General features: G+C 40.2%; 1 long non-coding RNA gene across 1 annotated transcript; it reads right to left on the reverse strand.

Annotated features, from left to right (window-relative positions):
• Positions 1 to 25,938: 25,938 nt before the first annotated feature.
• Positions 25,939 to 60,707, reverse strand: LOC107202609. The gene is made up of 3 exons (XR_001520756.3): positions 60,559 to 60,707; positions 27,266 to 27,698; positions 25,939 to 26,352 (listed from the first exon to the last, which is right to left on the reverse strand). It is a non-coding gene; the product is annotated as an uncharacterized LOC107202609 (long non-coding RNA).
• Between the last annotated feature and the right edge of the window lie 4,599 nt (positions 60,708 to 65,306).

Here is a 65,306-nt window from a genome sequence, read left to right on the forward strand (position 1 = left end):
TTAATATGAACACTAAAATAAAAGCTTAACAAGTTTATTATAAAGATCCTACTGCTGTAGACATCCCCATATGAGATAATCTGTGACTGTGTCAGTCCAGGTGCAAATGTTTGTGCAGCTGTCTTCTCTTTGATGTCTCACTGAATCTCCTTCCTTCAGAGGCAGCAATGTCTGGAGCTTTCAGGCAGTCTGACTTTCTACATACACCCAAGAGGAGCGAGGGGACCATTTCAACCTAGGAGCCATGGCAGGTATGATACTAGAACTTTGAAATTCAGAAAATGGCCACTACTCATGAGACTTAAAAAATCCCAACAAGCAAACGTGACTAGGTTGAGATCTTGAATGACATGCATGCTCTATATTAAAATCAAACTCCAAACCTGCTTTCAGGCTCTCAACCTTGAGAAGGAGGCTACAGAAAAAGTGAGAAGATAGAGTGCTTCTTTGGGACTTTTGCTATCAGTGGTAGAAAAAAATGCATTTGAGAAGCAGCAGATGAGTTTTTGATGCTCTTGAAATTGCCAGCACTTCAGCATCTGTTTTTTTCTGAAGAGATCTGACCATGAAGTGCTAGCAGGAATCATTGCAAATGTATCAGGCAAGCAGAAGGTTACAAAACCTCAAAGAATGAAACATCACAAATATAACGTGATTTTTGAGAACTGGAAAACTCTACCAAGCAAGTGCCACATGCACCATGACATATTTGAAGAGCTCAGCAAGCACTTCTTCCTGTGGCAAATGGGTTTACTGTAGTATTACGAAAATGGTACAGATAATGTAAATGCTAGTGTATTATGAAAGTGGAACATAGATAAATAAGAGAAGAAAAAACAAAATCTGTGTCCAAAAGTTAACCAAAAGATTGTCTTTTACCAAAAAGATGCAAATAAATGTTTAAAAAAAAGCGCTGAACTCCCTGTGAACAACATTCAGAAAGAGAACAGAAGCAAGCTTTAAGGACAGGGGTGTTTTGTGGACTGGTAAGAAGGTATTGGCACTTAATCCTTTACTGTTTTAAGATTAGAGGCATTTGTAACTGATTCCTTTTTAACCTCCAGCATTTAGAATTTCAAGCTGGTCATAGTCCAGCTCCATTATTCAAAATAAGCATGAGTAAATTTGCTCTCTGAGTAAAGAGACCAGTGCCAGCTAGAGAGCAGAGAGGTAAAAGTCATTCAGTAGTGCTCAATTCAAAACAGTGCCACAATTCACACTGGAAAGCAAAGAATAAACTGGTCAATGCTCTCTCACAGTTTCCATGGCATTTAGATTTGTTTTTATAAGTGAAAACAGTCAGCTTCTAGGACAAACAAAAAAAAAAGGAAACAATCCAGGACTGAATATTTTGATCAAAATTCTCAGAATTCCTACTCTTAAAATAATTTGTTGACAACAGTCCTTAAATACCAAGGCATGCCTTACCAGCTGTACTGCAAACACGTACAAATAAAAGGACTGTGCTATCCTGTATCAAGACTCTATGTGTATTGATACCACAACCAAGTAAACTTTCCCCAGTGTAAATGAAAATGTTGCAAAACTAATATGCAAGGTACAAGTAATGACATAGAAAGATGCTGGCCTATAATGAAATGCTAAATTCAAGCTTCTAAAGACACTTCCATATAACACTTTTAGAAATGTTTCCTTTAATGCATATAGCCTGATACAAGGACAGTCATACAAGACTCCCACATGTTATTTTGCCATGATGAGATGTCATTGTCATACCTTTTGTTGTTGCTATTATTTTTAAAACCATGTGTGGTCAGTGGCCATAATGTACAAACTCATTGAAATCTGGGCTGAGATTCACCACCCACAAAAATCAATGTTGAAAGCAGTTTGAGCCTAAAGGAGTCAATATTTGGCAAAGAAGCAGGACTGAAAGAAATTTTGGAAGTGTCAGGCCCTAAAAGTGGGATTTCAATGAATGCAGAATATAAGTAGCAAATACTGCTAATGACAACAGGTGGCAATTTGCAAGTTGCATTTTATTTAACTGAAATATAGATGATAAAAAAGTTGCCTCTTTCCAGAAAGCAGCAGGTTTGGGAACTTTACCTTGCATCTTTTTTTTTCCCATTAGATATTAAACCTGTTATAATAATGAAGAGGTATTTTCTGGCATAATTTTGGTATTTACTTAATTTGGCATTGAATAAAATTGTCAAAACCACATGTGAGGAAATTTTTCTTTCAGTCTACCAAAGGAGATACACTAAAAAAACCACCCAGTTATCCACGAATCACTCTCTTTGTTCTAAACTTTGATCTCAATCCCTTTGTTTCCTTGTCTCCACCTGCTCACTTTGGGAGTTTGTGCCCTTGAGGTCTTTGACTAACTGGATTTTGAAAGCACAGCCCTTCTAGCAAAACCAAGCACAGCCTCGAATATAAAGTGCTTTATGCTAGTGCTCCATCTGTGAAATGACTTGGATATTCACAAAATCTAAATATGTCCACTATCCACGAGCTATCTTCAGCTGTCTCCCACTTAAGGAAGAGGTAACTTCCTGTTAATGTAATGGTAAATGTTAATCCATGCATTATCCTCCAGGACCATTTAAAGCCATGGTAGGAATCAGTCTTCAGAGCATCTTTTGGACAACGTTTCTACCTGGTCCTCTGTAACTCGTTCTCCTCCCTATCACTTTTGCTGAAACAACAGGGAGCTCCCTGGTAATAGAGAGCTCACAGTGAGACATCAGATGCATCTTTTCACTCACTGCCACTGTGCTCACACTGTTAATATTGTAATAGCTAGCACACAGCATGCCAACACCACACAACAAGGAGAATTAATTATCACAGGCTTTGGGGCTTTGAACCACATTCTATCTAAAAACTACTGTTTTGTCTGGAGCAACCAAACGCTTGATAGAAGTCTCAAGCATATCATTAAATCCCAAGGAGACATTTTGAGGGCAATGTTTCTGTAGCAAGTAGAAAGGCAGCTTCTTTGATAAGCTAGTTAAAAGAGAAAGAAAGGAAGATCCATCCAGGAATGTTCCCTATTCAGCAAATACCCCTGGAGCCCACAGCAAAACAACCTCTGGTGCAGGCTCAAAATGATTTCACAGCCACGGTGTGACACTTTTGCGGCCGATAGCGCAGTGACATCTGCTGATGAACACACACACTGCAAAGGCTTGGGAGTGAAGGGCTGGTTCACATCTGCATTGAGCCTGTTTCCTCTCCAGTGGCTGATCCCACACCCTGCTCGCAGTACCGCAGCTCTACCGAAATCACATTGCCAAGAGCACTGCAGACCCCCAGCCATTCCCCTCAGCCTGTGCCTGGCTACACCACTGGCTGGCCATGACAAGCTCACTTGCTGTCTAAATTTAACGCCAATCCCTTTTATATGGGACTATGGGTCGGATCACGACTGTGTGATGGAGGACATTCTTGTTATGTATCACGTAACATTCAGCGATAAAGACTAAAAAGGAAAAGGGCTTTTCTCACAGCAGTTCAAGTCTTTGGCTCGTCCCCCAATTAATTTATTCTAGCTGTTTGGAAATGGCACCTGGGGAATGTATCTCAAAAAAGGAGCAGAATTCAGAAACAAGGTTGGAGGGTTCTGACCACTGATTCAAACCTGAAAGCAGAGATTCATTCAGCCTCACTCTTCCACAAACTCTCAGGAATTTCCACAAACTGCTTAGCTAAGTCCCTAACCATGTTTTCAGTCTGCCTTCCTACGTTTCCCTTCATTTGTGAAGTGGTGGAGTAAAGGCAGCTAGTCACTACAGTTACTACTAAGCAAGGCTAATTTATATGCAGCTTTAATTATTTCAGGCCTTGAAGATTGGGATCTGTTTTCTGGCTCTACCACTGATCCTTGCAATGACCTTTTTCAAGTCACTCCTCTGTTAGATCAAGAGTGCTGCTGTCTCATTCAGTCATGTCTGTTACCTTCTCAGTGATAAGCTCTCTTTGGGTCTATGCTATAAGCCCCCAAGGCTTTTCCAAATTCTAGCCACCACAAAGAATAGCCCCAGAAACACTGGGAAAACAACACTTTTTTAACAGCCAAGGGATCGGTTTAATATTGACAGAATAATGAGGTAATACCCAATTTTGCAACAGTTTGTACACATTTGTTAATTTGCATATATATAAACAGGATAAATGACCATGATGTTAAATCCCTTTGTGCCTCAAAATCTGATCAGCAAAGCCTTCTCTTACTGGCTATTCTATACACTCTTCAAGAAGCTTCCTTCATCATAGCAAAGCTCAACAAGCAACAGGTACCATTTCTGCTGTGGCCACCTTCTGTAAGTTAGTATTTATCGAAGTTCATTCAACTAATATAAACAACATGACGGTCTATAAGAGGCTTGTACTAAATTCCTTGCCAAAGGAGGTGTTATCTGAACAGCTGTACCTTCCCTCCCAGCTGATTTCCCAAAGTGTCTCCAGTGATGTTTAAACAGTCCTAATTATTATCTTTAGCAATTGTGCAAGGAAGATAACTATTACAGTATTTATCTTTATTGGTTAAATGCTGATAGGGAGAGGTAGGATGCTTTTTCTTAATTCTTTGACAATAATTAAAATTAAGGCACAGTTTCCTATTAATTTAGATTTCCGTACCTTTGAAGGCCTCATATGGCAGCTGGAAGGGAGTGCACAGCAAAAAAAATATGGGAGAAATTACCATTTTTCTGATTGAAATTAGAGTTGGAAAAGAAAAACATCACATCCAGTATTTATTAGAAATCATTTTACTGGTTAAGCTGTTATTATGATCAGAATCAAGCTGTCAGCAGCAGCAGATAACTGTGCATTCAGTTCTGCCCACAACCTTTGGGGTGTGATCTAGGGGATCCAGGCAGGACAGATAGAATCGGGTGTGCAGATATCTAAAAGAGCTGCCCACTCACCTGACTACCTGCCCATTCCCAGAGCACTTTTAATGTTGTCAGACTAACATTTTCCACTGGAAGACATTTCCCACCCCATATTTCTGCCCTGCATGAGGGCTGGAGGTTACATGAGCTTTAGTCCTTGCAGTTTGCACTGTGTAGCTCCCCTTCCCTCCCTCTGAAAGTTAACAGGCATGTCTGACCTTCCTGCTGCTGAGGGTGTTTTGCGGGGGCATTAGGAAGTGATGCTCTCTGCAAAGATAATTATGGTGTGTGGTAGTGCTGTGAAAGCAATAGCAACATCACATCTCCAGCAGCAGACTTCTCCAGAGAGTTGTATGCAAATGTATTTTAGCTAATATGAAATCCTGCATTTGTTCCCTCCCTGAGGGCAGCATGCAAGCCACTCACTTAGGCTTTCTTACAATCGTTTCCAAATATGTATATCTGGTATCAGAAGGTCTCATGCTTCATTGAGACCACAGGAAAAGTCCCGCTGGAACCAAAAGGACCAGGCTCAAGCTTGGCACTAGCTCTGAGCGGACAATTTTGCAGGCTCTGTTGAGCAGGGCACGCAGCAGGACCTGGCCATCTCTGTGCTTGCAGAGAAGGGTGACATGCTGCAGCTCAGAATATTGTTTGTATTCTCCTAACACTTAGAGGCACTGCCTTCCAGGTTTGTTGGGGCAGGGGTAACTTTTCATGCACATCACACCCATTCCTTCGAGAAACCTGTAGAAGCTGTTGCATTGTTGCAGTGCAGGGATATTTCACACCTATTTAGGAATGTCAGTGTAGTTTGGGGCAACTTTCTACGTGCCTCATGATGCCATTTGCATCATGTTGAGAACAGCCAAAGGCACTGCCTAACCTGACAGGTTAAAATGTCACACTGGGTGCAGAGTCAGCGTTAGAGCTCAATCCCTGCCCAGGCCCATGGAGGTCAGTGGGCACCAGGCACTCTGCCATACCTCTGACCCCTGCTTCCCAGTCCATCATTACCACCAGAATCAGGACAAGAAGACAAATAACTCCAGACAGAAGCAGGAGAAACTCACCCTGTCTAAGGTGCTCTGCTGGTACTTTCCCTGATTGAAAAGACTGGGTAGATTGGCGTTTGAAAGGATTTTTTCCCCTCTTACACAAAACTTCATCACTAAATTCTGTACTTTCTGGTCCTGTTTTTTGCTCTTTTGTCTTTGGGAAATTAGAGGGAAGTGGTAAATTTGACAGTTGTTCCTTATCCAGATTTGGTGGATGAAGCAATTCTGTTCTCTTCCTGAGAAATGGAGCTGCTGTGGGAAGAGCCCCTGGGACCAGGCAGGACCTGCCACTAGAGCAAGTTACAGGACATTTTGTTGAGCACTTGGTGCACCTGCAAAAGGGGCTGTGCTATTTGAAGTGTTTTGAGTATGCGCATGCATACGTGTGAACTATTGTAGCCAAGGCAGGGTTTAGAAGTAGGCACTAAAGGTTGAAAAAAAAGCAAGGTCAGCTTGAAAAAAGTGAACTGCCACAGAAAGCTGAAGGGATATTCAGGGGGGTACAGTGTTGGCTGGAAACAGATCTTTGAAAAAGTGGAGGAAGGAGATGAACAGCCTCCAGGCATTCATAGTGACTGTATTCAACAAGGCACACATTTACACACTTCATAAACTAAAGGGCAGCACCAGGACCTTTCACCATCACCAGGATATTTCTCCTGAGGCAGGAGGTGACTCTTTCTCCTAAAGAGTGTCCTCACCCTCAGGCCTTACTTTCCTCTGGGGCTACAAGGGCAGGGGAGTGCCCGCCCTCAGCAGCTGGTAACCCACACTGTGATCCAATGCTGGGAGCAGCCTGCACTACCCAGCTGTGAGGCTGCCTTGTCCTGCTTCTTACCTACCTCCTCCTCACCCTCTTCTCCATTCCTAGGACTGTGATTTTAGCCACTAACAAATGTCAAGACAGGTCTGGCCTGTAGGTGCCTTTAAAAATGTTTTATCCTGGTTTATATATGCCTAATTTGCAGGAGAAGCTGCAAATTAGACCAATTTAATTCTAATGAAGTAGATTTTTAAAACGGTATGACTTAAATAAGTCACCTGAGCTGTGAGCAGACTACTCCTGTCAAGTCAAGGAACCGGGAGTCACTGGTAGTGCAGGGCACCAGATGTCTCTGGCACGGAATACCAATAACATAACCACAGAGTTATTTTTCATGCTAAATATAGTCCTAATTGGTTTCCATAATTGTTTTTGTTTGTTTGTTTTTAATTTACTACTTCTATGTCTACCTCTATGTATTAAAGCCCACATTAAAAGGAAAAATGGAAAAACGCTTGTACACAATGTCTGTTGGAAAAACACTGCTTTAACTAAAATCCTATTTGCACATTCTCTGTTATAAGCAAATCCTCATCATATAGGGTCCTAGTAATCCTGAATGGAAATCTCTTGTTATGAGTCTATGATTACATTGTACCAGGGCACATCCTACCAGTAAGATGCCATGCCATCTATTCCTTATAAAACCATAATTAGATCATTCAGCGCTTCCTCCTACTGAATGAGATTGCTTTTATCAGAGTATCACTGACAGCCATAACAAATCCTCCCACCACTTGATTAGTATCATCAAAGAGCGAACTGTGATGGGCAGAAGATGAACTAATTAACTTCAGACAGGTGCTGCAGAAAAAAAAAAAAAAAAAAAGTGGGGAAGGATCCTAGGGGAGTTTGGCAAATTTTCAGTACCTGTGCCAGCAGGAAGAGCAGGGAAACACTGGGAAGCCCAGTCAGGGGCCAAGGACTGGGGAGAGGTCAAGTGCCCCGTGTCAGCCCAGCACTGACACCACATCAGGACATGGGCAGCTCTTTGGGGCACTGAGGGAATGGTATCCCATCCCACCACCCCATTTCCACCTCATTTTCCAGTTGTGGGAATGCTTCCCTCTGACTGGCAGAGCAATCTAAGCCAGAGGAAAAAGAAAACTTTCCCAGGTAGATAATAACCATCTCCTTAGAGATTCCTGGCATACCTGGCTCTTCCCCCAGGGAAGTATGTTGTGCTGTGTTTTGTCTTTTTTCTTTGACTGCGTCTCATGCTCATAAAAGTCAGTAAGAGAACACATTTTGACATGAATTTTGAACATTTGGAGCCTGTGTTGTCAGGAATTGAAATGTGTCAAGAGTGATCATACTCTTTTTTGCTCTAATTTTTTAACAGAAAATTCCATGAAGGAATTTGAGTACTTTCACTTCACTAGAACACCTGCCAGAGACAGATTTAAGTCCCCTCAATCCATCAGAGCATGTGCCTTGGCTCCCAGCAGAGCATGTTTGAAGGCAGAGAAGGTGTCTGACAGCACGGCCACTGTTCACTCCCACACCCAGCTGCCCTTCACCTCCTCCCTGCTGGAGGCACTCAAAGATCCAAGGTCACAGACCAGAGTGACTGATATCAAAAATACCTTTCCTAGATGAGGGACCAAACCTGATAGGGACACAAGGGCATGGGAGTCGGGCCACCACATTTCCAGTCACACAGTGAATTTAGAGAAGCAACAGGTTCTGTGCATGCCAGGGTCTGAAAATATTGGAGGCAGGAGGTGAAAAGAGAATAAAAAAGACTTTGTGGGTGCTTTATTCAAATAAGACTATGGTGTAAAGAAATACATGAAATGCAGGATCAACAGCCCAGCATGGCCACTGCTACCAGCCAACAGCACAACTTTTCAAGGCCACGGGCAGCAAGACCTAGAAATCATGGATATAAAACACAAACAGTGCCTGTGGATTTCAGCACTAAGATAGATTTTTTCCAGTGTATGAACATTAATGTTTCTTCAAAGTAATGTGATGAAATTTCAAGAGAGGCTGAGAGAATGTGGTATTTGCAAGGTCTCTGCCTGCTAGCTTGCACGTAATGGGAGGAAGAGACAGAACAAATGTGATGCAGACACTTATATCCCAAGTGATTTGAAAAGTATCTGTGCCAAGTCACTTGGAAAATCTCATGAAATCAAATAATTCAATGTAGAAAAATGTTCTTTTACACAGCAAAGAGGCATGGGGGGGGGGTACAACCTTTATAGACAAGATGAAAATGTGGAATAAGTATCAAAATAGATTGAAATAAGTGAACAACTACTGTCAGATCATTCTGTTTAAACACAAAACAGGTTAATGTAACACTGTAGGTTTATCTGACAAATATATCTGTAAAACACAGCATACCCCTGGGAAGGGGGGAGAAGGAAAAACCTGTCTCAGAGACAGAGAGGTTTGCTTTGCAGTGACTGAGGCACAGGCTGACCACAACCAGTGGTTACCTGTCTCCTGGTTTAGGTGCTTCTTCTGCCACATTGCAGATACTCACAGGAGAAGCCTTCAGATCTAAGCTTCTGAAAGTGGATCAAAAGTACCAAAATGCAATATAACTGCAATAACTACAGAGTAACTGCAGACTGATGTGGAAAACTGTGATCACACAGGAATTTTTGGGATGAACCCGGACATCCACACAACCAGCAGGAAAACTGCTGCTGCCTTTGGCAGGATCAATCCTGAGTTTTGAGAAGCAGATAACTAATGATTTCCTAGGCTGTAATTTGAACCATCAGTGAACAGGGTAGTACAAGGATATTTACTGAAAAGGACAGAGCAATTACATAAGGAAGGGGTTGTATGGGACCAGCGGTGCGTGAATACAGCAGGAAAATTGATATGAGACACAGAGGAAGATGCTAACTGGTGGGACTTGTGAAAGTCTCCCATGGTCACACAACTTCCTTATCTGAGACCATGTAACTCATGCACAACTGTCACGAATCCCAAATTAGGATCCTGATGACTATACCAAATTGTCACCAATGAGTGGCTTAAGTCGCTTAAAGAATCACCATCAAAGCTGTTGTCAAAAGCAGATTTTACTATAAACTTGTGGGAAATGCAACAAAATTTTGTGGCAAGATTTCACTCCATTACTCAGTGCAAAGACAAATCATACAAAGGAAAACAGGCTTGGAATAATTTTAGAATGATCTGTACAGAGACTGGGGATGCAAAGGATAAGGGTGCGTAGGGTAAGGGAGACCCTCATGCTGGGACATGAGGTTCATGATATGACCTCCTGCTTCAGAGAGGACCCCTTGACATGGTCTGAGTGTGGCTGAGTCAATCTTACCAGTTCCAGACCTGGTCAACAGTTTATGTCTACAGGGTTTATCAGCACTTAATCATTGGCTAATTTAACATTTTATAAAGTGATTCTGTAGAATTTACTGCCACAACAGTGACTTATTTACAGATCTGAGAAGGCAAAATTTATGCTATACTTGCCATTGGGTGTTAAAGTCAATTCACACACGCAGGCAGACACAGAGGTGTATATATACATATCTGTATGTACAAACATGCCTGTTAAAAATCCCCCCTGTGGGTCAATGAAACGTGTCAAATGCCTTGGCATTTTCTCAAGGGGTTGGGGGTATCAGCAGACCCCATCCTCAGCTTTCAGCAACAGTCCTCCAAGTATCACACAAGGAGTTCACGAGCTGCAGGAGTGCCCCTCTCAGAGGTGCAGGTTAGACCCACTGCCACCCAGGAGAGCTCAAAGGACCTAACTCAGGACCACTCTTTATAGGGTTGTGAAATGATTTGTTTTAGCTGTCAGTAGGTTTCCATGCTGGGCACAACCTAGGTCAGTAATTATTGGAGTTTCCACAACTCCACCAACAATGGTACTGTTCCACTCAAGCTACGATTGAGGTAGAGAATGCCCCAAGGCTGTTAGGGATGAATGAACATCCCCATTCCCATCCTTCACCTCAGCTAGGCACCAGGAGTTCCTGGTATGGTTAGTGCTGCTTTCACTTTAGCCATGCAAGAGCTTCCAGTGTGGTCAAAGGATGCTCCCCTGCCCAACTCATGACACAAATGCCAAATTCCTAACAGCAATTCCTGCAAGCAAAAAGCAGTCCCAAGGGCAGGGGAGGATGTACCACCACAACTGGGGAGCTCAGAAGTAGGCACTATTCTCCAAGTGTAGCCTCACCCACGCTGAGCAGAGTCAGGAATGTTCCCACAGTGTTCTGGCAATGTTCTGTATGAGAACACTCTGAGGAGAACTCATCATCACCACAGAGGAGCTCCATATTGTCTTCCCCCATACTCCTTCTGGAGAATGTGGCATTTCCTCTACTGGTGTGACAGGGGCTTGACCATAAACAGAACTGAAAGAGCTGTGAAAGCCAACTGGGTCATAAAAATTTTGAATATCCTAGGCTTCATGGGCTGAAAAGAAGATAAGGCAAGCTTTGTGATCTTATTTCCTTGAATCTGTTTCATATTTCACTTTTATTTCCTGGGAAGGAGAGATACAGACAGAACACATTCATCTCTGTCAGGAACAAGTCCAGCCCTCACTAACATAATAGGAGAGGGCCAAGCCAGAACAAGCACTTTTCAGTGTAATTGCTTTGCCTCAGCAATTTCATTTTATCACAGCTGATGTAAGTGAAGGCGAGTGAAAGGGACCTGAGAGCACAGCTAAAAAATGACATAGCACACACAAAAGGCTTCAGCTTTCTCAAAGACAGATAGAGTCTGTCATCTTTATCTGACACTAATTGGGAGCTTTTTCATTATCACTGCCAAATTCTGCCCTTGGCTACTTGCCCATAAATCTTTCTGACATTTTCTAGTGGGAGCTGGAGGCAGATAATCTGAGGGCAGAATCTGATAGGGAGCTGGCAGAAGGACACGGAGGGGCCCCAAAGACTTCCCTTTGGAACTCTTCCCTTGCCCTGACACAGGCACATCTGAGAGCTGCAATGGCACCAGCTCAGGCTTTTCCCTGTGTCTGGGTTGAAAGGGAGTGCATGAGGTTTGGTAGTTTTGAGAGAGATTGGATTCAGCTTTAATTTTATTTTATTTGCTTGGCAACTTTTGGAGTTGGGCTGGAGAGAGGCTGCTCACTGTAACACCATTGTTTGCACTGGGATTGCGGTGGAGTTTGAAAGTGCTTACACTTTTGGAGAGCTTTATAACTACTTTCAAATACCTCATTCAAATCATATACTCGGGAAGGGACAGAGTGTAGCGATCCTGACCAAGAGGCCACTGTACTTCAAGCAGCTGGTGGGTCCACACAGAAGGTAACCTGGATGTCTATACAGGCTGAAACCAAAACTCTAAAGAGCAAACATGTCTGAAACAAACAGCATCATATAATGGAAAAGGCTCATCAACTCAGGCAAAAAATGTGGATGCATGGACCAGAAAGGGGATTTTAAGGTTATTTTGAGCACAGGATGAGGTTTAACCTTATTTTACCACTTCTTTCTCTAGTAAAGATGCAAATGAATTCACAACCCTTAATTTTCACAGCAGAGCTAAAATGTTGCAACATGCAGAGAGGCACTTTTAAACTACCAGAAACCCAATAGGGAAATAGTAATATAATTAAATAAGAGCACTCCACTGTGCAAATGGGCTGGCCATAAATCCATCTTGTTTGGTTTCTGAGTGTCCACACAGTTAGTCACAGGTTTGCTTTAAAAATTACGTGTCTAAATTGAAGCCTGCTAAATGGTGGAACAAATAGCAGTTAGGAGAAGAAGGAGGCTCTGCCACCCACCCACATTTACGTTTCTCTGTGCCTCATGGATTGATCTGCATACATACAAGTGCGAGTACTTGTTGGGGTGCAACACTGGTGGCTTGGTTCTTTTCCTCAGGACCGAGATTGATGTGAGAGGGACCTGTTTCCTCTTGTTCAGGCTCAGTTGTCTATTCTTTCTTATCTACATTACCTATTTACAAGAGTACAAGGAGCTATATACACTAGGGTAACAAGGTGCAAAATGGCTGAAGAAGTATCTCTTCAAGGTATTTTAAGTGTGAACCCATCCAATAATGAACTGCCAAGTAACTTATTTCCGTTACTAACCCAAAAACCCAACACCTGTGTCCTGCAATGTGGATTCTTTCATCCAATCCCCTAATATTACCCAAAAACTCTAGAAGAAGAAGGACAAGAAGAAGAAGGAGAAAAGGATAACACCCCAAATCCTCTATGTTGTCACTTATTCATTAATATAACTTAAACTCTAAACTCTTTCTCACCTAGTGACTTAATATAATTCTATCTAATTTACACACTCATATTCTCAGTTCCTCTACTTAGTTCTAGAAGCTTTCTCCAAGGTTTTAAGTTAAATTCAGTGTTCTCTTGAGAGTCAGAGCTTGTCAGCACAGATAAGGGAGTATTTCCTGTGCCTCTGACTCCAACAAGTACTGGCAATGGAAGGATAAGTGTCATGCTGGAAAGACAAGTAGCATTGGACAACATGCCATTGCTATTGTTTGTTCGTCCCTATTCATTTTCTGATCTCAATTTTGTGTTAAACGCCTGACTTCATACATTGGCTTATATATTACAACAGGAATTGGGGGACAAATTATTACATTGATTGCATTACTTTGCTGTAATGCAAAGTTATGTTACTTTGTACAGAACAGGCTGGAGGGCAGAACCAGGTAAGGATATTATTATGTCTATGTGACTGTACTTCACAGGAAGCCCAAAGATGAATCAATGCCCTCTGGCAGGTTTTGTGTGAACACAGACTGAAAAGATGATCCCTGCCTTCAAGTGCAATTTAGCTTCAAGGGTATTTTTACCTGAGCTCAGCCTGGAGCAACAGTGATAGAAGATTCTTGCCAGGTGATGGAACTGGAGAGGTCTCAGTTCACATCCTGGCCCATTAGTACATAAATTATCATGACACTTCTTCTGGTTTACACAGTGGGTTTATCATCCTATGTGAGACACTCGGAGGCCTGGAAAGATGTCCTCTGACAAGGACACGACAGATTCTGCAAAACCAATATCACTAATCTCTTGGAAAGAAATCTCACATGCTGTACCGCCACCAGGGACACCTAAGAATCTTTGGGACTGTAGCAGGGCGAGGGGTAAAGGGGAAAAAGTGGAAACACTTCACAAGAAGATGAGGTTCTTGCTGCTGTGCAGGCTATCAGTCCCTGCCAGGGCCCATTAACAATTTTTGGTCCATCCCATTACAGATCTCAATGGAAGTGCTGTAAGTTTTGTATCTGCTCCTCCACAGAGACAGGGTGACTCCAGCCTTCCTGTAGGCAGCAGCAGAAGCATAGGTCAGGAAATCATCATCCACCCCAGTTCACATCATTTACAGTCTGTGCTGCCAGCTCCCTGATTTTCAGGTCAAAAGATGAGTAAAAAGCAGGGAGTGAGGTAAAACAATGTATTGCAGTGAAAGTGGAAGCTGGGAAGAGGCTAAAAATACTGTGGCAGATCTATGAAAAAAGGGAAAAACTGCAGAGTTGCTGTGGACTTGGGGGAGGCTTGTCCAGGGGTAGGGGTCCAGGATGCCACAGTGTGGATAATGTAGAAGGAGGAAACAACAACATTGCCCTGAGATGATTATGATGGAAGTACAGGGAAAACCTGGTCTCATATGAGTATATTTTTTTTATTAGTTCAAAGACATTTTCTGTTGTACTAAATACAGAATATTAATGGAGTAAATACCTGTTGCCATTCACCCAGGCTCATTATGCACAGCTTTATTTTAAGAGTGCTTTTTGTCATCTAATAATTTGTGTCCCATCGTTAGATTGGGGCTTATGAAATAAAGGATGACCTTTTTTTCTGCACTCTAGGCCCTGTATTACAGTTTATTGAGAAAAATTGAAGATGCACTTGGTAAAGAAAACAGCCCAGACTAGACTCCAGAACAGACACTTTTTTCCTTCAGTGTCTCTAACTCAATCTTTTAATTTTCAAATCTTTCAGACCTAATTACATACTAATGCTACCAGCTTTAAGTTACAAATCTAAGTCACTAACACTACAAGGATGACTGACAAATGTGTTCTGGAATGAGTTTCCTGCTTTTCCTTCTTCAAACTCATACACATTTGTCAGTGGAAGACAGAAGGGGGAAAAAAATCAAGCCAAAGTACATTGTGTCACTGAAGATTGTCTTTCATGGAGACAAGAGCTACTCATATACAGAGTAAGCTTTAGTGATACATATATATTTATACAGAACTAGCTAATAACTACAACTAGCTAATAGCTGTTGATTTTGGTTTTAATGAAAGGCATTCATTTTAATCTTTCCTTACTAGCATTAACAAAAATCAGCCCCAGTAAAGCATTGTAGCTGCTCTGGAAATCAGTTGCTCAAAATCTCATCCTGTTCTGCTTCAGGTTCAAATCCATTGTACATCAGTGTGTAACAGCTCACTGGAAAATCATGGATAAGGTATGGATGGCACATGAAGTATTGCAGGTCAGATTGTTTGTACAAACCTCACTTACATGTTATGGAAGTGGAGTCCATTCCTTCTGGTGTAAATTTCCAGTATCTGTTTCAAAATTAATTAAGGATGTTACCATCATCTGGTGTAAATGGCTCAGATGCCTTCCTGTATTCCCTAAAAACTGACTAATTTCTCATGCCTACAGAGTTCTGCCAGTGAGGACTCTTAGTTTCTAGTTGCAGGGGTCCCTAATCCATTCCTCAGCACTAGCCAAGCCCGGCTTTTCCCTGCTTCTCTTTCCTCTCTTAACAACCAATTTTTATACATATTTTTGAAATAAAATCATCTTATTTTGGATTTTGAGAACAGTGAGGTTTGACTCTTTTGTTTTCAGGTACATACTACTTTTGTAAAGTTCACTTTAGCAGTGTGTAGTGAGAATTAGACTGGCAGAGTTTTAATTTTGTGTCATCTTGCCACAAATGCCTTGTTCATGAACAGCAGCTCTGCAATCTTAAAGCAGCAGTAAACAGCATCTCGTGCAGTGGCTGCTTAAAATGCTTACCAGGGGCTCAGTCCAAGCCATGTTTAAACCAAAAAAATCCATGCCAAAATTTAGAACGTGGGAGGTTAAGAGTCTTACTTTATTTTGACAATTCTTTGGCATTCTATTTTTTCTGCTGACTGCAGTGTATACACAGATGTTCTGGGAGGAATAAAACACAGAGAAAAGGTACACAGGCAGTGACAGTTCACTGTCTCTTCTGATACAAGAATCAGGTGGCAGCAGATGAAAATAGCAGGTGGTAAATAGCAGATCCAGAATGAATAGAAGCCCTCTTTAAATTTGGTTGAAGCTGTCTGACATAATCATGAGTTTGGAGGGAAGACTGACAGACAGACTGCATAAAAATAAATATGAAAAAAAGGGACACAGCTCTCCCTTGAGAAACAAAGCATGCATTTAAAAGAAAACAACAGTTTTCTTAGCCCAGGCAAGGCATGCCTGTCTGGCAGGGAGAATTTATGCACAGCCATTGCCCCCTGAGGATGCCAAGGAGCAGTGAGGAAGATGAGTCCCATCCCAAAACCTTTACTGCCTCTGCCTGTGGGCTCTCTAGGGGCAGAGATCTGGCCAGCACAATGTCCCTGAGACAGTTTATTATTTGCAGAGGGTGTGCTTGGAGCTAGGCTGAAGCAAAGAGCAGTGTGAGAGCACCCAGGTGCAGCTGGAAAATCAGATGCCATGGCTTTTCCGCAGGGAGTCCATGTGACAGATGTGCTGACACCAACATGTTTTGTGTGACAGCAGGATGTGAAGAGGCTCACGCTTGGTTAAAGAAAAATGGGGGATGTCTGCATTTTTTTGTGATCTCAAAGTTGCTAATAAGCAGGAAAGCACTTATTGTGTCTCAGCATAGCTTAGCAGGGTGCACTCCTCAAGAAAATTAGAGGCCTTGACATTACTCTTCCCAGGTCTACACACCCACGGGCTGCTAATTACTGACAGTCTGCAAAAGGGTTGGCATAGAGAACACCTTCAAATTGCAAACAGGCACTTCCCACTACTGCCAGCACAGAAATCATCAGCACTCAGGCTACCCTGTGCTGTAAAGCTTTTCTGAAAACTTATGCTGAATCTGTTCAACTTTTCCTGGATTTACAGCACTAACTTTTAGATGGTTTAGGACAATTTTTTTATACATGGCTCAGTTGCTCAATTACTCTGTGGACAATTATTGAAAGATCCTGGAAACGTTTTCACACTTGTTGGAAACAACATGTATGGGGAACTTCACCGTTTAAACAGGAAGCTTTGCAAACACATCTTCTACCAGTTTGTTGTGGTACAATAAATTGTAAAGAATCTGAAAATATCAAAAGGGAAATAAAAAGCACCAGCAGCCAGCAGCTCAAGTGTTGCCAAGCTAATACTTGTAAATTCTAAATAAATAAAACAACGGTTCTCATTTTAGCTAATCATTGTGCTAGCAATGCTCAATTAGTCTAATAAATTGCTAGCAAAATAACTCAAAGCATCCATGCAATGATGCCTTTGTCTCTCCCTCCCAGGCTTTTCACTTGCACAAATTTATTAAATTAAGACATAAAGCATGTATAATGATTCTTGGAAGGCAACTGCTGATTTGCATTGAAAAATCAAACAAATAAATATATTTTGTATTGATTCAGGATTAAGAAAGGGCTGCAGTGTCATATTGGATTGGATAGGCTGTAAAATACAAAATTTAAAGACAGAATGGATTGAAGGAGCTGCATGGACAATTGAGTTTATGAGTTAGGCTTAAGATGGGCTCTATGAGGCTGTAGGGCCAGCGGAAGTATCGGGACTGTGCCACAGGACTGATTTCTGTGAATGCATGTGGGGGTTTATGATCCTAAAAAACCCAAGGTAACAATAATAAGTTAAAGAGCACTGTTAAGGTTGGGAAGCCAAGCAAAGAGAATTCAGGATCTGCCAAGACTGGTGTCATTGACATATAATACACCCCATGGCAGTCCCTCAGGATGTGTTCATACACCTGTTTTCCACAGGACCCTCACTAGACACACCATTTCAGACCTGAACAGGACTCACAGACACAAAGTAACTCTTCAGCCCTTGTTCTGTTACAGGAGGAGGATGAAGGACACTACTGTGGCCAGACCATGCTGGAGGCTTATCCCATCCTTCCTGCTGCTGTCCAGAAGTGCCAAGTGAGTCATACAACCTAACTTCTCAGTGACTATCACCAGCTCAGTGCTCCTCAGCTCATGGTGCCTGGGACTTGATTTACAGAAGTACCAAGCACTTTGGAAGACAAGCAAAATCAGGCAGAGCTGCACCAGGTGAACCAAGAGCAATTCTACTGTTGATTTCAGCAGGGTCAAACTCAGATCAGATCCTCCATTTCTTTCCAAACCTGCATTTGAGCAGGAACCACAGAGGAATAAGGGAGGAATGGAAAGATGGGCACTGAAAAATACAGAATGTGCAGTCGTCTCTCTCCATACAAAGCCATCCTACCTAGCTGGGAAATGAAACCATCTGAGAATGCCTCAGTAGAGAGCCATGTGCAAAAAATCAAGGTAATGGGATTCACCTGCCTTAACTTAGGTGTTTAAAAGACTGATGTTTGATCCACTGTATAATCCCATAATAATGGAGAGAAATATGTAGCTCTGATACTCTAAACCAAGTGCTGTCTAAGACAGACCTGTTGCCTGACCTGTTCATCTTGACTGTAGTGGGACACTAAAGCTGTTTTTGGTTTACTATCTGCTTTGATACAGCAAAAGAGCAAAGCAGATGGTGCTGAAGCCCCAATGTCCACTCCATGTCCATATGGGGTTTGGTCTGGACTTGATTTAGTCTGGCTCCCCTAGACCAGCTATCCTACCTAGGGCAGCTATTCCCCCATAAGCACATTTCAAAATTGCTTGAAGGATTTATTTAGATCACTGTGCCTTTCTAGTGATAGAAGGACATTTTATGCATACCTGGAACAGAGGTTTTGGTTCAATTTCCTCTTGAAGGAATTCAGCTAAGCAGAACAACTTCTCCAAGAACTGAGCTGACAACAGACACAAGGATGAGATTTGCTTTAAAACTGCATCATTGCACAGATCCTAAATACTGCTGTGTATGCATCATACCAACTCAGACTCAGATATTTAATTTTCAGATAAGTGAATGTTGGGCTTAGTGACACAGATAATAAAACCCAGTCATATTATTTTAACAAAATCAATCAAAACTATTTACATAGCTTCAATTATCACAGATCCTTTTGAAATGCTGTTTGTTCAACAGATCATAAAATTTGCAGAGAACAAAATGAAAACACAGAAATGGTATTTTTCATTAGAAATTAATCAGCTACAGGGGATTACTAGTCAAACTGCAGGCTATCATTATAGAGTAACTTTCCCTACAAACATAAAAAGCAAACTCCTAATTCAGAGGCTTATAAATATCAGCATCTTAAGTCTGATTGGAAGGAAAGGCTCTTGACTGAATGCAGAGAACAGTCAAATACAGATTTGGTGCAATTTCTCTTTTTGTTTTCTTAGATGTAGTGGGAATATGCACAAATTAGTGTGACAGTAAAGTCTCTTCCTTTATATTCACCGCAAATTCCCTGGGGAAATTCTGGCTTTGATCACAAAAGACCCCTTCATCATACTCAGCAGGGCCTAGATTTGTTCCTAAGCTTCCCTTTCTGAGAATTAATGTCTTTGGAACAGATTCCTGAAAACATTGCAGGACCTGTATCCTTTGAGCAGAAATAACTACAAACTCCCTGCTTAAGCTTTTCAATATGTCCATTAGTACAAAATATTTAACATCTTACATGGCTGCTCTTGCTTATGACAGCATGAGTGAGGACATGCAGAGCTTTTCCATTCTCATCAGACATACCAAAAAACACATGAGTTCTCAGATGCTTGTTCTGGTTCCTTGGGTTATGCATTCCTGTGCTAAATCTTGAAGGGAAGGTGAATAGTGTACTGTAAAGCCAGAGGAATGGGAAAATTCATTTATGAGGGAAATTTATACTCAAGAAAAAAACAAACATTTTCCTGAAAAAATTGTTTTATCTTTATTTACAGTTACTCCAATAGTAAATTTTGAATAAAATGATGGAACTGCATGGAGACAAGCATGACTTTTTCTTCCAACCACCAAACCATTAATGTAAGCAAAAAGGAAAATATTTTTAAATTGCCCCCTGTAATGTTGAACAATAATTTCAGATAATAGAGACTTCTCAGATGTTTGGCTCAGTCACTTATGTGGTCCTGGGCTAAAGCTTGTAGAGATGACTGTAAAGCCAGAATAAGTGGAAAAGACATCTGTTTATGAGTGAGAAGAAAGGAAACCCAAGTAGTGGACTACACAAAGGGCTCAAAGTGGCACTGTGGAAGGCAGCTAAACCTCCAGTGGAAGCAGGAGAGCTCTGGCCAAGCTGGGAAAGGCAGTGGTTGGAGGTTCAGTGACTCACAACCATTTGGTTTGCTTTGAAAATGGCCCCATGATCAGATGTGTCCCATAACCATTGCATTGCATTGCCATTGCGTCTGAACAGATTACTGGCCAGTAATAGCTGGCCATGGCCAGTGTTGCCTACACTCAGAGGCTACCCTTGTTCTGTCTGGGGAAGAGGTCTCTGTCCTAGAAACCTTCCTAACAAAGCAGTGCTTAGCTGACATATCCAGGCAGGCAATCAAAAGCTACTGGGAAGAACCAGGGCCAGTTATGTTATTCTAAGGAATATGATTAATTTTATACTCCTGACAGAAGTTCATGCATCGAACAAACCCCAGCTGTCACATTTTATCAGCTATTTCTGCTCTCAAACAATGGTATTATTCCAACTCAGTTGCAGAGTGTGAATGTAAATCCTGAAGTGCTGAATTCATCTTCACGCCTTTAATGAGACTACTCAGTCAGTGTTTTCCTATTGCATTTTATTTTTCTGTTTTTCTTTAATTTGTTTGTCCTTGGAACTTCAAAATGTCTATGAACATTCTCCTATAAACAGTTTCTAAGCAAACCCTGAGGATTATTTCTCTCTGTCTTCCCAGCCACGTAGGCAGTAGATATCTTCAATCTAAAACCCTGGTCACTTGGAATATTCCCCAATGCTTCTATTGGGATGTATAACGTGGCACACTGGCGTTGTCCACTCACTGTGGTTAACACAGGCTCAGGTTCCTGGAGCATTTTGACATTTCATTTTTGCATCCAGTGTTTTACATGAGCTGATGCCTTGGAGTGGCTACCTAGAACAGAGGCTAGACAGGATTAAGAGAATAAGGTATTTATTAAAGGCCTTCAATAGGTACACCTTGGGCAGTCAGAAGCCTCCGAAGAGGGGCTACACCCAAGATGGACAATGGTCATGAATTTTTTAGACAATTATAAGTTTGGTCTATTTACATATCAGGGGCTAATCCTCCAATTACAGCTTCAGGTAATGAAATAATATACCCCCAGTTTGCTCCTCCCCTAATTCATTTTTGTTTATACTTTTCAGGGCCTGGGGAAGTAGGGTATCCTTGAGTTACAGGCCTAGAAGAATTGTTTTGTCTGAATAGACAGGGAGAACAGTAGCTGACAAGCTATGGAGTTTTAGAGTTATACCCTAAAGCAGTACAGAATTTGAAAAATATAAAAGCTAAAATCCTAAGGCATCAGAGCCATCCAATGGTATAAAGCTTCTTGGAATGACAAACAGAAGAGAAATTTTGTAAATCCTGACAAATTCAATGTTTTGATTTAGAGTGTGATTCAATAAACAGCTCTGAACAGGAGTGGAGAAGTGAAATATAGTACAGAGGGAAGAAGTCATGTGGTAATATGAAGAAGACCAGGAAAACCTCAAGATGCTACTGGTCAACAAGACAGTGAAGCTAGAGATCCTTGCACAACTTCCTTAAATTCTCAGCTAGATCAGTTGGACTAAGGAAAGCAATATGGATGTCTTCTGCCAAGTCCAAAGCTTTTCACAAGCCTTTTTTTTCAGAGCATAAAACAATTCATACCCATATTGCTGCTTTTAACTGTGAGCAGTTGAATCTGACCCTTTTCCCTCCAGCTCCCACAGTGGTGACTGCTTCTCTCCACCACACCAGCACAAGGACACTTGTCTTGGTTTGAAAAAAAGACAGGTGTCTGCTAAGGAAGGTAGAAACCTCCCTTGAAATAAATAAAAGTATAAACCACCCAACCCTCCTTCAAAATATCATAATCTTGAAACCAAGATGCTCTCAGGCAAAGAGATGGGAATAGGAACAGCAGTTTTTTACTAAAGAAATTAAAATAAAAATGAAGTAGTACAAAAAAAAAAAAGAAAACTGACAAAAAAACAACCCATGACAGAGTCAGAATACAACCTGAATCTGTTGGTCATTGTGTTGGTAGCAGTCTGATTAAATGATGGCTGCAGTCCTCATGCAGTGACAGATGTGGTTCTGTTGAAGCAGTGATCATGTAGAAGGGTGTAGTTTTCCTCTGAAAGTCCAGTGCTGGTGTAGATGAGTCTGGTCTTCCTCTGGGATCCAGTGGAGAAAGGCTGCCTGTGGTGTTCCAAGTCTCAGATTATATCCAGGTAGGAATGCTTGGCTCCTCCCCCTGGGCAGAACATTTCACAGTAAGAGGATGTCATTTTATCAGTCATGCAGTGAGACTCAATGGCCCCTTAAAAGAAGATATCCCCCTGCAGGGAGGATGGATCGAGGAAGAGATAAAGAACACTGCCCCACCTGGTTTCAACACATGGTAATAGAATACATTTGGTTACATCTTGCATCACAACCCAAGACAAGCTGCTGACCCCAGAACAACTGTGCAAAGAAGCAGGACTGCACAGTTAGTTTATTGAGGTTGTCCCTTAGGATGTGGCTTGCTCTTAAAGGCAAGTTTTCCGGGATCCATACCACCACTTTCCTAGTCTGCATAACCCACAATTAGCCAGAAGAATTTAATTGCAGCTTGAGAAATCAACATCCATTTATGTATTTCTTGCCACTCTTTCCTTAAGGCATCTCAAACATCAGGCACTTCATACCTTATCCACACCGCAAAGGTTTAGCTCAATGACTCCTAATACACATTTGAAGTACATCGTATATTTGAGGAATGATATATGCTTCTGAAAATCAGACAAGACTTGAGTCCAGCTACCATTTCCAGGCAAGAAAATTAGTACAGGAAGGTGCAGCAGCAGCAGGCCAGGAGAGAGGGAGGACAGCTTGGAGCAGCCTGGGACATGTACCTGAAGTCACAAGAGACAAAAGTGGAAAGGGAAACATCAAAGTGGAAGTACTCATTTACAGCAATGAACCCAGGTTGTCATGGGCCAAGTTCTTAATTGCATTGGCACCTTCTGCCATGGTTCAACCCTGGCCAGCAGCCACACTGAGCCTCTCATTCACACCCCTACCTGCAGGATCAGGGAGAGAATCAGAAGGGTAAAAGATAGAAAACTCTCAAATTGAGACAAAAACAGTTTAATAGGGAAAGAAAAAGGCTGACTTAAACAAAGTAAAAACAAGGAAAGAATTCACAGCTTCTCATGGACAGGTGGGTGTTCAGCCATCCCCAGGAGAGCGGGGCCCCATCACACCTCACGGTGATTTGGGAACACAAACGCCATCACTGCAAACATTCCCCCATTCCTCCTTCTTCCCCAGCTTTATGCACTGAGTGTGATGTTCCGTGGTCTGGAATGTCCCTTTGGTCAGCTGGGGTCGCCTGTCCTGGCTGTGTCTCCCCCCAGGCTCCCCCAGCCCCCCACCAGCCTGGCAGTACGAGAAGCAGAAAAGGCCTTGGCTCTGTGTAAGCCCTGCCCAGCAATAACAGAAACATCTCCACATTATCAACCCTGTGTTCAGCACAAATCCAAAACACAGCCCACACCAGCCACTGGAAGAAAATTAACTCTACCCCAGCAAAAATCAGCACACCATGCAGCTGAGATCTCTGCACTCTTGACAAAATAACCACTGCTAAGTGTGGCCCAGCATCTCATGGCTGTGAGGACCTGAGTCTATCTTTTGAGAATTTTTTTCTTTTGCATAAATCACCACACTTACTGATGCAAAGGTTCAGGAGCCAAGTCAAACAAAGCACAGAAGCATGTGAAATGTTATTTATGCATCAGGATTTAGTTTAAACAGAGGCCTTGCATTATTACCATTTCTTTGTCACCTTGGAGAGGTGAGGTTTGTCCTTTATCTTTGTGCTTCAGCTCTCTGGACATTATTCTTCAGCAAACATTTAAATTCACCATAAATCTACAAGAAATCTTTTTTTTTTTTTTTTTCCCTGTCAGTAGACCTCTTTTCTTAGCTGCTGCTTACTCTCTTGCAATCATTTACTCAGGTTCCAAATTCCTTTCCAATGTTCCCAGACTCAATTTGAAACTCTTGCAGGAGGCAGCAAAAATTAGTTTAGAGAAATAATTTTTTCTGCCAGCTGTCATTCCAGCATTTTCTCCCATCAATTCTTCAGCCTACCTTATTCCTTTTCCTCCTAATAGAATTTTCTGCATTATGATCCCTAAATTGTTCATATTCCTGTTTATGCTTTAGTGCTCCACTTGCAAGCAACAACAGTTTATATTTTCTGCTTCTGGCATTTCTTAGATATTAGTCACCGTGCAAATGCCCCACTAGAGTAGCTCCATGGAAGTCAGTGAGACTCTGCCAATTCTTGGTAGCAGTCCCTTTGACCTGATATTTCTAACACTTCATTGACATTAAATCTATTTTTATATAACTCCCATTTTAAATTATATACAACTTTCTTATTTATTACAACTATTTTAAACCTCGGGTTCTTCTATTTGGACAGCAACAATAAGCAATTTTACAGCCCAGAGAAATTAATAACGCTAGCCACTGAGCTCTGTTGTCAGGCCAGAGACCTCCTGATCTCAATGGATTGCTTGGCACAGTCTCTGTATCTATTATTTAACTGGAAATAATATTTTTTTGCTCAGTATGATGGAATTCTCTGAAATAATTCAACTGGAAGGAAAGTTACCTTGTCAGAAAGTCATCATCTTAATAGTTTTAAAGCAAATTTGTGAGATAAGAAGTATTGGATAGGAAGAAAGAGTGTTTGAAGGAATAGTATTTCCTTGGAATATGTCTGAGACTTGGACTCTAATACGAAGTGGAAGATGATCAGCTGTGCTTTTCCCAGGACAGACTCATACATAAAATTGCACTCATTTTTATTGGGGCTAAAACATGATCACACATCTGTTTCCAAAACAATGAGAAAAATTTAGCTTCATTCACTCTGCTTCCAAGGAGCGTTTAATTTTTTGTTTAGCCATTTCTGTGCAAATAAGGTAAGTGTTTTAATAAACATCAGGAGACACAAATTCTTTATTACAGATTGCATTACAAGTATATTACCACCAAAAAACTTCATTTACAATCCAATTAATCTTCCAATTTTTTCTTCCTGTCCTAAGCAAATGCCTGCTTTGTAGCAAAACAAAATTAGTGACCCAAATGTAGCACAAATTACCTCTATTTTAGTGATAATGGTTATTATTTAGCAGGAGATTCTTTCAAGTATTGACTAAGAGATTCACTTCAAGTATTCTATACTACAGTCCTTCACATAATTTACAAGATTAGCAAAACAGCTCTACAGTCACTAGGCAAGAGATCAAAATTTAGTATAAGCCTGATATTTACTGAAATCTGTCAGCTCAACCAATCCTGCAGAAAAAAATGAGCCACTAACAACCCATGGCAATTCATCACATAACACTGGCACTGACATTGCAGCAATATCTGCTCGAGAATGGATGGCTGCTCTAATATTTGCATGCAGAAATTACAACAGTATCTACAGGAATGTGGTATTACTATTTTAAAGCTAAGCACTGACTTTTTAATAGAGTTCATTTATTATAAGAAAGACTGAATACATAAGCTCAAGAAGCTAAGAGGCTCAGCATATCTTGCTTCACATGCCCAGCTACAAGCATGGACATTTGCCTGGCATGGGAGAGAAGACTTCCTGGACGGATGGCAGTAGTTGTGCTGTAAAACAGGCACACACAAACCACTCAACTTTCCTTTCTCTGGTGAGAACCACCTGCAGACCCTGCATACTGACATCAATGCAAAATTTAAGATAGTCTTGCTGGGATGAGCTTCAGCCTTTTTTGGAACTTGTTTCAGATTTATTAGTCTTTTCAATAATCTGGAGGATATGACCACCTCTGGAATAGAAAGATTTTCAAACATTATTCACATTATTCCTGACTTCCCACTGTCTCATAAGTCAGTCTTGGTAAATACTATAAATTATCCAATACACAGAGTATTCTTTTGAAAAGCAGCACTTTTCCTTTTTTATGGTGTCTCAGGGTTTGATACCTACTGATGTGTTGCACTAAATGCCTCAACATGGTTTGCTGGTGGAAACCAGACAGCAGTTTTGAGACTGGTCTTCAAAAGTCTTCACAAGAAAGCAGAAGTGGCAGCTCATCAAGCCAGTCACAGTGGACACTGATGTCTTACCTCCAGCCTGTCTCCTCCCTCCCCTTGAAGATGGTACCAGCTCCTCAAAGGCAAGGTTTTCAGGCCAGACACAACCCCAGCAGAGCTGGATTCTCCAGGCCAGCAGCATACACAACTCCTACAAGGAAGTAGTGGCAGGTTAATCATGGCATTGAATTGAAAGTTGCAGCTTGCTGGCTGCTGAGGAACAATCCTAATCAGCTTCCAAGGAGATAATGCCCAAGTACAAGGGAAGGGAAGAAAGGCAGGAGAAGCAAATGCTTTTCATCTTTCATAGCCAAAGACAGAAAATGAAATTTTAATTATTATATTCTAACAGATGTTCATTTGGAAGAGTGGAATGACTTTTGGAGGTCATTCCTACTTCCAAGATACTCACTCCTCCAGAAAAATACCTGATGATTTGGAGTAGTTTAACATCTACAAAACAATTATTTGTGCAATATAAACAGTTTGCAAGTACATACTACATTTTGAGATATTACTCGTTTTGGACAACACAATGACTGATTTCACATTTGACTTCTTCTACATAAAATTCACTCAGTTATGAAAACAACAAGAAATAAAATAAAAACACTTGGGGCCAGTTTCTGCTCTGAGTCAACATTGCTACCTCACTGGCAAGAGACAGCATTGCTCTGGACTGAGCCCAGCACTTGTAGCAAAATACAGAATTCAAATAAAATGTGTTCCCAATTTTAACAAATATGTATCTACAGCTGTGCTGAACTTTGCCAAGAGCTTCCCTTGGTGAGATACGGATTTTTTTTTTCCTATCTTCCAGTAGCAGCAGGGATCTCTAAATCCCACTGTGCTCTGAGAACAAGACTTCTGGAGTTAGTGCCATAATGTCACCTCCTTGCAATATGGTAATTTACTCAGGGAAAGAAGTTTCTTCTTTCCTTTCTTGATGCTTTCCCATCTGTTTTTCGTACTTTGCTGAAATCAACAGTTTTTAATCATTCATATATGCAGAGCTTAGAACATTATTATTTATATATATTGATAATAATATTATCTATACTTACATGCTGGGGAGCCATTCACTTAAAAATATTTCAAAAAGATGCCACTCTTCATAAACTTGTGGAAACTTTATTATTTAGGCCCGAGTGTCCAAACACGACTTAATATTGGGGTTTTTCTACATGGCTCTTTGCAAGGCCAGTTCTGTTGGTCTGAAATCTGTGTCCTTCCGCCGCTCTTTCAGCAGCTCCTTTTATTCCCTGTTTTCTTGGTCCAAAACCAGGTAAAATGGGACAAGACTGCTCAGCAGCAGACTGAGAGCCCATGAAAGATTGTGCTGCTTCAAGTAGGTGAGTATCCCATCCATGCAAGACACTGGGGCTGAAAACTGAATCCAGTCTTTTGGGCCACTTCTTGGACTTCCTAAGTCCTCAGTTACATTCCTGGCATGATCAAGTTTCTGTCAGAGGAAAGCTCCAGTCCTGAACAGCAACCCTGCCACAGGGAGCAAACAAAAGGGGAGAAGTATGAGGTGCTGGGGAGAAAACTGACTATGGCAGTGGGAGAAGACGCAGGAAGGATAGAAGGACGAGGGGAAGGAGGGAGGCAGGAGCACATTGCAAAAGTGCCAAAAACAGACAGAAAAGAGAAAGTTATTTCCAAGAAAACTCAGCAAGGAAAAAAAAAAAAAAGCCCACCCCCAAAAACCTAAGAAACAAAGGGAGAACACAGAAGGCAGGTGAAAGCAAAACTGCAGTGTAAGAGACTTTTGAAACGAAAAGCTTAAAAGGCAGCAGAAAGCCTTGGGACAGAGGGAAACCACTTCAAGGCAAACCTCTCTCACTCCTGGGTCAGCATAATCTGCAAATGTTAAAGTTATTTTCTTAATTACCAATGCTTTTTGCCTTGGAGGTTTTATTTTTTCCTAGAATTAAAAGATTACTGTCATGGCAATTTTATTTCAGTATGGATTCTACTTAATTAGAAACACACATGTAAAAGCATGGATCAGCAAAAGGAAGAAAAAACAACCTAATTTATCCTCTTACCCATGGAGGGGGAAAAACGACATTTTTAATCCTTTTTCTTGGATGCAGTAAGAAAGATCCTGACTCCAATGCCTTCCTCTTTTGGGATATCCTGTTAGCTGTCAAGATTTCCTAGAGTCAGAAGGGGTTGGTGTAGCAGACTGAACTGTGTGGCATGGTGTTCATGGATTACTGCACACAGCAACCAAGTGTGGTCTCTGAAATCTACTGGGAATTTGCAGCTTGGTTATCTGCACATGTGCAGATAAACCAGGCAAATAAACTAAATTAAGAATCAGGCAGGGATTGTTAATAGGGAGTATACTTTCACAAAGTGCAAAGCCATTTAATGCAACTTATTTTAAGAATACCTCCAAGAGACACTGTTCAACTTAAAACATGTAACATCTTTCTGAAGCCAAATTAATGAACACAATTTCTTGCCTAGAAGAGTTTACAGGCTGAAACAACCACATGTAGTATAAATGAAGAATTAGATGCAACATGACACAAATTAATGACAGCTGAACCTCATTCCAGATTTTTTTCCCATATCTGTGGGACTTGGAATGCCTGAAGGTCAGACTTATCAGTAAAGATGTAGGTGAAGAAGGTACTTGGTACTTTGGCCTTTTCCATGTTCTTTGTCATCAGATTCCCCATACTATTAAGGACCTCTCCCACATTTTACCTAGTCTTTCTTTTGCTGCCTAAGTACCTGTGAAGCCTTTCTTGATGCCCTTTATATACTTCAGAGCAGATTCAACTCCAGGTGGACTTTGGTTTTTCTAAGTCCAACCCTTCATGATGAATTCCTCCTGGATTCCCTGTGCCTGGTTCCACCTCTTGTGGAACCTGCTCCACCTCTTCTTTTTATGGCTGAAATCTGTCAGGACCTGCTTATTCATCTGTGCAGACCTTCTATCTTCAGCTTAAAGAAGGGGATCCTTGAAAAGCAACCAGCTTTCCTGAACCTCTCTTCTTACTGGGGCTGTATCACATTAGATTTCTCCAAGAAGATCTGTGAATAAGCCACAGCCTGCTCTTCTGGTATCCAGGGCTGTGATCTTCCTGATGGCTTTACTCTGTCCTCTCAGGAACCCGAACTGCACCATCTCATGAGCATTGTGGTCAAGACTATCCCCAGAGTTCACATGGTCATGATTGTCATGGAAAATAATTAATTTTGCATTCTTCAGACTGCCAATCTAAACTGAGCTTAGGGAGATTCTTTAACCATATTGCATGAAATCCTGGTGCTACAATAATAAGTTTGGATATAGGAATACTGTAGAATTGCAGGTGTCTATTGTCATTTCCACCCAAGCAGAACTCCTTTTCTGTGCTGTTGGATCTGCTGTTGAGATTGGCAGACACTTTAAGCATGTATGGACTCACATTTATGATTGACCTGCACCTCTTGGGGGAAACAGAAAGAGTTGTCACCTCCCTAAGCATTTCAAAGAGCTTCTATAAATATGCAAAGTTTTCTTCAAGAGTTAAAGAAATATTCTGTGCTTTTAAAGAAAGAAGTGTTCACATCCAAAACCAGAAATCATGTTTACACCTGAGAAAAAAACATGATGTGTGCATTTTCAAGGCTCTGATTTCTAATCATCCAATTCTTACACCTCTATACTCTCAAGTACGCATTATAGTGAAAGGTTTGATGGCTTACTACTATGTCTTCTGTCACAGCACATTCATATCATCATAGGGACATCCCTTTCCAAATTTAGACATGGTAATAAACTTCAACAAGTAAAATGGTCTGAAAACAACTCCAAATTTGACTCCACTGCCCTAGACCTTGTAAGACCTTTCCAGCAAATAAGGCTAAAGGAAAAGTGAGTTATACAGTGAGATAAAAATCTCAAGGTGTGTAAAGGATGGGGGAAAACAAAGTGATAAAGTGATGCCCTTTCTCAGCCACCATTTTTGCAAGGTTTCTCTATATCCTCATTGCTCTGGAAAGTAACTGCCTTGCTATATCCAGTCGTGTATTTTATAAAGAGCAAAGTCTGTGCTATACACTTTGTGGTCTTCTGACAAATCCACCTACAAAAATACTGGAAATTACCACTTGGCAGTGTGATCACCTTTCCATGATCCGTACATATGAAATGTGCATTCCCAGACACTGCTGATTAATGACAAAGTGTAGGCATATACATCAAAAAACCATGGATTGTACAGAACTATCTGAAATCATGAGCAAATCATACTCTTTTCCTTTGTTACTCTATTTTGAAGTAAAATTCTACACCAAAAACTGTCTCAAACAACCTACAATAGATTTTATTTTGTGTGTGTTTACAGATATACAGGGGAATAACATATGTATGTCAAACATATTTTCCCAAATTCTTTTATTGACTTTCCCTAATATGAAATATCTGCTGCAACAGTAGTTTTTATTTGCTTACAAAAAGAACAGCTAGTACCTTGAGAACAGTATTTTAAACAAGCCTTTCTTAAGCTGTGTGAAAGTAGTATTTACCTTGCACAGAGGCTTACAGTGTGGAAGGAAAGTTTAGCAGTAGACCAACTGTAGCACAGACAGTGGAGGTGCCCAGTGAGGAGCTCAGTTACATCCATGTGATCTCAGCAAATGCTGCAGAGCAAATATTGTGATAGCATCCTAGCAATTCAGTGCTGTTTGGAGGCTTATGACTCTAAAACAGAAACCCCTTCCTCAGCAGCATTTGAAAAAGATTTTTAATGTCTGAGCAGATCAAAGTGAGCAGAAAGGAGTCATGGCTCTCCTACTGAATGAATTTCTTTGGCTGTTCCAAGGCAGCATTATGCTACAAAAGTTTATTACTAAGTTATATAACACAAATTCTTCGATATATGTATATAAAGGTTCAGAAAGAGTTTCCAGCTATTTTAGTCATTCCTCTGAATACAAGAAGCACTGAAAATATGTAGAAAATTAAGTAAAGAGTGAAGAGATGATCTGTATTCTGCTCACATAAAAAGATTGCTTTCCAAACAGGGCAAAACTGCCCTTGCTGGAACCCGTGCCAATAAATTTCAGGGAAGAACTGCCGTATCTGCTATATAAGGTGACAAATTTTGGCCTATATCACTTTATATCACTTTCAGTTGCAAAATGTGGCTCTCCTTGAAACAAATTTCTTTTGATATGTCAGTTACGCTTGTCTTTATGGGGAAATATGTCCATGACAACACAAAAACTTAAAACATAAAGGACCAGGTCTATTCCAGATGTAATGTTAATAACAATGTGAGATCAGGGTGTTTAGCACTAGCAGGTTCCTGTTCTTTATGAAGCATGAGCATAGGATAGAAGCAATTGTGAGTGGCATATCTGTTCAAAGCAGCACGTAATAAATAGCACCCTCCAAAGCAGCTGTTTCAGTAATTCACTATCAGATGACAAAAAGCCCATTGAAAGAATTTTCGGTTCCTCCTGACTGATGTGATTTCTTTAAATTTAAAAAAAAAAAAAAAAAAAGAGAGAAAGAAAGGAAGATAGAGCGAGAGAGAGGGATGTTTTCTAATCACAGAATTTTTTTATGTTCCAAATGCAGCTTCACATCAGCTGGCAATTTGAAACTCTTGACATGTTATTTCATTTCACTTTGGGGCGCAGCAGGGTTCAGATAATTTTGACTATGAACAAACTAGTAAAGTTCTTTGGCCATTAAGGCAGAAGAAAGAAAATTTCCATGCAGGCACTATCTAGTTGTTGGCAAGGGATAAAGAAAATCAACTGATTTTGCACTCCTTACTAATTATTTTAGACTGAAACAAGTAGATCTTTGCATGAGCTTTTTGTATATTACTCCAAAGCAGTATTGTGGACTTCCATGAATTTTGAAGAATTAAGACAAATAGTTACTTAACTGAAAAGAACCCCAAAGTTTATGTGTTTCAAAACCTTTCAGGACATTAAAAACTCATGTGATATTTGTCAGAAGCCTGATCCAAAGCCCACTGAAGTCAGTATGAGCCTTTCCAAAAATGCAGAGGGTTGGATCAGCTCCTTGGTTTAAAAACATAGATTTCAGAAGGATGATGAAATTATATACTAGCCTGATCTAGGAAAATTCATCTATTATTTCCAGTATGTTTTATTGATACTGAGAGGCCATTTAAGATTCACCTCTCTGCTATACCACTTAATTATGTATGTTGTAAATCCTTGAGCTTATATCTGAATACATCATATAGACAGAAATCTTCCATGCATTCAAGCAAATTAATTCCTTGCCTGGTCATTTTATACTTCAGCTGTTTTGCTGCTTTTTGATGGATTGGAACAGATTAACTTTTCTGAAGGCAATGCTTCAATTACTCACTGAACCCTTCAGTCCTTTCTGCACACCAATTAGCCACAACCTATTTCCTTACCACTGGTTAAAAATCGGGGTATATTGCACAACCCCCTGTCTGTGATCTCCCCCCTGCCTGTGATCTCCAACAAACTGCTCAGTACCCTGAGATAGCCAAGTTACCAGGAACAGGAGAAAGCTGTAGAGAAAATGTCATGACTTCTGGTTGTTATAGTTGGAATTTCTAACACAATTTCTTGGGGTTTGGGGTTTTTTTTGCATCGCTTATACACCAGGTTCATGAGTGTTGAATACAACATGCATATGAAATGTCATTACAGGATGATGTCTCATCCATTTACCTAGGTTATATGGAGCTAAATAATGATTTTTCTGGAACTTTAAGCATGGCATAAAGTTAAGTATCCTTCCACAATTCCTTTCTTCAAAAAGAGTAGAGTGAGAGGGTATAGGCAGTTAAAGATAAAAACTATTTTACAAAAGACTTTAAACTGCAGGGACTCTACAGAAGCTCAGTGTACACATTCAAGGTGTTCTGTGGCTAGAAGACCTTGCCATGACAGTCTCCTTCACTGTGCAGAATCCCTCTGAGGAGCTGCTGAGGTTCCTAATACTGTAGTTTTCACAGCTTATGGTGCTTCCCAGCTTATGATGCTTCCCAGTTAAATTGTACAGTCTGTGCTCTGTGCTTGGGATATGCTGACAAAAATTTAAGCAAAAATTGTTTGTGTGCATATGTATGTGTACCCTTCCAAATTTCCAAGGCCCCTGATGCAGCCTCCAGCCTGTGAGGGGATTTGATTTGTGCTTTGAATATCAAAAGACCCCTTCCTCCATATTTCCCTAAGAAATGAACAGTCAGGTTTCAATTGTAAAACATCCATGTGCCACATATATATGTTATTCCCTCTGGTAAGAGCATGTTTAATGGGCAGATGTGGCAGCTTCTGTGTGTGGGGAACCTGAACAGAGACAGCTGATCTTCAGGCAGCTCGTTCTCTCTGCATGATGCAGCCTCCCACAGTACACAACAAAGTGTAATGAAGGAAGCTGGAGCCACATCAGGGAGCAGCAAGAGCTGACCATGTGACTGGAACATAGCTTTATTCTAACTTTAACCTGGGTTATGTGACTCAGTTCAGCATCTTTACATTGTCTGTTGCAATATAAATACAATATTACAGAAGTTGTCCATGTGAATTGCACAATGGAGTGCTCCAAATCTTGCCATGCCCTCAGTTTGTCCTTTTAACATTTCCTTCTTGTTTTCCTGACTAGTCCACTCTGAACATTAGGACTTTCATCTCAGTTCTCCTATTTGCCTTAAACTGAAAACATCAATGATTAACTGTTGCTGACTCGAGTTAAATGGCTGCTTCCTGTTGTGTGTCTGGTTGAGTTAATGTTATAGTAATATATTAAGTATTGGCTTTTCCCTATGGAACAACATACTGTTAGAATAGTTTTACTGGTTTTCAATTTTAATTGTTTAATTTGCTTGAAACTTCTGTATATTTTACTTTTATTACAAGCTACATGCAAACATCCTGCTCTCAGAACAGCTGTTTGTTAGCAATCAAAGAATAGTTTGGGTTGGAAGTGACCTTAAAGGCCTGAAGCTGTGTCAGGGGAGGTTTAGGCTGGATATCAGGAGGAAGTTTTTTACCCAGAGGATGCTCGGGCACTGGAATAAGCTCCTCAAGGAAGTGGTATCAGCACCTAGCCTGACAGAATTCCAGAAGCATTTGGAAAATGCTCTCAGGCACATGGTGTGACCCTTTGGGTGCCCTGTGGAGGGCCAGGAGTTGGACTCGATCCTGATGGGTCCCTTCCAACTCAACATGTTCTGTGATTCTGTGAGTCTGTGAATACTCTAGTAAACAACTTCTTTAGAAATGTGGCTTTGTCCCTCTGAGATATCCAGTAGTTCAAAGTGACAACAGCAGATCCCATTTTTCTTGGAATCATCTGGGAAGTAACAGAGTAAAAGACCATTAAATTTCAGAGATGTCAAAGCAAATGTTTCCTTTGCCTGATCATTTAGCCATCAAATATTTTAAAAATATTTTTTCAGCTTCTGTTTTTTTTGTTTGTTTGATATTTCATGAATTCTGCTTAACTTTGACTTTTCTTTTTGTTATTTACCATATTTTCTTGTTTTTATAAAGAGGTCTTCCAGACTTTTAAGTGGTATTGTTGCTGTCAAAAATCTTGGCTGCATTTATTTCATGCTTTACTGGTATGAGTTAAAAACATACACTCTTTTCCTGGGGACAGAGCACCAAAGTCCCTCCATGTGCAGCTGCAGGTACAGATGTGGTTAAATTGAAACAGTATTTCTCTCTCTGGAAAAAGCAGTGCCTGGAATAAACTAAACCACACTGCAATATCTTTGAACTACAGTCCTTGCCAGTTCTTTCCTTCCCACATTTCACCAGCAAACCTGCAATGGCAGTGGGCTCTTTGAGCAGGCTTGGCCTGTGCAGGATGGGATTCATTGACTTTTCCAGCAACACTAAGCTCTGAGCACTGCAGCTTTTCTCTGATATCACAGTTGAGGATTGGCCAGCAGAGCTGGAGGTATAACTACACACACGACACTATTAATGAATATCATCAAAAGGAGATCGCAAAATCCCTGAGATGCATAAATCTCTAGAGGCTATCTACAGCTAATTTTCTTAGCCATGTTGTTTCTCCAAGCTCCCTGTAATAATGAAACAGCACTTAGACCTTTTAAGCACCATATTGTATAAATTATAGGTGACACACAGCCCTCACAGCAAGCCAAGGAAAATGACAGCATTAAATTCCCAACAGCTATCAGGATACATTAACAATTTTAGAAGAAAATTACTTTTGAGAAGACAAATTTTAAATGAATAAACATGAATCTACAAGGTTTCAGCAGAGCATGGAATTTCATCCACAAAATTTTGCTTCGGGGTCACGCAATTCCAAACCAAAGGAAAAGCACCACAACACATAGTCACAGCAGGCTAATCTCAGCTCTCATCACAAATTTGTCAAAACTCAGCTCAGCTCAGAAGGGATTTATGTAGGACTGACTGAAGAATTTATCAGCTGCTATCACAGAAAGCAGCCCCTGCAAACCACAGGAGAGATGAAATAGATGGGGCTGCAGCTTCCTCGTATTTGGTTATAGTATCCCTTCAGCTGCAGCTCCCTTCTGTGCACTGCACTTGTCCATGTCTTGACAAAGCCTTTCAAGTGACCAGTTTTGCTGCAATAGTATGGTCTAGGTCATAAACATCTGCCTGTTTGGGACTTGGGCTTGCCAAACGAACAGCAGTAATCAACCTGGCACCTAGAGACAGTGGCATGACTGGTCAGGCAGCTGCCAGCCAGCAGAGGAATGGATGTGCTCAGCTGCAGCTGGGATGCTATGGATTGCTCCTCTGTTTCCCCTCATAGCTGGTAGTTGCCTCCATGCCTCCTTTTGTTGCTCATGTTGGTGGTTTGGGGAGTTCCACACTACACTTTTGGTGTAAGGTGGATGGGAGTCACCATTTCCCTCCATCAGTAACGCGCAATGTGAGGTGCCAAAGCCCACCTTGGCCTTCCAGTAGAACACTCAGCACCCCCAAGAACTGTCCTAAACACTCATCCTATGTGTGATGTAGCACTCACTGGAGCAGCTCCAAGGGTCACTTTTGGAAAGGTTGTCATTCTTTTTTGGTGACCTTTGGGCTGAAAGAACAGTTGAATATCGGAGGGGCACAGATAACATCTAAGGCCAATGTAGATCCCGTTGCTCTCTACTTTCAGGTCTCATACCATGTCTCTAAATCACACATCTCCAAATTGGTCCTTGCAACAAGGGACCAATTGTGGCAAGACAAGAAATCTGCTGAATCTCGGAGAGGGGAGTTACGAAAAAAAAAAAAGGGTTTCAGAGCTGCCAAATTTTCAAGCAATAGCACGGCACAGAAAGCAGAAGGCATGCAAATAACATATAAGGAGCAAGCTGGAAGGCAGTGGAGGTCACTGTACAACCAATGAAGAGACCAAAGAGCATGTAAGCAGCACAGAAAGGTGAAAAGTATCATGACTATTGGAATCAATGCAAATGGGTCCCCAGGGAAAGCATGTTTTTGTACAAAGACCCAGATAAGAAGTGATGTGGTTTGCTGTTTATGCAGAGGACAAAGCACAGGCCTGGCAGTCAGCACAGACTAAGCAGAGCCCAAGGTCAATTGCTGTATAATTCATATTCACATCAAAACAATTATGGTGCAGAACAGTGCATATCTGCATAAGTAGTGAAAAACTGCATATCCCATATTGGCATAAAAATACTCAGAGCTCAATTAATTAAAATCTAGACTAAGAAAATGAGAGCTTGAAATACTCTCATTGAAAAAGAAGCTGCAAACACAGACCAAGCTGATTATGCAAAAAGCAATGCTGTAGAGAGAGAAACTCAGATGTTTAAATGGATGCATAATTTCTTGCATCAGGAGAGCAAGATAGACAGAGCTTTGAAGCATATATTTCTAAAATAAACTCTACAAATGAGAGTATAAAGATTTTAAACTTGGGAAAATCGGGTTTCATTAGAGTATAAACACATATTATCAACTTCTTCTGTGAGAAAACCCATAGTCCTAAATCCACCTGAATAGAAGTAAAAAAGGGTTATAAAACACTCCTTCCCCCATCCAATATATCTTTGCAGAGCAAGCCTCTGTTCCCAGGCTTTTTTTTAAAGTCAATTCAGGGATTTTCTAAATTGCAGAAAACTGCCCAAATTGAGGCATTTTCTTGTTCTGTCACCACTGAGACAGGCAACCCCAGGAGTATTAAATAGGGCAGGCAGGGACCTCTTTCTGCTCTCAAAGACAATTGGTAGAGTACAGATGACATCCACAAGGCAAAGTGCTATTCCACTTCCTGAAAGTAGGGTATCAATATCCAAACTGTCTAACCAGGAATGGCCCCTTGGTTTTTTAGTCCCAGGTATACTTGCATCTTGTATCTGTCACAGCCTCAGCCTCTGCACTTCTTTCTTTTTCTTTTCTTTAAATAGTTTTTGTCTTGGGTTGTTCCCTCCATAAACATGTCCCAGTGCTCCCCAGGGAAGCAGTAACCTCCTCCTCATCCCTCTCATCCCAGATTCAGCTGCTCTGTCTTAGAGATATTTGAAATCCATATTAAACCATTTAGGGTTAACCATGCATCTGAGGTTTTAAAAAGAGGATATTAAAATGGCATGTATGTGTGAAATCTAATCTTAGTTAAATTAAATCACAGACAGGCACTTAAATCCCTTACTTCTGGATGAGGTTATAGGAAATGGGTCAGTCTCAGTGGTAACATCACTGGATATTAATCTTTGGAATATGGCAAATGGAATATGTGATGCAATCTGCATCAAATACTGTAAGAGGGGTAGCGAATTTGGAACTGAGAAACCAACAGCAGTTCTGAGACTTCACTGAAAGTAAATCCAATGATATGTTTCTATACTGATGAAAAGGCCAAGGGATTCTAGCAGTTAATAGGCATAAATAACTGCAAGATGGACAGCATATGTCTTTCACTGCTATTAATAGCTTGATGAAGAGAGAATTCTGTCTGGCTCCCAACAACTCCAAAGATTTATAAGGATCATTCTAAGGCCTATGAATATAAGGCATCTGAAAGTGAGAACTGAAAAAGCACTAACGAGGCAGTGAGAGACAGATGAATGCTTCTGAAAATGAAAAATATTGGCAACATCCAGAGACAGAGATGAATGAAAAATGATTTAATAATTAGCTAACGCATTTCTCCCTAATAGCTGTTTGTTGAGTCAAGTAAACAAAATTGCTGTTGCATAAGAAGAAATGCCATCACCTAAATGAAGAACTGGTTAAAGAGAGGGAGTGTGGTTGAAATAAGCAATTTTCATAGTGAGAGGGATTCTAAATGAGACACCACAGGGATCTCTGCTCCGGCTTGTGCTGTTCAATATCTCCTTAAATGATCTTGAGAAGAGGATGAAAAAGAAAATTAAAGCATTTTCTGGTGGTAAGCTTTCAGGATAGTTTAAAAATTGTAGGACTACCTTGTAGAAGGATAAAAATGGTCAGGTGAATTTCAGTAAATATATTTAGACTATTTTAAACAAACCCAGCACTACAATCAAAGGGATAAGCTCTTACTTTACTGCAATTTCTTATTAAAAAAAATCTCACAGTTATAGTGGGTATTATTAAAACATTTCCACAAACAGTTTTGATATAAATTAGGTGTTAACAACTGTTGGAAACGGAACAAGGAACAAAGCAAAGCCACTATGAAAGTCTATCTGCATCCATGTCTTCCTTATTGTAATCTGTGTTGCTCTACTCTACTGAAAACATGAACAGGGAATGATCAAGGGATGACTTTCTGTATTAAAAAACTGAACACAGGCAGATCCTTCTGGTTGGAGAAGAGATGATTCAAGAGGGTATGATGGGCACCTTTAATATCTCAAGCAGCAAAAAGGATGTGGCTGCAGAGCAGCTGTATTTCTAACTCAAGAGCTGAAAACTTGGGATGAATTCAGCAAGGAAAGATTTGCACTGAGAATGAGCTATAGAACATCTTTGGCAGCTCCTGGTTAATTTCCTGGCTTATTGCACACAATGATCTTTCTGCGTTTTCTGTCACCTCAGTGCCTTGGCCAAAGATCCCCTATATGTGTCCTGGGGACTCTGACATATCCACCATAGGGCAGGCAAATATATTTCTATATATTAGAAATATTCTAATACATATCCATGACAAGACCAGCCTCCTTGTACAGATGGTATCCTTTCATTGCACGAAGCATTTCTTGAGATTTGGACTTGAAAGCATTTCTAGGCTGCCTGTGTAGAAATTAATGATCAAGAAAAGGTCCCAAAAGGATCAAGAAAAACTTGTATGTCAAAGTAGGTATCAAAGTATTTCCCTATTCATTTCCCTCCAGTCATTCCTTCTGTCACAATGAGCACAGGTAGTATATGAACACTGACATGTAAAAGAAGTCATTTAACATTTTTCCCCCAGAAAATTGTCAAGAAACATTGTCTTTTCCTAGAACACTCCAAGTGCTGTTGAAGGGTTGAATCCGAAACACAGCCTGGGTAACGAAATCATCCATTGTTTCTGTAGCAACAGTAAGCTTTAGAAAACTCAGTGTATTCAGACAATGATGCCTTCTCAGAGTCTGGCACTTAACTTAAAAGTGAGTGTCTCAAATAAATTCCTTGTTTCAGAAAGATCTCAAATTTAGAATTACATCTTCAAACAGCAAACAGACAGATACCCAGCTGGCTGGCTCCAAATTATGTTGGTAATTTAGGTACAGCTCTGATAACCTTTAAACTACAATCTATATGGATACCCATATTAGATCAGTATCTGTTTTTTTTCTCTTTAAAAAAGCTACCAAAAAAATTTTCCCAGTGGAAAAGTAATGAAGAAAAATTTAATTCAGGTTAGACACAAGCTAGTATCCAAAAAATAACAATAGTTGTATCACACTTGATTGACTGACAGACAGGGGTTTATAAATGCTAATCTAGAGAAGTCATTAAGGAAATCAGATATTATTTTAAATGTCTGTAGAATATATGTTCTTACATAAACACAGTACATGCTATAGCCTAAATTGCTAGTTGCTGTTATTAAATACTTCACTTAGTTTTGTACATGTGGGAGAGAAATTTTCATTGACTATCTACACAATAGGAATCTGTAAAAATTAATCCTTTCCTCCTTATCCTTTTACCCCTATGACAAACCACAAACACCTATACCATTTTAAGTCATACTACAAGGCTGTATTGTACTGCTACGGATCAGATGTAAAGACAAACATACTGATCAAGACAGAGGGAAAATATATTTCCTGTAAGCAACTTGATAAAGGTAATGAAGAGTTATGCACAACTAAAGATATTTTTTTAATACTTTGGCTCAATAATTCAGACATATTGGACTAGACAGGACACCTGTCCCTATGACAACTGTCATAGGGTCAGTTTCTGCAAAGAAGTAGCTGCATGATGTAGTTCTTAAGAGGAATTTAACAAGCTGACACAAGACTGTCCCAGCCAAGGGTATGTTCAGCTGTCCCTCTCACAGGCATTGAGAGCTGTGTGAGTGCCTGGCTTGTGGTCCCAGTTGCTGTGACAGAAGGGCACTCTGAGAGGTTGATTATAATGAGGGCATAAAAATCTGTATAAAGTCCTACATGTAGATAGTTAAATTAGGCATAGCTACTTGCCACTGAATCTCGCCCCAGGTTTCAATACACTCAGAGTGCTGTTCCCTTCCAGCATTAAGTTCTACTCTCCACACTGCAGTTCCTCTTAAGATCCATCTCTTTATCACTTTCCCCTCCACTCACTGGTTTTCATTACTGGTCCCTGGTTTCTCTCTCTCCTCTCTTCAAATCCTAATCATAGATTTTTTGTCTCTGCCATCATTCCTGCTAACTGTCTTTTCTCCCTTTTCCTGATAGCCAAGTGAGTTTCTTGACTCTGGATTCAAATGAGGTAGCTTCTCTATGCACACTGCAGGAAAAAAACACCTGGGGATCTGTAAGAATGCAGGAAAGGCAGCCCTCCTCCCATTTTCCATCACCCTCTGGGGGCCTAGGAGGGGCAGGAGACAAGGCAGCGGCACTGCTTAGTGTATATGGAAACTGCAGAGATTAATGGAAATCTAAGCTGTGATTAACATTTAATAAGCAGAAGCAAATGATGAAAACTTAATCAAAGTTGAGCACATATTAATGGGAAAATGCAAAGTTCACACCTGGCATAAAAGGTGCTCTTTAGCAGATGTGATGCCTTAACCTCAAATTATAAAGGCATCAGAGCTTTTCAAAGAAAAGTAATCATCTGATGTTTGCAGAATTATTTTCCCCCCCACATGTCAAAGATATGTTGACTTAAATTGTCCAAAAGCACTAAACACAAGCTGGTGCTATACAGTGATGAAAGTCAAGGTCTGAGCAGCTTGGCTAGTTGGTGGTGTTTCTAGACACTTTATGTAACAGTGCAAGCTCTCATATATAAACACATATTTGTACATATATATACATATACATATATATATATATATATACACACACATATAATCAGGACCTTACATTCCTGCCCTGAATAAAGTTGCATTGCTCCCTGTTTATGCATCACCATATTGCTCCTCTCAACACTTCATGCTATTCAGGTGGCAGCATTGCTTCCAACTGAGCCACACACCCTTGGTCCACCCCCTTCAAGATGCTTCTGGCAATGTGGGAAAAGATTGTTCTGTATGGTGGCATTTTCCTACCAGGACAAAATACCTTCAGCAGCAGTCAGGGTCAGAAGGTTTAAATCAGATGTTTACTTGGAGAACCCAGAAAATGAAAGGCACATCCACATCCTTTCAGGTGCTAAGCATTTAGTTCAAGGAAGATGAAAATCTACATAATCCACAAAGTACTCCTTTGAGGATAGTTGTTCTTGCATTCCCAGTTTTAACATGTCATCTCTTCACAAAGTCAGGCTATTTCATCAATTTGCAGGTTCTTCATTCATGTTTCAGAGGTACCAAACTGCAGGTGCTATTTTTATCAGGCAATGACAGAATATTTGGAAACGACAGTACACATGACAGGGTAGTGAAAACTGCAATCTTTCCCCTCTACATCCAAGGAATACCCTAAGTCCTGCACATAGCTTGGCTCATCTGTAGTAAAATGCCCACTGAGAATCAATGATGTTATGTTAGCAGTGGCTGTGCTTTTTAGGCACTAATGCAGCAGAGCACTTAAATATTTTGCTTATCCATCTCGTTTCTTGATCTGAGGCCAAAGGTAATTTTGTATAGAAAAGTATACTAGAATGTGAATGTATAAAATTGCAGCTAACATCGTTGCTCAGTTTAAAGGTGGAATCAGCTTCAGGTTATTCTGCCTCTAAAATTAATCCTGTCTTAAGCAAAACACAGACCAGAGTGCTTCAGTGAATAGCAATAAATTCTAGAATTAACACTTTCGGATTTGATTTCTGGCTTTGCAGCAGAAAAATCAAGGGATTCTCAGTTATTATGACAAATTGATATGTTGTCTCAAAGGTCATATTGGACTTAGAAAGATTCTATTTTTAAATATGAAAATAGTGCTGGACGCAGATATTAGTCAGGGTACTTCAGAAAGGATGTATCAGTTTATTTAGAGAACTGGGAAAAAGTGTCATTATTTAATTTAGGGATAAGAAAAAGGCCATGCAGGCATGCAAATGTACATGTATTCTTTATTATCTTGGGTAAATCATGGATGTCGTATATACAATAGGGCGCACACAAACACTGAGCTGACAATTTTTAATGCTAAGTCCTAGAATTACGGTATTTTACAAGTTATAAAGTAATGAAATATAAAATAAAGCATTTAAGGCACATAACCCTGTTAAAATGCTACAAGCATTTATGGACTATATCGCTGTTAAAATGCTCCCCATTAAATTGCTAATTATTAACTTAATTTAAATTCAGTAGAATTGTGTTGCTTCACACATTCACCATAGTGACTCACATAAAAATATGTCAGTAGCTTTTCCTCAAGGACATCAACACAGTGATTTTTTTTCCCCTACACATTTAAAAAACAAAATAAAAGTATCTGTGACCCAGGCACCCCAAGCAATGCCTCCTAGAAGAGCGGCAGGGTACACACTGACAGGAGTTTTCCTGTTTCCCCATCTGTGGGGCAATAGACTGGTGTATTGAAGTCACGCATGTGCCACAGTAGCTAATTTGAGAGAAAGTTGTCTCATAAAACCTAAGTAAGAGTGTGCTGAAGACTGCAAACAGCAAAATTTTTAAAAGTTCACAATGGCATTGCATTGTGATTTTCTGCTGTGTAGAAGTCTGGAAATTTTTATTGAGTCAGACTTAAAATTAACCCAGTTTTACTTCTGTTTTACTTCAGTTTTACTTCTAAGAATAAGTCTATTGTTAGATAAAATTAGCTCTGAAACTCAGAATTCTTGCTTCCAATACTAAAAAAAAACCCTCAAAAAAAAACCCCCACAAAACAAAACAGAAAGCCCAGTTTCATTTAGCATAGCAACATTTGCAAATTGACACATTGTGAAACTCACAGTTCTTTCCACCGATATTCAATAATTCATATTATTAACCTCATGCAACATTTGCATTCAGACAGGCAAGGCTGTGGCTAGCTATCTATTGTGTTACATGTTTGACATTGTACTCAAGTCTATGGTGCAGCTTTAGAGAAATTTGAAAGAAGAGAAAGCTTAATAATCCATGGCAAATTGATGTGGAAAATGTTATTATATGTAAAATAAACCAACCATGAGTTTTGGCAAGACCAATATGCCAAGCAACTCACATCAATTTCCACATGAGTGAAATGGAGAATTTTCAGGACCAGAGTGTCTGCCAGGATTTTAGGTAAAGGAATTCAAACAAAAGGAGAAAATCCAGCTTCCTCTTTCAAGGGTGTAAGTCATATGTGAAGACCAGGGAAAAATCATAATCTCCAAAATAAAGAACTATATTCAATCAGTATTACTGAAGACCTCTCTCCTACTGCAGCATCAAGTATTCACCAATGCCAAAGCTAGATCAGACATCCAATCCAATACAGCAAATTACACGGATTGGTAGTTTGATTTTAATACAACAGCTTCAGTAAACTGGTTATTCCTGGTATGAGGTATTTAATTAAAAGCCAAAGAACTCGAAGTCAAAAAAGCATCTTCATAATTCATGCTGCTGTGCCCATATTTTGGAAGCTGGCACTGTTCCAAAGTGCCAGTTTGCCAGTCAATTTGTTCAATTCCTATTTCAGTGATGAAAAACTTTCTCATACTTCTGACAATTACTGACTGCAAGAGAAGTGGGGGCTTTTAAAGATCACCCTTGCATTATTACAGCATATTCTAAAAGTAGGGTTTCAAAAACATTTTGAAAAAGTCACAGGAACACTGCCTGTGTCATAGAAATCACTCAAATTACAGAAATCTTGACTTGATCCCTCATATAGCAGCTAGAAGAACCAGTAACCAAAAAGTTACTCTTTAACTCAAGTAACTCTAAATCTGTCCTGAAGAGGACAGATTTATGAAGATTAAGGTAGCTCTTATAAATTAAACAAATCCCAGTTTATCTTAATTGCACTGGAGACACAGTTCAAAAAATTAAAGATTAGCTCAAGACACCACATTTTTTCTTCACCTCCACCATATCCTCTGCCTGATGAGCTCCAGTTAACTGTTCTTGGAGCCACCTCACAGAAAGCCATGCTATAGTAAAAGGCTTCTGTGACAAACAGATTTAGGTCCCAGCACTCGTGAGTTTGAAGTTCCTGTATGATCTGAACTAATAATTCAGTAAACCTCTGAAAGGCATCACTCTCCAATTCATACCAACATGGCAGGAACTCCTTAGACTTTAAGTTTCTCTCTTTTAAGCAATGCACTTTGCCTTTCCTCTCATTTTTCCCAGCTGCATTTTAAAATTGTTACCAATAGGCCTTTTGATCAATTACTGATTAGCTTTGCTATTGCTGAGATTTATTCTAGGCATAAGCAGAAGAGGTAGAAGTTTATGGCAGTTATGCTCAGAGAATAAAAGAAGCAGGTCCTTATCCCCTATTTTTATTTTTATGTTCTTTTATCTGATAAAAAAGTATATTACCCCTTCAAACATACAAGGCACTTCAGGTTAAAGGGTATGGAAATACAAGCCACTTATGGTTAAAAAGAAAAAAACAGGGCTGAGCCCAGTTAGCATTGTGACACTACAAGGCTATTAATATTTCTGCAAATTGTTTCTGAGAGCAGGGTCATCAACTTGTCTGATATTTATAATTTTTTTTCCATTTAAGCGGATTGGCATCTCCTGCTCTTGTAGGGCCCATGGCAATGGCCTCTACAGAACCCCTCTTTCAAGAAACCTGGTGAGGTCTATGAAACACCATTTTAATAAGGTGCAGCTGTTTTGCATGTTATCCTCCTTTCACTCATGGAAACTGAGGCACAGCTTCCCAAGGGCAGGCAAGTGGCAACCTCAACAAGGAGAAATGACTCCCTGAGCATCTGGAACACGTCCCCAGTGCCCCAGCCACGAGCTCAGTATGCCCTTAAGACCCTCATGCAGGTAGTTGGACAGCAGCACCATGAATATCAATTACTTGTTCATGCTTGGTAATGCATTTCTTTTATTTTTCAAGTTTTAAGGAACCAGGGGGAAGCAATACAGAAAAAAAGGTGGATTATGTCCCCAAGCCTGTGTTGAAGGGACTCTCTTCTGAACAATGAATACATTCTGAAACCTGTGTTTGACCTTCTACAGGACTGGAAAAGGCCAATGTGACCCTGGGAGCACAGACATCTTTCTGAACTCTTAACAGTCTAAGCAGCCCCCTGCAAATCTTTTATGCACAGGCAGCCACACAAACCAGTTTTAGCTTGTTCAGGCCTTTTAAATGGAAATAAATTCTTCAACCTCTCTTATCACTGACAGAGCACTTACCAGCCTAAAAGTCTCATAAATATATAGCTTGTGTTAAATTGCCCTCTAGAGGAGACAACATAGAGGCAAGAGAATGAAGATCTGGAAACCAATTGTAACAACTTTTTCTTTAAAGCAGCAAAACTACCACAGTAATGCCATGCTGTTCTTTCAATATATCAGGAGAGAAATCTGATTGTACAACTGCCCTTTGTTCCATTTTGCTTCAAGGGCATAAAATCCTGTACTACAAAATACAGCTGTTTTTTATTTTGTTGTTTCAAGATGAGGAGGTAGATCTTCATGATTCAAAGGTGGGGTTCTGTTTTTCAGACAGGTAGGGAGCTGCAACTCTTCATTTTTAGCTTACTTTAAGGCAAGCAGGATGAGTTTTTTGATTAGAAATAGATTTCTACTGATCAGTCAACTCTGTTGCTTCACACCCATTCAATCCTGAGCTTTTCAAAACTCTTTCTCACCATACTCAATTGACAGGGTTTTGCAAAAAGAATCCCTAGGGGGGAAAAATCACTAACTATTGCAGTCTTTGTTCTTAAAACAGGAATTTTATAGATTCCTTTAATTTTTCCATTTTATAGAAACTAGTCTTTAAATGTTAAAGAATGACTATATCCCTTACCTGGACCTTTTCACCCTTAAAAAGCCTGCCCACTCATGTCAAAAGGAAACAAATAGTATTATATACCTTAGGGGTAAAATCTATGATAAGGGCTATCTGGTTTAATTAAAAGATATAAATAGCAAATCAAAGCATTTTAGCTGTCTGTAACACTAATGGAGTGGGAATACAACACATAAGAACAAGTATTGGGGTGAATGGAGGTAGAAAACAACAAGAAACTAAGAGAATTCAAAAGGCTGGGCATCTGGGGAAAAATTCATACCTATTGAAAGTTTACCACTATGAATTTATGTCAGAGATGTTACATGTCTCCTGTTTTTGGGAAACCACAAAGAGGTATATTGTCACATAAGCTAAAACAATGCATTAGTCATAAATTATTATATGCAGTTAGGACAACTGTTAATCCTTTAATGCAGTATTATATTAATATAAAAAAAAATTAGAAAAAAAGCCATTCTGGTCACTATACCTGCAAAGATGTATGAACCATGGCTACTTTACCAAAATAACAGTGGCAACATTACTGTAGATTGCAAATGACGAGACTGAAAAATGAGAGGAACCCATAGAACCCAAGGTCTCTGATATGATACAGCAACATGAGAAATTACGTGTCTGACACTGATACTTTTCCCAGGTACCTGCCCTACCCCTCTGATGGATATTGCTGGCCCCAAGCAGGGTAATACGATGCACAATTAATTTGGAAACAAAAGTTTCCAAATTGCTGTAAATTTCTATATTCAAGTAAGGTGATTCCTCTTTCAATGTACCTTATCATAATGAACTGAAAGCTTGATGTTCTAGGAAAACCATAATGAATGGATTTAATGTGCTTTGTACAGGCAAGGGAAATGAACCAGAATGACACTGATCTAAATTTTATGAGTATCATCCATGTTGACCATTAAAAATTGAAGTTACAAAGTTAATTGCAGTAATTATTTCTCTGTGCACAAATCAGTCAGCTTCCTCAGTATTCATGGGTGCATCCCCTTAGGGATGTCCAGTTTGCTTAAGTGTTTGCCATCCTGGTTATTATTCACAAAAGATAAGACATCCTTTTTTCAGACTTTTCCCTTGATCTCTGCACACTGGGATTGGTTGCAGCTAATTTATGCTGTCCCTCTATTTGGGAACAAAGACCTGCTCTAATTTGCCCCCCTCCTACATCTATGTGAGAAGGTAAATGTATCATCTTGAAACCTGAAACAAGAATTCCAGGTATAACTCTAGAGCTCATGGTGCATTCTGAAATGAACATCTTTTTGTAACTACTTCAGCCTCAAGACCCATGGTAACAAAGGGCAGTTGACATCTGCATAACTTATACCTAAGTATTTACAAATGGTTGAGAGAATACAAACAATACAGAAAGAGAAATGCAACAAGAATGCAAACCCATAAATCTGGTGTGGACAACACATTATTCACATCATATTGTATTCTTATGGTGCACTGCATAATTCTTATGGAGAACTGCATAATAATTTGATTGGTGCATTTCTAGAATTGTATATAGTATATCTCTGGTGCCTCTACAGATTGCAGACAGGAATACTGTATTAGAGTAGGGATGAGAAAAATGAGTTAAGGCATTCATTTTACAAAGCACTAAAATAGAACCATAATATCAAATCAATGTCAGCTACTGTAAAACAGGTATAGTAAAAATGTGATCAATTTAGGCTTACTCATGACTTTGCTGGAAAGCTTTCAAGCTGATTTGAGTAAGAGCATCATATTACAAAAATGGAGCTGAGCTTTATTTGAGACGTTTCATCCAGCCTTCTCCTTTTAAGAAGACATTTATTGGTGCCTACCATTCTGCAATATGACTGCTCTTCAAAATCTTTCTGTGAGAAAGATTTCAAAATACTGTATGAGAAGCTGCAGGTTCTTCCAGTGGGCTAGAGAGGAAGCAGTTCTAGCACAGCAAGAATTCCTTGCCTTCTTCCATGCTCTTGCCAGGTTCTCAGAGATCATTTAATGCAATAATATTTAGCACTCTATAAATTCTCTAAACTAAGTAACCAAAAGAGTGCCATAACGTTCACAAAGTGAAATTTTCACTCATTTTTTACATTCAAAAAAAGTTAAATTTTTGGAAGCAAAATGGGGGATCTTGAGTTATTGTAAAGAGAGGGAACAGGATTTGTGAGGTAGAAATTTGCAGAAAATAAGGCTTCAATCATTGCACTGGCTGTGATGAAGAATCTCATCCTGTGAGTTTAGCCCCTGTCATTTTCTGTCAGCCTTGAAAATACAGATGTAAGAAACATGTCTGTTGCTGTAGCACCATGACCACAACCAGGTGATCAAAAAGCACAGCACCACTGAATGGGTGCCCTTGTGTTACCCATGTACTCCTCCCACATCAGGTTCAGTCTTCACCACCTGGGGCTGAGCTTAGTTTGGTTGCTGCTCTGACTGGGAACTAATCTTACTGCAGTTTTAGTTGAATAAACATCTGAAGCACCGCTTGAGCCAATATAAGAACAGAGATCAGAACATGCACTGATAGCTGGGACAACAATATTGTGCAATTAGACTGCCTTTAGTCCACCATGAAACTGCAGGACTAATGTACATCAAAACCCCCAACAGTTCTAAGCACTAAGGAGCTGCATTGCTCTCATTTAGGGACTATGGATAGAGAATTTGATTCCTGAGCCATGGAGTTCTACATCAACAGCTATTTTTCATCCTCTGGAAGAAATCTCTGAATTACAATACCACAGGTCCTGCCTTGCACTGAGCCAAGCACAAGAGTAAGTTTGTCTGCCTGTTTGAAACAAATACAAATTGCTGCACTACTGGGCATAATAGATCTGTGAAAAGGAAACCACCTACACAAATTAACTATATGCCAGCTGTTTTCCTGACATCCATTTAAGGATAATACTACAGTGAGAGGACACTCTTAAAGCAACATGAAATGCAATTAAATGAGAAATGAAGATCTGAGGTTATTGTATGTATCATTCTTTTTTTTGGATGATGGCCCAATCCAGGAAGACTGTTCATCAACAGCGTGAAAGAACATGTCTTGAAAGGGAAAACACACATTTGTTACTGTGGCACAGTGGGTCTGCTGTAAATCACACAGGCTAACAAACCAGCCAGCAGCAGTAGCTCATGGGTACTGGACATTTTTAGATGGGCAGAGTAAAACTATTGTCAGAGATAAACCACACTTCATCATCTTTCTCCTTCACTGAGGGAAATCAGGAAGACCAATAACAGAATATTCATTTACAGAAACACCTTTGAAACAGATGTTGAAGGACTGTTAGGAGAAGATGTTTGCAGAGCATCTTGTAAACAATCTATAGAATCATATAAGGAACTTAATACAATATAGCTTGAAAACCTATGCATACACTTAGCTTACACAGAGTAAGTGTGAATTACTAAGTGCATTCTTCTCAACTTTAATGCTTCTCAACTGTGTTCTCCTGGTGACAGAATCATAAATACTACGTCTGACAGTGTCATGCCAGTGCTGCTGGTAGTGTGCCCTTATTTTTGCATATCTTTGCAGTAAAGTGTGAAGTGACCTTCAGAAACTGAGATTTTTCCTCTAAGTCTGTACCACCTGTCAGTTCCAGGAAAACTCAGCTCCCTCCTCGCAGAGGTCTACTCCATTTGTCTGACTGAAGGTCCATGGAGGTGGGCTGTGTAGCTGTCCTATCATTTCCAGGGTAGCTCTGCACTGACGATATCCAGACTATCTGAGAGACTCCCTGCACCTCAGACATACATTTCACTGCAAAAAATTATACTTATTTATGTTCTTTGTTACCCCTGCAACCAGTGTTGTCCAGATCTGCACTTCCTTATCTGGCAGCTGTAGAACTGTTCATAGCTGTGGAGTCTCCAGTGCCAGGATAGGTCCCTATCTCTTATCATCCCTTGGCTGCACTCCTCTGTGCTGTGTTCCATTTTTCTGTCTCTCAAGGCCAATGCTATCACTCCAGGGCTGTACTTCTCTACACTACATCACTGTGTTTGAGCTATAAATATCTCATTCCACATATAGAATTACTATCGGCTAAAATATCTGTACAGAACCATGGTTGTACAACACAAAGATGCACAAAAGCAAAATAAATTAACCACAGATAACTGGTCAATTAGAGAAACTGCTGTTGCAGCTAGGCCAAGTAAAACCAAGATACAAACATATCAAGAGAAGCTCAGACAGAGCAAGCCTAATAAACCACAGGCCTTGGCCTTGCAGATTCAATACAAAGATCATGGTCTGCAATCTGAGAATAGCAATCCTGTGCTGCAAGGACAAGGCTCTCATTCCTAGATCTGTACATCCTGAATCTTGTTTTTTTTATCCCACTTCCTCTGGGGGGAAAAAAAAATAAAATCTTCCTTCTCTAGTGAACAGATGAAGTCACTAGCATTTAACTTCTTCTCTGGAGGTAATTCACTTGCTCCATGCCTGCTGATATCTTACCCAGCAACTCCCACTATTTAGAAAACAACTGCAATGGGATCACATGGCCACACAGAGGCTTCTAGAGCAAGCCAGTGTGTCTCCACAGGAAATCCCTTACTGAGAGGCAGAATGAAAGAGGAGAATCTCATTTGCATTCAGTGTTAATCAACACAGTTTCACTGAGATTAATGACAATGAATTTATGAGAGATGTGAGAACTATTAAAAATCCTTTTGTTCATGTACAGCACGAATTTTCTCTTGCAATTCTACCTTCTAAAAATTCACTATTTGAGTTCTTCGCATCGTGTTTCAACTTTCAGCCAGACACAAAGTACAGGTTTCTGGCCTCCTAGTCAGTGCTCAGGAAGTGAATAAGCCCCTGCAGGACCACGGAGTGGGTTCATCCTCATTGCCTTCACATTCAGTAAGCACAAACATAGCAGCTCTGTACATTTGAATTCCTTACGAGACTCTTCAGTGCCTTGCACAAGATCTAAGGAAGTAAAGAGGAGGTGGAGGAGGCATTTTGAATAACACTACACAACTAAGTTCTTAGACATTAGGGAGTGGAAACTACAGGTTCTCTGTTTTGATTCAGACACTCAAAAAGTCATTAAAAATGTTCAGTTAAAATAGCAAAATGTATGCAAACTTGTGACGGTTTCTGCCCTCAGATGACTCAACCCTTTCCCTCTCATAGTGCCCTGGTTACCATTGTTTTGCCAAAACAGAAATTATCCACTTAGATTAATAATTGTGTCATGTCTAGGCATGTTAATTAATAACTCTGAGCTGCTATTAGCTGCTCAATAGCCATCATAGCTCAAACTGCAGTGTTGGGTGTCTCAGTTTGCTTATCTCTGGAGCTGCCTGAGGATGCTGGATCGTGGATCCATGACCATGGATCATACATACCCATGAATAAAAGAAGTCAAAGTTTAAGTATCTCAATAAATAACTTGATTTCTCATTAGAATAATGGTTTAGAGGCCTCAAAATTGTACATCCTTGATGTTGACACCAGATTATTTTAAACTGTAGCCCCACTCTTAAACTGCAGCCTCACAAAGAGACTGAGATGAGGCACAGCTTTGTAGTCATTGAAGCAATATACAGCTTAGCAACACAAGCACTTTCATATTTTTGATTCTGAATGCTGCTTTGGCACCCCTGACATTGCATAGTTCTACTTTCCAAGAGCAATTTCTACTCAGTAGCATTTTGGAGATGCTTTGTTTGGAATTTCAAGAGCTTTCAGAGACTTTCCTTTGCTGGTGATGACTGGCAGCAGATGGCTAAAGCATTGTGTCTTATTTTTAAGATCCTCACCCAAATTATTCTGCTGTCTCCATTCTGGTATTTCTCAGTGACATACATTTTGACTAAAGGTCTACTAAAGTTAGTTGACAGACTTCTGATGTCAGTTGATGCTGAGTTATTATAATTATAAACTGGAACACTTCTGTGTCTTGTCTTTCTGTCCCATTCTCATACCACACAAATAACATTAAGCAAGTTTTTATTTTACTGACAGAACTACTGTGGCAGATTTTGTCTACAGCCATTGCTTCATGATCTCCCACATAATTCTTGCTGGTTTTCCTTCTTGCATTGCTGCTTGAATGTCTGTACAGCAGTCAAGTACATTAATACTCCACATTATTTGTATACTGTTTCAAAACAATCCATCTCAGTCTTCTTTTTCCTGATGCATGGTTTCCCTGAGGGCAGTTGCTCCATCACTAACTGTGGTAGGTCTCTCTGAGCAGGCAGTCACACAAAACTCATGTTTTCAAGCATGGATGAGATTCAGGACATATTGACTTACCCCTCTCAGGATCTACCTTCAGGACATTCTTAAACTACAATATGACAATGCCATAAGCAAACCATTTTTTTCATTTTACTTGCAAATGTGATTTAAACAAACATTTTTGGTGTAAGGCCTTTCACAATTTCTCTCCTTGGCAATTGTTTCCTGCACTGTTTAAACACATCCAAAACTGAAGTCTAACCATACAGAGAAGTTTAACTTTATTGTTAAAGCATAGTCGACAAATGGAGGTTACTGAGCCAATATTGCCAAGACTGGCTGTCCCCAAAGAGCACTGGCCTCAGCACATCCCCATGCTGCCTCCAGTGTCACAGGACTCTCCCTGGGCAGCATGCTCTGTGCACCAGGAGCTGCCTGCACAAAATGCAAAGTTTTCCATATACAGCTCAAAGACAGGGTAGAAAAGCTTCTACACAGCATTTGTGGATGTAACAGCCATCAGTCAACCACTGCACCAACACATCTCCGGCCTGAGCACTTCATATTGCTGTAAGACAGGAGAAAGGAATGGGCTTGTCTGTGATGGAGGATGGGATGTACAGGCCTCATAATTCAATAAAAAAAAAATAGAAAATGAATAATTATCAATAATAAACTGCATAATTAATTACAATAATGTCTCGTAACAAAATTCATAGTCACAATAGATTTTCAAATTATACTACTTAAGACAAGTTCCTCCTCCTGTACCAACTTTGCCATGCATATGACTAGGACCTTTTATAGGAAAAGGAAAAAAACCTATGAGAGAGTCACTAACATTTCAAATTGATTTCTTCTGTTTCAATAATCACTATTGACCCTCTTTGGGGGAGCAATTTCCTGGTGCTGGCAGAGGAGGCTGACTGTAGAGCAGCCAGCCTCTTCAATAGAGTTCATTAACATACCTAAAAGTCAACTTTTATGACCGTCATTTCAGAAACATCCATACTTACAAATCATTTACTATTTCTGAGGAGAAGATCATGCTTGAAAATTAAATGAGCACATTAATACAAAAGGATCTGTCACTGCTTCATTTATTTCAGGCAAAATGAATGTTTTTGTAAACAGATTTCCTTGAAGAAGCAACAGGTAACTGACAATTCAGTTACTCAATATTTTTCTATGAAGTTACTTTGCAAACACTTTGTCTGATTTTAATCTTTTCAAAACATACTTAACAGTCTACTTTATGAAGCAGTCAGGCATGAGCTTATGGGTCTGCTGGGCCATAAAATAAAAAAGTGTCAGGAAGATAAAATGCAATGCAAATCTCCACAGCCCATACTCACATGCCTTTAATGCCAGCACTCTACATAATTCTTATTCTAGTACTTTACACTTCAAGTCCTCAAATTTTCCCCCAGAATGATGTACTGGATAGTGCTGATCCTTCTTCTGTTTCTTGCTTTCAGCATCTCAAATCAAAAATATTCTGAGAGACATCAGACCTCCTGGCCAAAGGAAGAGTTTAAGAAATTGGTGATGAAACTCATAATGACCATAGGAAGCGTGAGGGTAAGAAGAAGGGGTAAGAAGTGCAGAGGAAGATCACCAATCTGGTATCTCAACAAGACTCATGTACACAAATCTGCCATCTCCCATGGGGCACTGCCAGGCCTCTCTCCTCCCACCCCACTCCTTATTCTACTGCCTGACATTTTCTGTCTTATATGGGAAACAGAGGCTAGAACAGACTTCACAAGGAGAGGACTGTCAAGGGACAATGAAAAGTGCATCCCATTTACACAAAATAGTATGGAAATACACCTTGAAGAAAGAATGTGAAGAGGCTAAATGTACAGTTAAAATTTGTTTCTCCATGGAAAAGCTTTAGACAATACCAAATAATTCTCTCCAAATGAAGAAACTGTAAGCATTTAAACTGAGATAATTAGCACAGTGGACTTTAGGGTGTGTAAATATTTATATTTACATTTAAAGAGTGGATTTGTGGATTTCATTTGTATTTCAAAATGGACAGAAAGTTCTCCTTTGCAAGCCTAGCTTTTCTTTTACTTTGCTGAACAATATTAAAAGTTAAAATCTTTCCAAGCGATCAAATGAAACTCTGACCCCTACAGGCAAAAGGCCCTTGAGTAGGCTTAAAATACATTTTTTCTTGTGTGACTAGAGTGTGAAAAGCACTGATAGCACAGCAGATTAGGTAGACAAAAATGAGTGAACAAAAAGTTTATATGAATAGATCACCGACATTCCACTTCAAGACACTAGTGTTGGCAAGTGTAACAACTTTAAATCCCATTAACCCCCTGTAGTTGCTCTTGGAGGTTTTTTCACTGTAGACAAAACAAGTAATCTCTGTTTCCATGACCTAATGTACCTAAAATCCCAACAAGTAGTCTATAGGCCCCCAGTTTCAGTGTGATTCCGGTTAAAAGGACATATGAATTTTGTTTTTACTGCATTGAGATCAGGATTAAATTCAATCTTTTCTCCATACATATTAATTTAGAGAACGCATCAAACTAAGGCCACATTTCTTGAATATGGCCTGTAAGTGCATGAGCTATAAATGTTTATAGATGCACAGTGTTGTGTTATCAAAGCATGTACAATGGATTAGCTGCAAATCTGTTACATTAAAAACTTCCGTGTGCTACAAACCACTGAGGAGTGAGGCGGGAGTGCCCTCTTGTGTTTACAGAGGAATGATCTTAATGGTCACGCCTTTCAAAATCACTAAGTGAGGAAAATTCATCTGCTCCTGTATCAAGCATCTCCAGGCTGGCTGCAGGTCAGGGGTACATGTCTGATTAGCATTGCAAAACCGACTGCTTACTAATTCAAATAAGGTTTTGGCCTCTTGTTTTGTCATGCAGTATCATCCAGCTCATTTCTCCATCACCAGCTCTTCTGCTGCAACCTTCAGCAATCCCTGGCTTTGCACGGGCCCACCACCCATGAAGCATGTGGAGAAACATGAACAAGAGCCACTGGTTCCTCTCTATCTGCTGTTCCCTCCCAGCTCCTGCAAGGCAAGTCCTGCCTTTGTTGCAGAAATGTAGGTATAAAGTATGATCAAGTTAGTGTAGATCCTAGTGAGGTCTGTGGTAACTGAAAGTAGGGCGACAGCAGCAGAGGGACACATGGAGCTGGACCCACTTGATTCCCAAAAGGAGAGGACATGGATAATCTCTTCATCTGCTTCTGCCTACAACCAGTCTGGTAGGCTGAGTAATGTTTTTCAAACTCTATGACACTTCTAGTATAATATGCATTAATTATGCTAAAGCTATCTTAGTTTATCCCTTACTTATATGTAATAGACAAACCCTACAATCACTGTGTCACAAACTCCCATTGCAGTCCATAGAAACTCCTTAAACATGCCAATAAACTGCAGAATCTTCATGACAAATGAAAGATATCAATTAACAGGGCAGCTGGCTCCAGCCAGGGTCACCTGGTAATTCTGGCAACTGTGACAGCTTCTGGGGGAATCGTCAGCTGCATTACAGCAAATATTAATGGTTTTCACTATGCATGCAGCTACCAGGGCCACTCAGCAGTTTCTCCAGCTCCATCTGGCATCTTAAGTTCCCCTGCGTAACATCAGGCTGCCTGTGGGCAGTGGGTTGCTTGCCTCATTCGAGAACAAGTAATAGCCAGACGTTTTTGTATCTTGCACAACACCACCACAGGCTTCCACCTAGGGGATCCTCCAGAGGAGGCTGAGTCAACTGCTGTTCTCTGGAGGGATGCACTCAGATCTGATCACTGGTGCCTCTGAAAACTCCCTCAGCACTGCTTTTTTGAGAAGGAATAGAGAACCTCCTGATCATCCATTTCTGACTCCCAAGAGGGCCTGGCTTAGGGATCACAAAGGATGCTGATGGGATTACACCCTGATACTCTGGCAGCAATTGGAGATTAAGGAGTACCAGAGGATTCACGTCAGTTCAAGCTTCAGACCACAATTTCTCTGATCTGCAAAGGCCCTGTGTTTAGAAATGGTGCCTGCTTATTACCTCTGGCAGAACAATTGCTTCATGTCACATGAAATGCATGAAGAAATCTTGTCTGCATATTAGCTGCATCTTCTCAGTGCTGACAAGGAGTGGCAGCCTTTGCCCATACTTTCCCTACACAGCATATGTAAAACTGAGGACCAAAAACCAGGATGGCCTTGTTTGACTCTGCTTTCTGCTGTTGAGCAGAGGGAGTCTGTAAGTTCTAAAATGCTCAGGTCTTTCCCTCTGTTGCCCTGAGAGCCTGGGTAAGCTCCATTGTAGTTTTGGTGAATATCCAAGAGAGCAAAACCAGGCGAAGCAGGTTAGATCATAGGAGAGTCTTCCAGCAGAAGCCACCTTGTATGAGCACTTCCATGACAGAAGGATGCAGTCTCTGCAGGATCAGGAGGTCTCTTACCTGGTCCAGTCAAGAATATCAGGACAGGGAATGTGTGCTGGTAAAAATTTGCAATGTTATGAGCTCCCTCCTAAGAAATTATCAATATTAGATTATTTTCTCTTAAAGTTAACAAATTACTTACACAGTTGAAATGGCTTATGTGGGTTTTAATGAATATTACCATGGTTATAGGATTAACTGTGCTGCCTGACCCTTTCTATTCTTTACAGATACAGACTTCCACCTTCAAACACTGAACATATTAATATCATATCCTAGGGAAGAGCATCACAATTGTGTTGTTCATTAGTAGGACCAGTCATAAGTTTTACTGCTCTGAATAGAAATTATTCTTTAAATTAATTATATTTAGACAGTGATAATTGCTTCTTCATAGTATGAGAGTAAATATCAGTGAACAGTAGAACAACAGACTTCTTAAACATCAAACATTGTTTATTTTAATAGTTGAATCCTTGCATTTAGGCATAACTGAATAGGGGATACAGTGCATTTTGGAGGGATCAAGCACAAGGTTTCACATCATATTTATAGCAGCCTGAGTATTAGCTGCTGTCAGGGGACATCACCTGCTGTTTGATCTCTCCCTGTATGAGAAAAACTGAGCTACTGAGAGCAAGACACACCCACAAAACCTGCTAAGTTTTAAGAACAAGACAACATGGAAACAAAATTCTACAATTAAAGATTTGAAAAATACCTGCATCTATGCAAATTTCATAGAAGGACTTATACACCATCATAAGTGAAGTCCAGATGCATAATTACATCTATTAAAATTAATATATTGGCACTGTAGCTAAGGTAGTTACATTTTCCTATACTTTTTAATTTTGAAAAATATTTTAATCTATTTTAATATGAATACAATGAGTAAAATAATATGTATGCATATTTGATTTTCTTACTTTATCAAATGAAACATTCCAAGCAGTTGAAGAAGCGTCTGAGAAATATCTACCTCAAACAGAGTGCCTCTTTCTTACCCAGAGTTCTGTGTTTATAATATCCAGATTCAATTCCAGATACTGGAATGTAGTTTTACAACTTCTATTTTGTTGTAATAGTTCACATAGCATTTAATTTTAAAAAGAACAAAGTAAATATCTGTTGTTTCTCCTGATTCTGCAAAGTGTGATTTTAGGACATTGTAAGAAATAAGATATAATTGTAAGAAAGGCTCTGAAAGATGTCAATATTAAGAAGAGTTCTGGTAAAAGTAATCAAATAGCTCAGCAACCTTGTATTCTCTAAGAGACAGAGGCAGTCTCTTATTAAGGAACATGAAGATATATTTTCTGTTTAAAAATGTATTTGACATTTAATTTGCCAAGGCTGTATAAATATGACATAAAAGCTTTATTTTCCCTATGCCTCATTAATTAATGAAGTGATTGCAAGTGATAGCAATAAATGGCTGGGTCATACACCTATGAGAAGAACATTAAATAGCAGGTTGCTCTTCTCCCATCTTGTCACCTCAATGTTTTCATCTCATCTGAATCTGTTCGTCTCATCACTTAGGATGAGAAAAGTCAGTAAGATAAATAGCAATTATTTAGCAATTAAATAAAACCTATTATCTTCCAGTAATATGCTATTTATGTGGAGTAACACAGAAGAGATTTAAACACTGAAAGAAAATGCTGTTCCCAATCACTAACAAAGACTCAGACTCAAATTTCCCTGAAGTATTTTTGGGCATTCTGCTGCAGTAGCTCTAGATAATGAACACTTCCATTACACAATAAAATAGTTACAATGATGTTCTCCTAGAGACAGCACACAGAATTACCTTTGTAAACAAGAAAAACTAGCTGATTTAATTTAATTTTTTTTTAATATTAACTAGTTGGTCTGCCTTAATACACCAACTTTGTAGCTTCTTTTAGGTAACCAAGTGAAGAGAGATTTTCTTGCATAAAGTTTAGTTATGTTTTATTGTTAATTTTTATTATTAGATTATGGCACTAACTAGATTAGATTATTAGATTAGATTAGATTATTAGATTAGATTAGATTAGATTAGATTAGATTAGATGATTAGATTATGGCACTTGACTAAACCAAGTATAGTCAGTATAAGCAACCATCGTACTTTAAGATTAACTTTGCAGCAGAAACCCCAAATATCTGCCAGAGCTGTGCTCAACTTCAGAAAGGGGAGATACCTAAAAATGAAGATGTTGTTAAAAACAAAAGGAACAGAACCCTCAACGTGCATTAGATCCTCACAAATGGTATGAAGGCAAACAGAGAACACTGTCTTGAAGGCACAAAATTCACCATTCAAGGCTTATAAAAGGGCAAAAGGAAACTTACACTACATGTCAGAGTAACACTGTTTAGTCATCAAAACTAACAATATATGCCTTTTAAAATTCATGAATCTGACCCCCATGAGGAAGTCTGTTCAGAGAAAATTAGGCTATGTAATTGCATTCATTCTTTGCTCCTGTTTTCAGTGTGAAAAATCTGGAGAAATTCCCTGCACCACAGCACTTTTGAGGCTTTCATGAGGGAAGTTGGTTCCTACATCTTGAAGATGCTGCAGTTTCAACAAGACCAAATGACACTTTTGAGGAAGCTAGTGAAACACAAACTTCTAATTGTGGTGTGTGAACTCCTCCTTGAAATCACTCTTGTGCTAAGGAAGGGCAAGCAGAATTGTAATGTTTTGAACAGTTCTACAGAAATCCAGAAAACTAAAAATCCCACTAAGCTTCACATCTATTCCAGGGAAAAAGGCTTATTATTTAAAAGTAGAATTAGTGTGTATCTAGATAATTATGATCTGTAGGGCAATAGTCAGAACACTTGGTAAACTCACATCACACTTATCAAGTGTGTTATTAATTGATCTAGTGCATAGGCTCCCTAAAGCCTCTTAGTAAGTGATTTTAAGCAAACTAAGCAGACATGCAATAAAAGGTAGAAGAAAGAGAAGGTTTAAATGGTTAATTTTCACAGTGGAAGAAAACTACCACAGAAATCTGCATGACCTACAGCTGAACTTACTGAATCGATCTGAAATACATGGTATGCAGAGGGGTAAAAAAAAAACCTTAGTAATAATTTATTTATTGCTGATGCAAAAGTAGCTGCAGGAGCTTAAAAAGGCTGAGTGAGTACAACAGCAATACATGAAATTCAACATAGATCAATATAAAGCACCACTTACCAAGGAAAGCAAACAGAACAGCAAATGCAAATGATGGGCTCTGGCCTTTATTGCTCTGATGTGAGATCCTGAAGTTATGACAGACAGTTCTGTGGAAATGTCAGCTCCGTGCACAGAGCCAGCCAAAAAAGGACACCAGAGTTTAGGAAGTGATAAGGAGCAAAAAAAAAAAAAGAAAGCAAAGAACAGTATGGCACCCCTGCATAGTCCCATGTCATACCTGCTTCCCAAACAGACTCTATACTCTGGAAGTCCCCTCTCAAAAAGAAAGCAGAAGAAGTTGAAAGAAGATCAACAAGAGTACGGTCAAAGGTAGGAACTGATTTCCCTGTGAAGAATGATTAAGTAAATGAGGTTTCCACAGCCTGAAGAAGAGATTGGGGGATGGGGGCTCGATGAGGGGATGACTGTGGAGGGAAGGATTACCCACTGCTTCTTCTAAAACTGTGCAAAGAGTGAACAGAAAGCAGATACAAAGCAAATTAAAGGAGATGCATCCTGTAACACTAATTAAGCTCTGCTATTCCTTGCCATTGTTACTGGGGATGCTAAAATTTTGTAAAGGCTCTAGGGAAGACTGGACAAATTTATGGGCAGGAAATTAATGTAGGATTGAACATTCTCATGAATACAAAAATAATAACTCTCTAGGAGGCTTCCAATCTTTATATTCCCAGAGGCTGGGCAAATACTTGAGGAAGGACACGCTTACTCTAACCCTACTCCCCTTCCTAAGCATTTACTTTGAGCTACATCTGGAAGCAGGAAACTAGTGGGTAGAGGGGGTTGGTAGACCTTTGATCTGATCCTGTATAACTCTTCTAATGTTTTTATGATCTCATTTATTATTAAAAAGAAAAGAGCTTGTCTTTCTGTGACACTGAAGTGACTAAAAAATCAAAGAGACTTGAGAAGTTTAAATAAAAAATTCTGGTATCTGCAAAACACTAAAAAAAAAAGGGTCATACTCATAAGCTCAATTGTTTCCCTACTCAAATATTTTATGATGCATAATGTGAAATATGGCAAAGTCAGCTCAGGAGTTTACGAGAACTATCTGTTCTGAAAAGGAAGAAATTAAAACTACATACAATAGACTTCCTGCTGGGAAGGTGAGAGGGAAGGGAACTCAGCATCCCAAAGGATGCACTGGTAAAAACCCCAAACCAAATCAAGAGATGTGAGTCATCAAAGCTAAAATGTTATTGGAGAAAATCCAGGAAGGGAAACCGAAAATAAGAACAGAAAGGAAGTGGGGGGGGGGGGGGGGAATAGAAATAAAGAGAAAGAACAAGAAAAAAGTAATTTAAGACAAGAAAAGAGAACTTGGAGTTACCTAGACCTGGAAAGCAATGGAGGTAGTTGCACCACCAGACTTCCAGACATACATTTGTGTGGGCCAACACAGGAGAGTCAATCCAGTACATCCCCATTATCTCAAAACCAGCACTCCCTTCTGCCAGTGCTGACACTGTGCACAAATGTGAAGCCATGTGGTGAGCTAAATTCAGAAGCAACTCATATATAAAGTAACGCTTTATGGCAACCAGGCTTATTGTTCAGACCAGCCTTAGGATCTCTCTGGAGAGTGGCAATAGAGGATCAGTTCTTGTTCTACAGCTTGCACCCTCATCCAGACAGCTGGGATATAGATTAAAGATGTGGAAGCCTGAAGGAGGGGAAAGAAAGGAAAAAGAAGGAACCTCACTTTGAAAAATAATTAATATTTGTAGTATATATTTTTGCATTGGTTTGGTTAACTTCTTTCAGACTTGCAATTGTTGCCTACTTACAGTAAAGCTGTTCTTCACTTGCCCTACAAGCTTGTCCAGTGCTAGTAGCTTTGAGTGATGCTGAGAAATATGAGACACGTTTCTTTGGGGATAAAAGGTATGCATAGCAGTGCATTCAGGCTCTGCTAGTAAACCTGTAACCTCCAATCTAACAGAGAGATGAGGAGTTTCCCCTGGCAATTTCCAAAAGCCAGGGTGCAGTAGCACTGCACAGTGCAAGGCTCCCCACACTGGGTGCTCACCCCTGTTTCATCTGCAAAGCTCACACTACAGAGCAGCACCCATCAGCCCTGAATAGCCCTTATCTTAGTATTTATAGGATTCTTATTACCAAATGCAAACTAAAATTGTACTTATTTATACTTAACTGTAATGTACTCCGGGCTTAATTGTGAGTGCTTTTTCCCAAAAAAGAAATTCCAGTCCTAGAGAGACTAACATGGAGTAAAAGCTCTCCACGAGCACCGGTAGAAATACAGAATTATTTAGCACTTAGTAAAGGAATGGTAAGGAGCTGCCTTTCTTTAGGGCTGATTGAGTGATGAATGGCTGTCATTACTTTGCTTGTCTTTCACCCTGATGTCAGTAAGGAAGGGTGGCTCAACATTTTCAGTGTGATGTGGCAAACATCAGTTTTGAGGTCTTTTGAATAGGTCAGATGGAAAGATAACAACAGTATCGACTCCTTGCCTGTCTGTGCCCAAGTTGGGCTGATGAGCACTCCCTGAAGCACTAGAAGTTCTTCCCCAATGCTTACACAGCTTCTCACTCTCAGTCCTGCAGAAACAGCAGCCAAAACAGTTGCCGGCGGGAGGCACTCAGAGAAAAAGGCAGCACTGTAGACCTCATTCCTCATGCCTTTAAGGCAGAAAAGGGGCAAAGTGCAGCTCACACTCAAGATTTCAGACAGGTAAAATGGGATGTATAGGAAGAAAAGCAGAGAGAAAAGTGTCATCCGCTGCCATGGACTGCAGAAGAAAACTTGTTTAAAATTTGTCAGCTGTTTAGTTTTCCTGGTAGTATCAAGCTCAATAATTTTAGGAATAAAATTGCCAAATATTTTAGAACCTTACAATTGACTATTCTAGATTATCTAGAATAACAGATTATCTGTTCCCAACAGTTAAACCCTCCTAAAAAGAGACCATATGTGGAACATTGTTTTTTGTCATATTATTAATAACTTGTCAAAACGTCGAATTTTTTTCAGCTTTTCTTCATCCTTCCTTGTTTTTCTCTTATTCCCTCAATTAAGCTGATTGATATACTAAACCTCTCAATAAACAGGCAGACCAAAGAAAACCCCAAAACCTATTTAGAGACAACTAGTGAGAACCCCCATAAATGAGAATTTATGATGTAGTTTCCCATCAGTTTAAACATCATCCAGGCTGCAGTGTTCATGCTATTCTCACTGTAGCCCAGGCACCTTTCACTGACACTTCCACAACAGTACAGGAGGCAGATTCAGGTGGAGACTAAGTCCCTTCACAATGTGTAGCTGTACAACTTCCAGTGGATAAAGCTGCAGTGAAATAAGGTAATAAAATGATTTGGGTTGGAAGGAACATTAAAGATAATCCAGTTGAAACCCCCCTGCCATAGGGACACCTTCCACTAGACGAGGTTGCTTGGAGCCCCATTAACCTGGCCTTGAGCACTTCCAGGGATGGGGCATCCACAGCTTCTCTGGGCAACCTGTTCCAGCATCCCATCATCTTCATAGCACAAAAACTCTTACTAAAATCCACTATTTGCTTCACTGTGGAACTATATCCTTAAAATATATGTATGGAAAGAAAAACTCCAGAAAGCTCTATTTTTTTGTCAGCTGTGGGTAAGAGGAGATTTTTCAGCTCTTAAAACTTATAATGTTATACAGGGATATAGTGTTGCATGCTACTTCCAAAAAGTAGAAATGGGTGCTCTGTGGTTAATGTTTCAGAAACGTCTAATTAGGGTCGCAGGAAAGTTGAGGCATCAAGGCATAGTTTCACAAGGTTAACCAGCTGGATGCCCTAGGGAACAGGAAAATAAGGCAGATATAAGAAACAAGTACTCACTCTGGGGGCAGATGGGAGGCTGCCTGGTGGAAAAGGACCTGGGGGTGCTGGTGGCTGAACAGGAGCCAGCAGTGCCCAGGTAGCCAAGAAGGCCAATGGCACCAGGCCTGTATCAGCAATGGTGGCCAGCAGGACCAGGATGGTGATTGTGCATCGAGCGCCCTGTACTCTGCACTGGTGAGGCCACACCTTGAGGCCTCTGTTTAGTTCTGGACTCCTTACTGCAAGAAGGTGCACTCCTACAGCAAGGTGCTGGAGTCCAGAGAAGGGCAACAAAGCTGGTGAAGGGTCTGGAGCACAAGTCCTATGGCGAGTGACTGAGAAAGTTGGGGGTGTTTAGCCAGCAGAAACGGAGACTGAGAGGTGACCTTCTCACTCTCTACAACTCCCCGAAAGAAGTGTAGCCAGGTGAGGGTTGGCCTCTTCTCCCAGGGAATGAGCAACAGGATGAAGGGACACAGTCATAAGCTGTGCCAGGGGAGGTTTAAACTGGACATTTGGAAACATTTATTCACAGAAAGGGTGATTAGACATTGGAATGGGCTGCCCAGGGAGGTGGTGGAGTCACCATCCCTAGAAGTGTTTAAGGAGAGACTGATGTGGCACTTACTGCCATGGTCTGTTTGACCTGGTGGTGTTCGGTCACAGGTTGGATTCGATGATCTCAGGTCTTTTCCAACCTTAATGACGCTGTGGTTCTTCGGGGAATGGATTCTTTAAGTTTTGGAGGTGGAGGTGCACCAGGTCGGTTCCTGCCCTCCCCTTAAAACCCGACATGAAACCGCTCTCCGTCTCACACCCGACACCGGTAACGCAGAACGCGCGGGCGGCACGGTGCCGGGCGGCACGGTGCCGGGCGGCACGGTGCCGGGCGGCACGGTGCCGGGCGGCA

Source organism: Parus major, chromosome 3 (assembly GCF_001522545.3).
Source record: "Parus major isolate Abel chromosome 3, Parus_major1.1, whole genome shotgun sequence".
In the NCBI taxonomy this organism is placed as follows: domain Eukaryota; kingdom Metazoa; phylum Chordata; class Aves; order Passeriformes; family Paridae; genus Parus; species Parus major.